The sequence below is a fragment of the Mus caroli genome, unplaced genomic scaffold, assembly GCF_978045245.1.
Source record: "Mus caroli unplaced genomic scaffold, Mus_caroli_1 scaffold_1, whole genome shotgun sequence".
In the NCBI taxonomy this organism is placed as follows: Eukaryota; Metazoa; Chordata; class Mammalia; order Rodentia; family Muridae; genus Mus; species Mus caroli.
In genome coordinates, this window is record NW_028227256.1 from 81,926,287 (window position 1) to 81,987,234 (window position 60,948).

Consider the following 60,948-nt stretch of genomic DNA (forward strand, 5'->3'; position numbering starts at 1 on the left):
GAAGCTGGGGAGATGTGGGAAGTGCCTGTGATGGCAGCTCTTTGTAGTCCTGTGTGTTCTCCCCATGCATGTCTGTGCATGTATGTGGTGTCCAAGGAGACCAGAAGAGGGCGTTGGATCTCCTAGGGCTGAAGTTACAGATGGTTGTTAGCAGCTAAGTGGATGGATGGTAGGGAATCAAATCTGGGTCTTGGGGCTGGAAAGATGGCTCAGCAGTTAAGAGCACTGACTGCTCTTCCTAAGGCCCTAAGTTCAAATCCCAGCAACCACATGGTGGCTCACAGCCATCTGTAATGAGATCTGATGCCCTCTTCTGGTGTGTCTGAAGACAGCTACAGAGTACTTACATATAATAAATAAATCTTAAAAAATAAAAAAAATCTCTGGTCAGTGGTGGCGCACGCCTTTAATCCCAGCACTCAGGAGGCAGAGGCAGGCAGATTTCTGTGTTCTGAGCTCCAGGACAGTCTGGGCTATACAGAGAAACCCTGTCTCGAAAAACAAAAAACAAATTAATTAATTAATTAAAAAAATTAAAATCTGGGTCTTATGGGAAAGTAACCAGTTCTCTTAACTACTGGCCCATTTTCCAGCCATGTGACCTAGATCTTTTTTTTTTGTTTTTGGTTTTTCGAGACAGGGTTTCTCTGTATAGCCCTGGCTGTCCTGGAACTCACTTTGTAGACCAGGCTGGCCTCAAACTCGGAAATCCGCCTGCCTCTGCCTCCCGAGTGCTGGGATTAAAGGTGAGCGCCACCACGCCCTGCTCTTCTTCTTCTGGATTTATTTATTTTATGTATGTGAGTACACTGTCGCTGTCTGCAGACACACCAGAAGAGGGCATCGGATCCCCATTACAGATGTTTGTGAGCCACCATGTGGTTGCTGGCAATATGAACTCAGGATCTCTGGAAGAACAGCTAGGGCTCTTAACTGCTGAACCATCTCTTCAGCCCAGCACAGGCACCTTTCAAAACCCTACATTTAAGGTAGGCATAGTAGACTATGCCTGCCAACACTTAATAGAGAAAGGAGAATCAAGCACTCAGGGCTACATAGTGAGTTCAAAACTAGCCTGGGAGCTGGGTCTCGAAAAACCAAAAAACCAAAGCAGAACAAAACAAAAAAACAAACAAAAACAAACAAACAAACAAACAAAAAACTAGCCTGAGCTACATGAGACCCTGTGTCAACAAAACACCCTAAACTTAACATGACTTCCAGAATTCGAGTCCTTTTTTTTTTTTTTTTAAAGATTTGGCCAACAGGGTGAGGGTTTTCTTTTCTCTTTTTTTTTTTTTTAATTTTTATTTATTATATATAAGTACACTGTAGCTGTCTTCAGACACTCCAGAAGAGGGCACCAGATCTCGTTACGGATGGTTGTGAGCCACCATGTGGTTGCTGGGATCTGAACTCTGGACCTTCAGAAGAGCAGTCGGGTGCTCTTACCCACTGAGCCATCTCACCAGCCCTCAAGTCCTTTTTAAACTTCTACCCACTCATGTTTAATTACAGATCATCTTTAGATGGTGGAAGATTTCTCTGAGAAGTGAGTTTCGGTCAGCAAAACCTGGAGAAACAAAGGAAAGTCATGAAGACTTCCTAGATAACTCTCATCTCCAAGGTGAGTGATCATACCCCAGCACATGTGGCAGAGATGTATCGGCACTGCATACTAGCGCAATTATGTTCTTAGAAAGAATGCATTGTTGAAGTTGAGTTTTACTTTTGAGGACTGGAGAGGTAGCTTAGTGGTTAAGAATGTGTATGTACACTCTTGCAGAATTCCATTCCCAGCACCCATGGGAGGAGGGCCTTACAACTGCCTGTACCTCCAGCTCCACGGAATCCAGTGCCCTCTCCTGACCTCTGTGGGCAATTGCACAACCCACACATACATAATTAAAAACAAGATACAGCTTTTAAAATTAAAACTTTTCTGGGATAGAGTCTCTTGCATTCTAATGTTGTCGTCATCATCTTTCTGGGGAGGCGTGAATAAATGTCTGTTTACCCCAGATAGGAGAACAATCACAGACGGAAGAAAGATGTGATTCCACCCACGTACTGTGAGTGTCCTGGGGTTAGGCACAGGCATGTGGATGACTCAGATTTAGCTGTGTCACTGAAAGGCCGAGCCTTGAGTGTCTGATGACTCACAAAGCCTGTGTCCCCATACAACTTGCAGGCGGCTCCAATAGTCTCTGTCTCTGTTGCTCATCTCCATCCTCAGAGAGGGGTGGGAAAGAGAGAGAGAGAGAGAGGGTGGGTAGGAAAGAGAGAGAGAGAGAGAGAGAGAGAGAGAGAGAGAGAGAGAGAGAGAGAGTAGCGAGAGAGCGCTAGCACTGGCTCATGGCTACCCATAGCATTTAGCCAACTGGAGCTTCAGAGCTGTTACTAGCCAGCCCTGTGGCCACAGTGATGGCTCAGCCCCTTTGTGAGTCAGTTTCCTTGTGCTGGGCTGGGGATAATCATGGTTACGTTACGTTATTTGGTCATCTTGAGCCTTCCACGGCTTCCTTGGCATTATATATAATCAGCTCTTAATTACTATTTGCTGTATTGTTAAGCAGACAGTGTTTGGCTTGACTTATTTTTCCGTCTCCCCTTGGTCTTCTCACTAAGGTCCTCTACAAGATTTCCTCATGCAGAGAGCTTGGCAGGGGATCTGAGCAAATCACTCTTGCTGCCTGGACCTCTCAGCAGTATTTAGTGAGGAGGTGGTTCTGTCCTTTGACCTTGTTCCTCTCCCTTACTGGCTCCTTAGTCTTCAAGTCTGAGATGATGGGACTGGGAGGTCACACCTGTCTGCCTTTCTCTCTGGTCTGTTTGTAATTATGCCCTGGGGATTCTGGTTCAAGCTCTAGCTTTCTTTTCTTTTCTCTTTGTTACTGTTACTGTTTTTTGAGACTGGGTTTCACAGTGTAGTTCTGGCTATCTTAGAATTTGGCCAGACTGGCCTTGAACCCAGAGATCCACCTATTTCTGTCCCCCACCCTCACCCCCCAGTGCTGGGACTGAAGGTGCGCTCCACCGCCAGCTGACTCAATATCTAGCTTTCAGTGCTGTTCATCCACAGGGCTAGAGAGAGGGCTCAGTGGTGAGGAACATAGTCCAGCCTTACAGAGTTCAGTTCCCAGCACTCATGTCAAAGGCCTCTCAATTTCCTGTAAACTCCAATGACCAGAAATTCAATTTCTCTTTATGGCACACATGTGACATGCTCACGTCACACACATACACACACACACACAGACACGCACACACACATACACACACACAGAGACACAGACACACACATACACCACAAACATACACACACACAGACACACAGACACAAATACACACAGACAGACAGACACACACACAGACACACACACAGACACACACACACATAGACATACACACACAGACACACACATAGACACACACACACAGACACACACAGATACACACAGATACACACACACGAACAGACACACACACAGACACACACACATAGACACACACACAGACAGACACACACACACAGACACACACACATAGACACACACAGACACACACAGACAGACAGACAGACACACACACAGACACACACACACAAATAAGAACTAAACATTTTAGAAACTGATTTTCACAGGAGGGTAAAGTAAATATGTCTCATTTGAACTTCTCTAAATCCCACTCTCAGGAAGTTACATAATTGTGCCCATGATCAATCCACATGAGGATCTGCTCACTAGTGTATCCAAATAGAGTTTCCAGTAGAGGAGTCATTGTGTAAAGGTGCCCGCTGCCAGTCTTGATGACTTGAATTCCATCCTTGGCACCCACATGGTAGAAAGAGAGAACTGACTCCTACAAGCTGTCCTGTGACACACACACACACACACACACACACACACCCCTTCCATGGGGATGGGATGAAGGGTGGGAAGGAGGGGGATGACCTCAAGCCACAAATCCTTTTGAATCTCTCTTTCTATCATTTATTGAGTTCAGCCCATCCCTAAACCTGCAGTCTGGACAGTGGTGGGCAGGTTCCAAGATACACTGTAAGGAGGACCTCTGAGTGTCTTATACCACTCTTGTATGCAGGCGGATCCACGTGACCAGTGGGATTCAGGGTACCCAACAGCATGTCACTTTCAAGATTTAGTTAGTTGTGACGCTATCGTTTTTCTCCTGGTGTCCCCTTCTTTCTCTGTCTCTTTCGTCCTGCCCACTTATTCTAGAGTAGTCAGGTGTTATGGCTTCAGGACACTCACTGGGAGACAGGCCAATCTGTGGGAGTGTAAGGGCTCCCCAAAACAGCTACACCCAGGAGCTGCTTGTTTGTTTTTTGAGACAGGGTTTCTCTGTATAGCCCTGAGTGTCCTGGAAGACCAGGCTGGCCTCACTCTGTAGACCTCAAACTCAGAGATCTGCCTGCCTCTGCCTCCCAAGCGCTGGGAGTAAAGGTGTGTGCCACCGCTATCTGGCCAAGAGTTTTTTTGAAGGCAGATCTTCTAGCTCTTTCCAGTCCTTAGGCGACACAATGACACAGTCCCAACCTCAAGAGACCCTGTTTCAAAAATAAACAAACACAAAAGGGACATTTTTCTGGGATGTCTTCACTGGCTTGCCTACTGTTCAGTCTGTGCTGGCACTGCCTCATTAGCTCCTTCCAACCACTAGACAGAAAATCACAGCCTTTCCCTGGAATACCGCCTCCTACACACTCCGTGTCAAAGGGGGCACTGTGCATCCAGCTGTTTGTTTTTTGTCTTTTTTATTGTGGTAAGAACTTTGTTTGTTGATGGATCTTTGAGACCACTTAGAACAATGGCTGGTCCACAGCTCAGTAACTACATTCTTATGAATTATTTAAAAGAATTCTCTCTTCATTATTTTTCCTTTTTCTTTTTTCTCTTTTCTTTTTTTCTTTCTCTTTTTCTTTTTGGCAGAGTCTCTGTATGTGACCTTGGCTGTCCTGAATTGAACTATGTAGACCAGGTTGGTTTTTAACTCATAGAGAACTACTTGCCTCTGGCTCCTAAATGCTTGGATTATGGGTGTTTAAGAATATGCCCAGCCAGCCAGGCAGTGATGGCGCACACCTTTAATCCTAGCACTTGGGAGGCAAAGGCAGGTGGATTTCTGAGTTTGAGGCCAGCCTAGTCTACAGAGTGAGTTCCAGGACAGCCAGGGCTATACAGAGAAACCCTGTCTCGAAAACAAAACAAAACAAAACAAAACAAAAACAAAAAACAAAAAAGCAAAAAAAAAATGTATGCCCGGACTTATTTATTTTTTAGACATCATTGTTGTTGTTGTTGTTTTTAAAGATTTATTTATTATATCTAAGTACACTGTAGCTGTCTTCAGATGCACCAGAAGAGGGCGTCAGATCTCATTACGGATGGTTGTGAGCCACCATGTGGTTGCTGGGATTTGAACGCAGGACCTCTGAAAGAGCAGTCGGTGCTCTTAACCACTGAGCCATCTCTCCAGCCCGGGTTTTTTTTTTTTTTTTTTTTTTTAATTATTTTATTTTTAATTACATGTGTGTGTCTGTGCATGGGTTTTGCATGTGTGAGTACCGGTTCCACCAGAGTCCAAAAATAGACCTTCAGATCCTGTGGCTATAGTTATAGATGGTGGCTGGTTGTGGGCTGCTGTGAAACCTTTTGGAATTTATTAACTTAAGAGACCATGAGCCTTCAGCAACCCCCTAGGAATGCCCTCAGATGGTTTTAGTGGGCATAGCAGGGTTTCCTTGCCCTTCTACCACCTCACCTTGCTGCTTGCTGCCGCCCACACTTGCCTGATAGTCCCCCCAGGTATGTGAAAAAATGCCTTGATATATAGCTTCCTTTGTCCTGTTACTCTAAAACCTTAATAAAAATGTTAAGTTAAAACATGTGAGTTTGAGGGGTTGGAGAGAAGGCTTAGGGGTTAAGAGCACTGGCTATTCTTCCACAGGATCCATGTTCAATTCCCTGGCACCCACATGCAGTCCACAACTATATTTAACTCCAGTTTTAGGGGATCCATTGCCCTCTTCTGGGTTCCATGGGCACTGCATATACTTGGTACAGATATATATATGTAGGCAAAATACCCATACACATAAACTATAATAAAATTAAAACTTTTTTTTTTTAAAGAATGTGGCGCACGCCTTTGACCCCAGCACTCGGGAGGCAGAGGCAGGTGGATTTCTGAGTTTGAGGCCAGCCTGGTCTATGGAGTGAGTTCTAGGACAGCCAGGACCACACAGAGAAACCCTGTCTTGAAAAACAAAAAACAAAACAAAACAAAAAGAATGTGGAGTGACCTGACCCTGCCCACCCCTTAGTATGTTCGCTCATATTTGAGGCTGGAGTTAAGGTTTTACAGTAGCAGAGTTACTGAAGGGGATCTTGATGACTCTCTTCCTGAATCCTGAGGAGTATTGAGCAGGGTGTATGTTACTGAGAAGAATTGAGCAAGGTGTATGTTACTGGAGAATCTGGGTTCCCATTGTTCTTATTGGTAAAAAGAATTTAAAAAATGGACTCTGAAGGAAACTCAAGGACAATTAGAGGTTGAGAGAAAAATCACAAGGCAGGTGAGTCAGGTGAAGGGAAGGGAAATGAAGAAAACAGGGTTTGCGTTAGGATCCAAGAATGTGTATAGCTGGTACTAAGGTGGTAGCTTCCGTTCCAGAGATCCTGGGTTTGATTTCAAGCACCCAGCAGGCTATTCATAACCACTTACAGGGCTACAGTGTCACTTGGCGCCCTCTCCTGGCTTCTTTGGGCACTGCATACACATACATAACTATTCAGCACACAGAGACATATATAAATAAAAACGGGGAGTAGGGAGAGGCAGGGATTGAGAGCAAGGCTTGGCGGTGCAGGGAAACTTTAATTTTAGCATTCAGGAGGCAGGGCAGCACAGAGAAACCGTGTCTCGAAAAAGAAAGAAGAGGGGCAGGGGAAGAACAAGAGGGGGACAAGCAGGTAGTGTCAGCAGTGGAGGTCTGTAAGCAGCTACAGAACTGAAGATAGGAATGAGAAGAACCAGAGTGTCGACACGCTCAGTATCCAAAGAAGAGACAAAAAGGAGAAAAAGGAAGAAAGAGTGTCTCTGAGTTAGAACTCAGTGATTTGTTTGTTTGTTTTTGGATTTCTTTTATTTGTTTGTTTGTTTGGTTGTTTGTTTAGTTTTTCGAGACAGGGTTTCTCTGTGTAGCCCTCGCTGTCCTGGAACTCACTTTGTAGACCAGGCTGGCCTAGAACTCAGAAATCTGCCTGCCTCTGCCTCCGCGTGTGCCACCACGCCCAGCCTGAACTCAGCGATTTCTAAGTAAGCAACTGCTTTGAGGAAGAGGACCTTGGGTTTATATTGTCTCACTGAGAGACAGCATTCCTCCTGGCTCCTTAGCGTGTTTTTAGCTTTGAGGCTTTGAGAGCTGGCTGAAGGACTGGTGATTGACAGGCTCAGTTGGGTTAATTTTTTTTTAAGATTGATTTATTTATTATTTATAAGTATACTGTAGCTGTCTTCAGACACACCAGCAGAGGGCATCAGAGCTCATTACAGATGGGGTTGTGAGCCACCATGTGGTTGTTGGGATTTGAACTCAGGACCTATGGAAGAGCAGTCAGTGCTCTTAACCACAGAGCCATTTCTCCAGCTCAGTTGAGTTAAATCTTAAGGGCGGGGACAATTGTATGTAAGGTTCTGGTCGTTGGGCAGATCAGAACTCAGATTTTATTCTTTTGATTAGGAGGAAATGGCCTTCCCTTACTGGAACTTTACACATTCCTGAGATATCTTATGGTAAAAGTTCAAGGGGATCAAGAAGGAGGGGTCCCACTGGCCTCTGGCTCCAGTCCTGCTGACTGATGCTTGTTAATTATCTAACTTGGATGAGTATACTTGCTTGTGGCTATAAGAGTCCAGACTTTGACCCAAAAAACTCTAGTTACACAAAAGGAAAACTTTCACACTGTTGCCAGTGGTCCACATCTGAACAGGCATTTCCAGGTGTTTGGCCTTTAAAAGAAATTACTTGTGTTTGTGTGTGTGCTCGAAGGTATGCACACTCATATCAGGATGCACTGGCAGAGATCAGAGGACCTGCAGGTGTTCTCACCTTCTGTCCCAGTGTGGGTCCTGACGATAGAGCTCTCAGGTTGTCAAGCTTGGCGTTAAGCATCTTTACCCACAGAGCCATCCTGCACACCATCTTGTCCCCTTACTCAAAGGACTGAGAGAAGGGCTCACACACAGATATGTGAAGGGAACATGATGTAAAGGCAACATAAGTGTCTGCTCTGCTAGAGAACCAGGTTTGTTACCCACACTCACTCTGGGCCCTTTATCTTCAGCTCCCCGGGATCCTACACTTCCTGCTGGCTCCTGCAGACACCCATACAGGGCATGCTCACACATATGCACCAAAACCATAGTAAAGATCAGAAACACAGGGCCGAAGAAATGGTATAGCACCACAAGGTGGCCGGAGTCACCCTGAATTCTGGTTTCAGGGGATTCACAGTCTTCTGGACTGTGTGGGCACCAGACAGGCATGTGACACACATGTTTTGTTTTGTTTTGTTTGTTTGTTTGTTTGCTTCTTTGTTTGTTTGTTTTTTGAGACAGGGTTTCTCTGTATAGTCCTGGCTGTCCTGGAACTCACTTTGTAGACCAGGCTGGCCTTGAACTCAGAAATTCACCTGCCTCTGACTCCTGAGTGCTGGAATTAAAAGCGTGCGCCACCACACCTGGCAGGGGACACATGTATATGTGCACTCATACACATAAAATAAAACCTTAAAAAAAAAAATCAGAAGCCGGGCGTGGTGGCACACGCCTTTAATCCCAGCACTCGGGAGGCAGAGGCAGGCGGATTTCTGAGTTCGAGGCCAGCCTGATCTACAAAGTGAGTTCCAGGACAGCCAGGGCTATACAGAGAAACCCTGTCTCGAAAAACCAAAAAACAAACAAACAAACAAACAAACAAAAACCAACACAGAAACTGTCAAGACTGATACTGAAGGTACTCAAGGGCCTAGAAGAGGGGAGGGGGAGAGGAGAGGAGGAGGGGGAGGGGGGTAGAGGAGAAGATGATGATGATTTTGGTTTTTCTTTTTTATTTAATATTTATTTATTTATTTATTTTATTATATGTAAGTACACTGTAGCTGTCTTCAGACACACCAGAAGAGGGCATCAGATTTCGTTATGGATGGTTGTGAGCCACCATGTGGTTGCTGGGATTTGAACTCAGGACCTTTGGAAGAGCAGTCGGTGCTCTTAACCACTGAGCCATCTCACCAGCCCCTGATTTTGGTTTTTCTTTTTCTTTTTTTTTTTTTTTTTTTTGAGACAGGGTTTCTCTGGGTAGCCCTGGCTGGCCTGGCACTCACTTTGTAGACCAGGCTGGCCTCGAACTCAGAAATCTGCCTGCCTCTGCCTCCCGAGTGCTGGGATTAAAGGCGTGCGCCACCACGCCCGGCTAGATTTTGGTTTTTCAAGATAAGGTTTTTCTGTGTAGTGGTGGTCCTGGAACTTACTCTGTAGACTAGGCTGGCCTTGAATTCACAGAGAGATCTGCCTGCCTCTGCTTCTGGAGTGCTGGATTAAGCCTGGCAAGAGCCCTGAATACTTTGGGTCTCTTCTTATGGGGTCAAAAGAAGGAAAAGTTTGGTCAATAACTGGTGGTTTTTCTGTTTTGACAGATTAGGTCATCTGATCACTTCTCTACTGAGAATGTCTTTCCCATGCTTCCTCTCATTTGAATGATGTACATTTTATAATTTTAATTTTTCATGGGCATAAGGTGGTAAATAATAGATTCTCCCTGAAAGTTTACCCAAGTACACAGTTTTGCCTTATGGGTCAGGTATCCAAAGCCAGCTCAGGTTGGATTAGCTCTTCAATCTTGACATCAGCATTTATTGGGCATACTGTGTTCCACAGACTGTTAAAGCTTAAAAGTTGTCAAAGGAGGTGACTACTCCACTTTGTTCAGAGTACATGCAGCCAGATGTAGGCAGGTCCTGGATGCTAGGTACATTGTTTGGAGAGGGCTGGGTATGTAATGCAAGAGAAGGAGTGAATTATTAGAAGAGTGTAGGTGGTACGGTGGTGCTTGCTGTTAATGGCAGCACTTGGAAGGCCAAGGCAGCAGATGTCTGTGAGTCTGAGGCCAGCCTGGTCTACATAATGAGTTCCAGTGCTACACTGAAAGACCCTGTCACAAACAAAACAAACAAACAAACAAACAAACAACCCTGATCCAACCCAAACCAAAATGCATTTCCATTCCTTGAAGCTGAGGAGTGAGAGGGGTGAGAGGGATCTTGTTTTTTATTAAAAAACATTTATTATATTGTGTGTGTGGTATGCTCACATGCATGTGTGTTGTGTGTGTGCTGTATAGGTATGCTTATATGCCTCTGTGTGTGTTGTGTGTACGTGTGTGTTGAATATGTGTTCTTTTTTTTTTTTTTTTTTTTTTCTCGAGACAGGGTTTCTCTGTATAGCCCTGGCTGTCCTGGAACTCACTCTGTAGACCAGGCTGGCCTCGAACTCAGAAATCCGCCTGCCTCTGCCTCCAGAGTGCTGGGATTAAAGGCGTGCGCCACCACACCCGGCTGAATATGTGTTCTTGTATGCCTATGTGTGTGTGCATGTACTTGCATGCCTCTGTGTGTGTCTGCATGTGCAGTATACATATCACAGTCATAGCACAAGTCTGGAGGTCAAAGGACAATTTGTGGGAGCCAACTCTCTCTCTTCTTTGTGTGGGTGCCAGGGACTGAATTCAACAATCACCCTATATCTGCTGCACCATCTTGCTGGAGTGTCAGGCCGAAGCCCCTCCCCCAGCCATTACTAATAATCGGAATGATCTGTGTGCCCTGGCTCTTGGGCTATCTCACTGTTCTCAGTGCTGCTTTCTGCTGTTTCTCCATGTCCCCTCTTGCACACTGGGCTCCATCCCTTGCTGTCTCTGTTAGCCCTGCTTCCCTAGCCCTGGCCACATCCCATCTGCTCTTCTCAGGACTGGACTCCTCCAGATGCCTCTAGAGCTTTTCTCTCTTAACCACAATAAAAACCTGACCCCTAATGGAGCAGTCACGTAGTTGGCAGTTTCTTTGCTGTACCCCCTCAGATACAGCTGGCTGACCTTTTGTTGCCTCTACATCAAATCTGTTTATGTCAAGCATTCCATTAGTCTATTTGTGAGTGACTATCTCCTTTGCATGGGGGCTGCTGCCTTTAATCCCATCACTGGGGAGGCATAAGCAAATGGATCTCAGCGAGTTTGAGGCCAGTCTGTTCTACATAGGTAGTTTCAGCCCAGCCAAGATGGCATAAAGAGATCCTGTCCCTAACCTAACCCTAAAAACCCCATTTAAAAAAGTAAAAATAAATACACAAAGCAAAGCACTAATGGTTTTCATGAAATATTCCTCCGTTAATGCTTTTATCTTCACCTCATAATTTGCTAAACTATGTAAAGATGGGGTTGAGAGAGGGTGGAGAGGAAGGAATTTTAATAAGAAAAAGTAAAATAGTAGAAGCAGGCTGAATTCAGGGTGCTGTGTGTCACGTGGTTTGGGGGTGGGAGGAGAGAGAGCACAAAGACCCCTGCTGCCCATCACCGATGCAAACCCAGGAATTGAATCCTGAGAGTACCTTATTCATAAAGCCCTCAGGCTGGAGAGCCGGGTGGAATCGGCCGCCTCAATCCTTTCCTCATTAGCATTTTTATAGAGAAGAACTAAGAAATCAATTCAAGGTCCCGGCTTATCCTTCTGGCCAGGTGGCTTTTGTCTCTGAGTTCCCCTCCCCCTTATCTTTCTGCCACTCTGAGTGGCTGGGGTGTTCGTGGACAGCAAAGCTAGAGGCTTGCACTTCTCCTATAACTAATTTTTAAAAAATATCTATATATTGTTTGTGTTTGTTTGTTTGTTTGTTTTTGACACAGGGTTTCGTCTTTGGCCTTGCTGGTCTGGAGCTTGTTATGAAGACCGAGCTGGCCTCAGACCCATAAAGATCCACCTGCCTCTGCCTCCCCGTTGGGTTAAAGGCTTGTGCCACCACAAGTAGGTAAATGTTGGGCCCCATTTTGGCTTTGGTTTGGGCCTTGAGGACAAACTGGAGCCTGGCTTGAGTTCTGAGACCCTTCTTAGTCACTTCGGTATGGGGGTGACTCAGCAAGACCTGTTTGGCCCCGCCTAGTTTACAGACTTTTAAGGCCAGTGGATCTTGTATCACTTCACGAACCTTTTTCTTTCCTGTTGTCAAGGAGAATTCCCAGAAAGAAGCCATGTAGATCTAAAGGAACTGACTGCTCAGAACTGCAGTGAGAGGTTGGAATGTTGCAGGTCCAGGCCAATTAACAGATAAAACTGTTTTTGGATCTATCAATGAGCAGACCTAGCTTCCATCAGCCCAAAAGCTAACTAAGAATGTCATTAACATCTGAGGCCTCTAGAAAAGTTTCCCACATTTTGCTGTAACCACTTCTGATGTACCTATCAGTGTATTTTAAACTTGCCTTTGTAACAGCGCCACAGACTTGTTAGGCCCCTAGACCTTAGCAGGACTGACTCCATGATGGAAATGCCAATCAGGCTGTAAGACTCAGTAGACAGCACCACCTGCCCAAACTAAAACAGGCCTAGTTCATCAAAGCCCGTAGAGGTTTGGTAAAGTCTCGAAGTGTACTAACCTTGCTTTTTTGGCTTCTGTAGTTTTGCTTCTGGCTAACTGTTCTTATTGACTGAAGTATGTCAACCCAGAACATGTTTTTGTTGTTGTTTGTTTGTTTGGTGCTTAAAAGCTCACCCTGAGAAAGGCTTGGGGTTACACTGGGACCCTGTACACCCATGTCTGGACAGCTAATAAAGACTTTCTACTGGCTTAAACCCATGTCTGAGAAGTCTTCTCTAGTGAATCTCACACCACTTTGATTGGCTTTCTTTATTCTATAAAACCATAATATTTTAAGAAACCACTCCCACATTGGAACATAAAATTTGGGATAACCTAAATCTGTGTTCCTAGGCCATGGTCACTCCAGTATGGCTCCCAAATAAACGTATCTCTTATTTCCTTTAAGGTGAGAGCTGTGTTGTTTGTGTTGACACAGTGCAGTATGGGAAAGATTAACTCGGAACTTAAAAATCATTAGCAGGGTATCCATGCAAGTTCCTTCTTAGAGAACAAAGTGGCGCCTTCACAGGCAGCTGCGCAGGGGAGGGGCCGAGAGGAGGAAGGGGAGGGGCTGAGAGCAGGCTGGGGAGGGGTTGAGAAGAGGGTGGTTAAATCACTGGTACCGCGACAAATCAGAGTCTGGTGCTGATGAGATCCAGAGGATGAGAAATGGCCTTGTTAGATGATTAGCCCTCAGAGCTTCTAATGGCAGCCCAGGACAGTATTTGTATGGCAGGAAAAATCTTTTTAAAACTCTGTGTCATTGTACTTTGTTGTTCAGGGTTATGCCCCATAGCCAGTCGAGCCAGGCCTCTGGTCCCTACCACATCTTTTATTTTTTCTCTTTTCCTTTCTTCCATTTGCAAAGATTTCTGTCAGTGCTAGGCAGTGAACCCACTGACTTCAGACACTGAACATTCTAGACAAGTGCTCTCCCAGTAAACTGTGCCCCTTCCTCACCCACTCTGCCTTCTACATGGACAATAGCCCACAGTTTTGGTAAAACCATTTCCCTCAATTTGGGGCAAGATTGGCGCCATGGAGAGGAACTGTGCCTACACCAGCAGTGACCTGCCTATTCCTGAAATGAAGTCCATTTCCTCATTAAAACTGTGTACCCCTTCTTGCACAGGAAATGCCAGCATTGATGCCTTTTCTGCAGCCACTACCACCCCCTCATCAGGGCAGTTTGCACCCTCCCCTCATGCCTACATATTTATATCTTCAATGTGTTCATTACTACAGTACCCCGTAGGGGACCCAGTATGGCCTGGTGGTTCCTATTGAGACCAGGTAGGTGGCAACCAGCAAAGATAACCTGTTTACTTTACACATACCTCTTTTTTTTTTTTTTTAATCACAGACTTAACAACAACAACAAAAAATCACTGCCCTTTATACAAGGATAACTAACCTTAAGAGGGACTATGGGCTAGAGAAAGTACCCAAAGAGCTAAAGGGATCTGCAACCCTATAGGTGGAACAACATTATGAACTAACCAGTACCCCGGAGCTCTTGACTCTAGCTGTATATGTATCAAAAGATGGCCTAGTCGGCCATCACTGGAAAGAGAGGCCCATTGGACATGCAAACTTTATATGCCCCAGTACAGGGGAATGCCAGGGAGTGGGTGTGTAGTGGGAGTGGGTAGGTAGGGGAGTGGGAGGGGAGTGTATTGGGGACTTTTTGGATAGCATTGGAAATGTAAATGAGGAAAATACCTAATAAAAAAATTAATTCTCAAAAAAAAGAAATGTAAATGAAAAGAATATCTAATAAAAAATTAAATAAAAAAAACTAGCTTGCACAAGGAAGTATAGTAAGTTTTAAGTTTTGAGCAAAATAATACAGTGTTTGCACTGTTTTAATTTTATCAGTTAAAACTCCAGCAGCTTAGTTTTCTATGAGAACAACATGGCAGTATACTTACACTCACAAACACACACTCATTTCCTTATTTTATATATGTGTGTGGTTGTATAATGAATGCATTCTTATAGAAATTAAAGATCTAAGTGGACTGATTTTATATTCTATAAGTATAGTCAATATTTCTCCCACAACATGATAGGTTTACAGTTCAGATTAACTTTTTTCTTTGCTTTTCGCCACGTAAAAAAATGTGAAATGTGCTTAAGCATATTTTTAATGAAAGAATTTACGTGACATTCACTTAACCAACAAATATCTGCATTCAACTCTATCAATATGAACCAACGTGTCTTCTATCTTGAGAACTCTGAGCCTTTTCATAAATATTGATAGCCGGGCGTGGTGGCGCATGCCTTTAATCCCAGCACTCGGGAGGCAGAGGCAGGCAGATTTCTGAGTTCGAGGCCAGCCTGGTCTACAAAGTGAGTTCCAGGACAGCCAGGGCTACACAGAGAAACCCTGTCTCGAAAAACCAAAAAAAAAAAAAATATATATATATATTAAAATTGTCTATAGTTTTGGTAAAAAAAAAAAAAGAGGGACTATGGGATTATTTGCTTCGGTCTTTACCACACTCACCATGGGGTGGTGTGCAGAGAAAAGATGTTAACGAATCTCACCCAAGGCACACCAGGAAGCCAGCTGCCTCCATTGGGAAGATTCAGCAGGGACCCCCACAGCAGCCAGACATGGCCATCCAATACCTACCTCCCAACCCCTAGCCCTTAATGGTAGGGATCTGTCTGAGGTTGAATATTACTGGAGATTTACATTGGGGGGCTTAGAGAAGGTTGCTCCACAGGGATGCTCACCTTTAGCTTGGTCCAGCAGGATGCTGACAGCCTACAAAACAGTTACTTGTTAGATGTATGAGCCACTGCCATTGTCTAGCGCCTCAGGGTACTGTTGTATGTGTCCCTTTTTATGCGGAGGTGGCTGGGTGAAAAAACATTTATGATACATTTAGGACACTTAAGAAGATTTGCTTTTGGGCTGAAGAGATGGCTCAGCCATTAAAAGCTAGGCTCACAACCAAAATTACAAGATTTGCTTTTGTTAAAAGACAGAAATAAAGCCAGGCGTGGTGGCGCACGCCTTGTTTTTTTTTTTTTTTTTTTAAAGATTTATTTATTTATTATATGTAAGTACACTGTAGCTGTCTTCAGACACTCCAGAAGAGGGCGCCAGATCTCGTTGCGGATGGTTGTGAGCCACCATGTGGTTGCTGGGATTTGAACTCTGGACCTTCAGAAGAGCAGTCGGGTGCTCTTACCCACTGAGCCATCTCACCAGCCCCGGCACACACCTTTAATCCCAGCATTCGGGAGGCAGAGGCAGGCGGATTTCTGAGTTCGAGGCCAGCCTAGTGAGTTCCAGGACAGCCAGAGCCACACAGAGAAACCCTGTCTCGAAAAAACCAAAAACCAAAAGCAAAAAAAAAAAAAAAAGACACAAATATTCCCCAGTGACTCCCAATGGAACTCTAAAGATTTATTTATTTATTTTTATGTATATAAGTACAGTGTAGCTGTACAGATGGTTATGAGCCATCATATGGTTGCTGGGAATTGAACTCAGGACCTCTGTTCCTCCTAGTTCCGCTTGCTCTGGCCCAAAGATGTATTTATTATTAAATGTAAGTACACTGTAGCTGTCTACAGACACCCCAAAAGAGGGATTCAGATCTCATTATGGATAGTTGTGAGCCACCATGTGGTTGCTGGGATTTGAACTCAGGATCTTCAGAAGAGCAGTCAGTGCTCTTAACCACTGAGCCATCTCTCTAACCCCCAATGGAACTCTAGATCATCCTGGGGCATGGAAGAATGCTCTCTCTCCATCAGAGCTATACTCAAGCATGAGTTATCAATAATCCCGTCAGTGGTTTGGGGAAGCACCTGATGGCAAAGGTTTCCAACATTCTCAGTGGCAGTGGCTTTCACAGGACAACTGTGGGCTGACAACAGATGCTGTGGTGTGTGTGTGTGTGTGTGTGTGTGTGTGTGTGTGTGTGTGTAGGGTTAGGGAGTGAGGAATGGGTAGGCCGTTTTCATATGCCATACCTTAGGGACGCTTGTGTTACATACATCAGGAATGAATCTTCATATATGCTGATAATAATTTGTTTGCTCCGAGTTAATCTTCTTGAATACTTTTTTTCTCCTCTCTCTCTCTTTTGAGATAGGGTTGTTTGTAGCCCAGACTGGTCTTAAACATATGCTGAGAAAAACCTCAAGCTCTTGATCAGTGTACTTCTATCTTGGCTTGGTTATTCTCTGTTGCTGGGAAGAGACCAAGGCAACTTAAAGAAGAAAACATGCCGGGCGTGGTGGCGCACGCCTTTAATCCCAGCACTCGGGAGGCAGAGGCAGGCGGATTTCTGAGTTCGAGGCCAGCCTGGTCTACAAAGTGAGTTCCAGGACAGCCAGGGCTATACAGAGAAACCCTGTCTCGAAAAACCAAAAAAAAAAAAAAAAAAAAAAAAAAAAGAAGAAAACATTTTACTGGGGACTTGATTATAATTTCAAGAGTGAGTCCATGGGCATCATGGCAGCAGCAGGCAGGCATAATGCTGGAGCAGCAGCTGAGACCTTCCTTACATTTGATCTATATGTTGGAAGGAGAGAGATGGAGAGCTGGGTCTAGTGTGGCCCTGGGCTTTTGAAACCTCAAAGTTCTACCAACTTGTGATTAAACACTCAGATATCTGATCCTAGGCAGATCATTCTCATTCACACACCTCCCTGTCCCTGTCCCAGGTCCTAGGATCACATGCCTGTGGTATCATGCTTGGGTCTTTTAGCTTTCTCTTTGAGGTGGCCTAACTGTGTGGCTGACACTGCCTTGGAATTTCCTATGTAGTACCCAGGCTGGCTTAGAATTCATGTTCCTCTGGCCTCTGCCTCTTTTAGTTCTGGAGTTGCAGGTGTGAGCCACTTACACCCAGCCCTTTGCTATGTTTAATGTTGAGTTCTCTGCCTAGAGTTGTTCCTGTCATTTTTTTCAACATAGAGCCTTATGTGGAAATGTGGGGACAAGTTTTCCCAAGACCCATGCTTTGCCTCCCCATGATGATGATGGATTTGGAGAAAAGATGGCTCTGAGCATTATCATGGTTGGCGAGGGCTAAAGGGCTTGGTGACAGGTTCTCCATCTGTTGGCCTGCTGGGCTTGCAATAAAGCTTTTATTTGCCCAAGCTTTACTCGCCAAGACAAGGGTCTCTCAGCCTTTGATAGTGGCAGTAGCCAGATTGGAATCCAATAACAGTAAATGGCAGCAGTATCTTGTTTAGATTTCTCCAGGAAGAGGGTTTGGGATAGCCAGCCAGTCTGCTGACACTGGCTCTAGCTTCTATGCAGTTGCAAACCCTTATTATTTCTCATCCCTAATGTTTTTAATCTCATTGCTTAAACCTCTTGGGTATGTATTTGAGTGTGTGTGTGAGTGTGTGTGTGTGACAGCACATGTGTTGATATCTGAGTTATCTGAGAGGATTCCATACTGTATGGATCCTGCTCAAACTCAGGTGGTCAGGCATGGCAATTGTCTCAGTTAGGGTTTCCATTGCTGTGAAGCGACACCATGACCAAGGCAACTCTTATAAAGGACAACATTTAATTGGGGCTGGCTTACAGTTCCTGAGGTTCCGTCCATTATCATCACAGCAGGAAGCATGGCAGCATGCAGGCAGACATTGTGCTGGAGAAGGAGCTGGGGGTTCTGCATCTTGATTCGAAGGCAACCAGGAGAGACTGGCATCCTCAGGCAGCTAGGAGGGAGCTCTCTTCCATCATTAGTGGAGTCTGAGCGTAGGAGGAGACCTCCAGAGCCCAACCCCACAGTGACACATTTCCTCCAGCAAGGCCACACCTCCTAACAGTACCCTATCATCAGGATAACAAACAAATGCCTCCAAAAATCTTCTCCCTTAGTGCTTGGGGAGAGTAGGAGAGACTGGGTCTGCGATACGCCCTGAAGCTTGTTTCTTCCTGATGATAGTTGTTGTGTGACTGAACCTGTTGGTTTGTGGTTTGGTTTGCAGTTCAAGTCGCCGTAGTATTTGGTGCAAAAATATTAGACTATGTCTTCAACCTGTGCGAAGGTAAATTTGACTACCTGGAGCGGCTCTCTGACAAACTGCTGCTGAAGATCATCTGCTACCTGGACCTGGAAGATATTGCCAGCCTCTCCCAGACATCAAGCAAGTTTGAGAAGGTAACAGTCCCTGCTGCTGCATCAGCTGCACCAAGAGCCCTGCCACTGATCTAACCCCTGAGAGCCATATTTCTCCTCTTCCTTATTCATTTAGGTTTGTTTGTTTGTTTGTTTGTTTTATTTGTTTATTTGATGGGTATGGGTGTTTTGCCCACCTGTGTGTATATGCATCATGTGCATGTAGTGCCCATGGAAGCCAGAAGAGGGCATCTGATCCTCTGGAACTAAAATTATAGGCAGCTGTGAGCCACCATGCCATTTGCATGCTGGAAACCAAACCCAGGTCCTCTGCAAGAGCAGCCAGTGTTCTTAACCGCTGAGACATCTTAAAGATTTATTTATTGTATGTATGTGAGTTCATTGTGGTCCTCCTCAGACACACCAGAGAAGGGCATCAGATCCTATTACAGATGGTAGTGAGCCACCATGTGGTTGCTGGGAATTGAACTCAGGACCTTTGGAAGAGCAGTCAGTGTTCTTAACCTCTGAGCCATCTCTCCAGCCCCCCCTTCCTTCCTTCCTTCCTTTCTTTGTTTGTTTTGTTTTTTTGTTTTTTTGTTTTTTGAGACAGGGTTTCTCTGTATAGCCCTAGCTGTCCTGGAACTCACTTTGTAGACCAAGCTGGCCTCAAATTCAGAAATCAGCCTGCCTCTGCCTCCCGAGTGTTGGGATTAAAAGGCGTGTGCCACAACGTCCCACTCCTTGTTTTGTTTTTTATCTTTTTTATTTTATTTTTTGGTTTTTCTTATTTATTTATTTATTTATTTATTTATTTATTTATTTATTTATTTATTTATTATATGTAAGTACACTGTAGCTGTCTTCAGACACTCCAGAAGAGGGCGGCAGATCTCGTTGCGGATGGTTGTGAGCCACCATGTGGTTGCTGGGATCTGAACTCTGGACCTTCGGAAGAGCAGTCGGGTGCTCTTACCCACTGAGCCATCTCACCAGCCCTATTTTTTGGTTTTTCAAGACAGGGTTTCTCTGTGTTGCCTTGGCTGTCCTGGAACTCACTCTGTAGACCAGGCTGGCCTCAAACTCAGAAATCTGTCTGCCTCTGCCTCCGCAGGACCAGGCAGCCTCTGGTGATGTCTGCCCCTCCACTGGGTATGCGCTTCCCTTCAAGTTCTCAGGTCCCCTCTGCTTCTCTCGCTCTCTCTGTTCTGCTGATAATGCACGTATGACCTTGAACCTGCATTGTGTAACATCTCAGGGATCTAAGGTCAGGCTGTGCTCAGTGGTTGGTGTGTGCATGTATGGTTACACGCGCTATGACATGTAAAGGAGATGGAAGGTAGCATCGTGGAATCAGTTCGTGCCTTCCGTCTCCATGTGGGCTCTGGGCCACATTAATCTGGGGTTGACGCGCTTGCAGGGCAAGTGCCTTTCGGTACCTACTTTGCCATCGCAGCCCTTTTACAAACTCACTATGTAACCATGGAGGACCTTGAATTCCTCATCCTCAGAAGCCCTGGGATTTTAGCAGTGTGCCACCATAACCAGTTTAGGCAGTGATGGGGATTGAACCTGGGGCCTAATACATACTGGGTAAGTAGTCCACCACCGGAGCCACAGCCTCAACTTTTTTTTGTTTGTTTGTTTGAGACATGGTCTTTGTAAATTTGGCTGGCCTGATACTTGCTATGTAGACAAGCTAACCTCAACATCACAGAAAGATCCTGTATCTTTCTTCCAAGTGCCAGGATTAAAGATGTGCATGACCATCTGTAAATTTAAATTTTTAAAAATTGCATTATTAATTTTTTTATCTGTGTGTGTGTGTTCACACTCACTTGTGTGCCATGACAGTGTTTCGGTCAGTGGACAACCTATGGGAACTGATTCTTTACTTCTACTTGGTGGGTTCTGGGGAATCAAGCTCAAGTTGTCAGGCTTGGGAGTAAACACCTTCACCTGCTGAGCTATTCTAGAGCCCTCAGTTTTTTAAGGACCACCCTCTCCACCCCCACTTAAAGGACCCCCTCTCCACTGCCCCATGCATGTGCACGCATGTTCACTAGGGGTTGAACCCAGGACTTCATATTTACTAAGCTGTGCACGTTGATACTGGGTGTGGTGGCTCACACCTGTCATTCCAGCCTTTGAGAGGCTGAGGCAAGAGGATCCCATGAGCTGGAGATCAGACTAGTCTACACAGTGAGCTCCAGGCTAGTCAGAGCTACACAGTGAGACACCCTTGTGGCACGTATAGTAGCATGCCCTCCCTTGATTTTTATCCCTATCAAACCAGAGACCCCTATCAATTAAGTTTGTGTATCTACCTTGACCGACCTAGTGTAGGGCTTCTCTAAGGATATGGAGATTGCTCAGTGATGAAGACGGCTTGCTGCTTTTCTAGAAGACTAGAGTTTGGTTTCCAGCATCTGTGTCAGGTAGATCACTGTAACTTGTAAGCCCAGCTCCAGGATATCAATACCCTCTTCTGAGCTCCAGGGAACCCTTCCCAAGTTCACAAGTAGCACATACCTAAGGCATTGCTGGTGTATACCTTCAATCACAGCAAGCAAGTGAGGACCTGGTGGGCCCCATGGCTGTTTTTTTTTGTTGTTGTTGTTGTTGTTGTTTGTATAAACAAACCAAGAAGCATCCCAAGAGCTCGACTGGCAAGAGAGCAACTCTGCAGGTAGTTTGTATGTCAGAAGGGCAGAGCTCTCTACCTGTCAAAGGGAGGACCAGCCCTGAACTGAAGGAAGTTCACCAAGATATGCAGCCACATGGCCACCTTCCTGGGTACCTGCTCTCCTTTCCCCTCCAAATGCACCAGAAATGACCCAAAGAAGAGAGGTCCAGACATCTAGGCTGGGATGTGACTGTGGCCATGTTCCTTGTGACTCAGAAATAACTGAAGTCTCTAAGCTTGCTTGTACATGAGACCTGCCCCAGAAACAAAACAGCAGCCAAGTGTGGTGTCTCATACCTAGGCGGCAGAGGCAGGAGGATCTCTGTGAGTTCCAGGATAGCCAGTGCTACATAGTGAGACCCTGTCACAACCAACAAACCAAACACCACCGAAACAAAAGAAGACACTCTCCACTGTCACATTTTTAGCCGAGGGGGTAGATTTTAAAGTATTTTTAAAGTGTATGTGTGATACATATGTGAGTGGGCATTCTACAGCATGGATATAAAAGTCAGAGGACATCTTACCAGAGTTGGTTTTTACCTTCTTACCATAGACTTCAGGGATCAAAGTCAGGCCCTTGGGCTTTTTCAGCAAGCAAGCTGAGCTATCTTGCCAGCCCACGAGGACAGTTACTTTCCTTGTGTCCACAAACTCCCCTTGAAGGGGATCCCCAACTCTGGATAAGAAGATAATGCACCTAGAGTGCAGGTGAACACACAGCTGTCAGGTCTTCCCTATGTGGCTGGGTTAGGGGTGCTGAGGGGGACCTAGAATATGTGTGTGTGTGATATTTTACTGTAGTAGTCATCTTGAAACGGGGTCTCATTATGTATTCCTGGTTGACCTGGAACTCACCATGTAGACCAAAATGGGCTTGAACTCACAGAGATCCACCTTCTTCTTTCTGTTTCCCAAGTGCTGGAATTAAGGGCAAGCCCAGTCCAGTATGTTGTGGCTATCTTTAATTAGATAACCAAGATCCACTTGATACTGTTCTGATAAGTCTCTCAGCTGCGGATGGAGCTCAGTAGTAGAGTTTGTGCTTAGCACCTGTGAGGTTCTGGGTTCAGACCCTGGCATCTTGGGCTGCAACAGGAAAATGTCTCATGGAATAGTGAAACACTTGCACAGCAATGGTGCACATTTAAACAAGCACGCAGTCGGAGAACTGGGGTTTATTCTAGCTCCTCCCCATTGTAGGCCTTAGGCAGCTGGCAGACACTCTTCCCTGTCTTCTCTGAGCTCCAGTTCTTTTTTTTTTTTTTTTTGGTTGTTTTTTTTGTTTTTTACTTTCTTACCAGACTTCAGGGATCAAAGTCAGGCCCTTAGGCTTTTTCAGCAAGCAAGCTGGGCTATTTTATTTCCCCCGAGACAGGGTTTCTCTGTATAGCCCTGGCTGCCCTGGAACTCAATTTGTAGACCAGGCTGGCCTCAAACTCAGAAATCTGCCTGCCTCTGCCTCCCAAGTGCTGGGATTAAAGGCGTGGGCCTGAGCTCCAGTTCTTAAAAGGACAGGCTTTCGCTTGAATTCCTTCAATCCCTTTTAGAATTCCTATGTCAACTTCGTACACTACCACCAGGGGGCGATTAGCTCTTGCCTCCTGGCAATTGAAGCCCAAAGTTTGGGATGTTCAATAGGGAAGATTTTGTAGACAAAAATAAGTGTTTTCAGTCTAAAGTATGATGACTCATGATGAAGTTACTCTAGTGGGAACTATCGTTCATTATTTTCACACATAGTCTCAGTTACACAAGACAAGACACTCTTAAGTGTATTATGTCAGCAACAGGATAGCCATCTACATTAGAGTTTAACTTTCAAAGAAAAGGTTTAGGTGTGTGTTTTGAGACATGGAAGGCCTCAAACTCAGATCCTCCTGCCTCTGCCTCCTGAGTGCTAGAATTAAAAGCATCTGGCTTTTTGTTTATTTGTTTGTTTTATTTGGCTTTGCGTTTTCTAGTAAGATTCCTCTTGGGAGCTGGAGAGATGCTACATCAATTAAAAACCCTTAGAGAACCCAGGCTCAGTTTCCAGCGCCCACATGGTGGCTTACAAGCATCTCAGTTCTCAAGGAAGGAGTCACTGGCTTCCACCCTCCAACAGCACTAGGCATTCGTGTGGTGTACACATATAAACATATAGGCACAACAATATGACCATAAAATAAATCTAAAGAGCTGGGCGTGGTGGCGCATGCCTTTGATCCCAGCACTTGGGAGGCAGAGGCAGGCGGATTTCTGAGTTTGAGGCCAGCCTGGTCTACAGAGTAAGTTCCAGTATAGCCAGGGCTACACAGAGAAACCCTGTCTCGGAAAAAGAAAAAAAAGAAAAGAAAGTGTGTTTTGGAGCCGAGTGTAAACTTTGTACATCTCTGCCTGTGCTCCTGGGGCTGAGGTAGGGTTGCTGAGCCTGGGATACACAGCAAAGCTCTGCCTTAAAAAAATAAAAGCCAGGATGGTGGTGCACGGCTTTAATCCCAGCATTTAGGAGTAGAGGCAGGCAGATTTCTGTGAGTTCAAAGTCAGCTTGGTCTAATAGCAAGTTCTAGGCTAGGGCTACATTGTGAGATCTTTTTTAAAAAACAGCAACAACAACAAAACCCTCCACAAATGTTTAAGGGATGAAACACAGGACTCAGTATTACTGCTTAACTTACATCGTGTGATTTGTGATGGCTGTTCCGTTGCTGTTTATGTAGATAGGACCTTAAAACAGCTATGGTCCATGACATTTTAGGGACCCAGCCTCATGGAGTTCGGGTTGGTCTCAATTCTCTGTGTGGCTGAGGATGACCTTGGACTGCTGAAAAGCACTGGGCTCACCCATACCCTAACAGCACAGCAATGGCGCTGGCAGCCAGCTCAGATCCTTCACAGGCTGGTCCTGCTGGCCCTGAGTCATGTCAGGAAGGAGAGCACTCAGTGCTTCGCTCAAGCTCACCAGAGGCCACACTTGGATTTCTCATCCTCCTGCCTTCTCCTGAGCTCCTCCATATCTAGTTAATGTGGTGCAGGGGCCTCTTGCATGCCAGACAAGCACTAACACTTTGCCAACTGAGCCCTGGGTTACACGTCTGGTTTTTTTGATATTATGTGCACTGGTGTTTGCCTGCATGTAGGTCTGTGTGAGGGTGTCGGATCCCCTGAAACTGGAGTTACCGACAGTTGTGAGCTGCCATGTGGGTGCTGGGAATTGAACCCAGGTCATCTGGAAGAGCAGCCGGATGGCTCTTAACGGCTGAGCCATCCCATCAGCCCCAGGTTTCACACCTTAACGGAGTGCAGGACTTGCTTTGTCCCACTGACCCCTCTGTAGATACTGCTGTATCTGCCTCTTCCCTGACAGGAGCAGTTTCTTGAGGCCAAACCTTCATGGCCCCTGACATCCCAAGTTGGCTCCAGAACAGCAGGCGTGTGTTTGATAGTGACGGTGTGTCTTAACCACCCCCTCTGGCTCTTTCCACCTGCAGTTGTGCAAGAGTGACTTGCTGTGGGAGCAGATAGTCCAGTCTACCTGTGACACCATCACCCCTGACATGCGGGCCCTGGCGAAAAACATGGGCTGGAGGCAGATGTTCCTCACCAACAACATCCAGCTCCAGAGGCAGATCCGCAAGAAGGAGCAAAGACAGAAAAAGCAGGCGGAGGAGCTTGCTTAGGGGACGGCCGTTTCCAGCAGCGGAGCCACGGTGGTCCGAATCTCCAGGCCCAAAGCTCACTCTCTCAACAACAACAGGTTCTGCTGATTCCAGGCATCGCACACACATGCAAATCCACCTAGTGCCTTGCTCCAGCAACCCCCTCCTATTGCCCAACCCGTGGCCCAAGTACTAAGGGCTTTGAGCCAGGAAGTCTCTTAGACTACTATCTCCCTGATTCCCTCCCCCGCCCCCAGGAAAGAGGCACTTATTGTATATGAACTAACAATAAAGAGCTATCAGCAGGCTTGTGTTCTGGTTTGTAATCACACAAGGATCCCAAGCTGCATTCTGAGGATGACTTTGAACTTCTGACCTTCTTGCCTCCACCTCTCCACTGCCGGGATTACAGCCGCCTGTTTATTTATCCGACACCATGCCCAATTCATAAAGTAATGATCTGTGTGCCAAGTAAGCACACTCTCCATGAAGTCATAGCCCCCACAATGTATTGCTGGGTTTTGTTAAATATCTATTCTATCTAGGCGTTCAAAATGGCAACTCAACTTTTGAATTTTTCCCCCTAGAGTATTACCTGCATCCCTCTGTGGAGTAGGTGGCTGAGAATCTCCACCCAACATTTGGAGGTACAGGTGCCACAGGAGGCACTCCAGGGGAGCACAGCTTCACCCTCACTTCATCCAGTACTTTGTATTCAGTCACTGTCCTTGTGGGCCCATGGTGTCATGTACCACACAAACACCCTCTGACGAGAGTGCGGTTGGGGAAGCCAAGTCAGACTTCGGGCAACCCTTACTTAGAGGAGGGTACCACTGCTCAACAAACTGTCAGTTCTTAGCAGAGGAGGAACACTGCTTTCTGAAGGAAATGCAGACAGCTAGCACCTTGCAGCATGGATTTTAAGAGCAGAGGCTGTGGGTAACCAGTGTAGATAGTTCACATGTAGTTAGTTAGCATGGTCCAGGCTTCTGCCACATAGCAAGTTGGAGACCCGCCAGAGGTACAGGAGAACTTGTGTTTATAAAGTGGCAGGAGGTCAGGTGGTGGCGGCACATACCTTTAATCCCAGGAGACAGATGCAGGTGATCTCTGAGTTCAAGGTCAGCCTGGTCTACAGAGAGTTCCAGGATAGCCAGAGTTACTCAGAACAATACTGTCTAGAAAAAACTAAAATAATAATAATAAAATAGAGGTGGGAAGGTCAGAGTGATGGCTCGGTGGTACTGTTGTTACTCAGTTCCCCTAAGATCCAAGAGAGAATTGAAAATCCATTGCCTGTAGACCGCATCCTTCATTTGACAAGCAGCCAGAAAAAATTCTGAACTGGTAGTTCAGGATCTTTGTTTTTATAAAGATTCGTTTTCATAGTATGTGTATGTGTGTCTTGCCTGTACGTACGCCTGTACATCACTTGCATGTCTGGTGTCCACAGAGGCCAGAAGAAGCCGTCTGATCACCTAGAACTGGAGTTACAGACTGTTGTTGTGGGGAGCAGATAGAAGGAACTTGTCTTGGGTATTGTTACTCTGACTTCAGATTCCATTTTACCTAAGCTGACCAACTAACTCCCTCTCTAGGTAACAATAGTTCCCCCAAAGATACCTGTCATCGACCTCATCTCTAAGCAAAAATAGTTACCCAAAACATAATGCTTGCTCCTAACAACAGGAAGAACGAATGGATTTGATTGGTTGGGCAAAAACACTTCCTTTGAGTCTCCGTTGACAATGATGGAACACTGGGGAAAGTCCCTAATAACTGAGCCCTGACGGTAAAAATTGTAACTAACTTGGCTCAGATGATTGCAGGTTTTACGCCCATAAACCCCGCCTCTGCGATTCTGCTTCTGTGGTGGGAATAATAAAGACTTTCTTAGCCGGGCGTGGTGGCGCACTCCTTTAATCCCAGCACTCAGGAGGCAGAGGCAGGTGGATTTCTAAGTTTGAGGCCAGCCTGGTCTACAAAGTGAGTTCCAGGACAGCCAGGGCTATACAGAGAAACCCTGTCTGGAAAACACCAAAACCAAAAAAAAAAAAAAAACAAAACCCAAAAAACAAAAAAACACAAAATAGCAGACACAAAATAGCAGATTCTAGCACCCTAGTGGAACCTCCGAATGGGCCGGAACAGACAATGGCTGCTTCCCCGGTCTTTATGGAAGTCCCCTCAGGTGCTGGCAGCCTCACACCTCCCCACAGTGCCAGTGGGATGGTTGCCTACTCCAGAGCTCCAGTCGCTTCCCCGTTGGTCCCCATTGGTATAAAAATGTTTGCTGCTGAGCAATACAGTAGATCTACACCTCGATGTTGATCTCTGGAGTCTGCTTCCTGAGTTTGTGACTCTGCCTCCTTCACCTCTCCTGGATCCCATGGCGCACAAAGGACAAGGTGTAACATTGTGAGCCACCATTTGGGTGTTCCAAATTATACCCAGGTCCTCTAGAGGAGCAGCCAGAGCCCTTAATGGCTGAGCCATCTCTCCAACCCTCAGTATCATTTCAAAAGTCTTTCCATGTTGTATATTGTTGGTTATAGTTTCCATTTGAACAGGTTACAAGGAAAATTCCCTCAGCTTTGTGTCACATTTGCCTTGGTGGCTGTAATAGAAGCCTACCTAGGCTTGCAAGGATATTCTTCTTCTTTTTTTTTTTCTCTTCAAGATATGGTTTCTCTGTGTAGCTCTGGCTGTCCTGGAACTCACTCTGTTTACCAGACTGGCCTTGAGCTCACAAAGGTGCTCCTGCCTCTGTCTCCCTTGTGCTAGGATTAAGGATTGCACCATTACTATGTGGCCTGCAGGGAATTTTTGTATCAGCCTGGTCCATGTCCACAGAAGGCCAGATCAACTCGGGCTCTGTCAAAGATTGTACCTGACCAGAAGGCAGTATGGAAGTTAATACAGTAGGCCAGACATGGTGGCACAGGCTCAGGACTTGGGAGGCAGAGGCAGGGGGATCTGGAGTTCAAGGCCATTCTAGGGCTACATAATGAGACTGTCTCAGACAATCAAACAACATATAAATGAAAGGAACATATCTGAAGACAAATATTTAAAACTGATGGAAATGTTTTGTTCTTAAATACATTGAGAATAGTTCACTAGGCATTCTGTCTTCAGGCACACCAGAAGAGGGAGTCAGATCTCATTACAGATGGTTGTGAGCCACCATGTGGTTTCTGGGATTTGAACTCTGGACCTTTGGAAGAGCAGTTGGTGCTCTTACCCACTGAGCCATCTCACCAGCCCTCACTAGGCATTCTGTAGTCACTGAGAGTAGCTGTATACAGTAGCTGTTCTGTATAAAACAATTGGGGCCTACATGTGATCCCAGCACTCTTATAAGTGTGTGTGTGTGTGTGTGTGTGTGTGTGAGAGAGAGAGAGAGATTAGTTTTATGTAAAACAACCTCACTGACCACCTTTAAAGAGGACAACATTTATTTAGTTGCAGGTAAATAAAAAACACAGGTTTGCAAATGGCAAACTGTAAAGCATGATACAACTACATAGTTAACCCTTGAGAGTATCTTCAGAATACTTCAGGTTGGAACAGGAACCATGCTGTGCAAGCAGGTCTTGCTTCAGCCCTTCCAGGACCTCCGATTCAGTAGGAGCCACTGTACCCTCAAGTACAGTTAAGTCCACAAATAGAAAGGTTAGAAAGAACCTAACCTAATGCCATCCCAGCTGGATCAGTGGGTGGGAGGTTCGGATAGCTGATGCCTAGCCAGCAATACAAGCATCCCTCATAGCACCATTCAGCATATTTATCACTGCCTCTTGTTAACTGATATTGTAGACAACGAAAGTTAAGGGAGTAATGTAGTTTTCAAAATACATAACATGTTGTTTAACCATTCCTAACTGTGTGCATTTAAGATGAAAATGAACATCACTGCTTCAGCTTTAAAGCTCATCTTTTATTATCTATTTAATAATAAAATTATTAAATAAATAATATGAGGCTCTGACTGACCTGGAATTCACTATGTGGAGCAGGCTGGCCTCGAACTCACAGAGATCTGCCTGCCTCTGCCTCCTGAGTGCTGGGATTAAAAAAGTATGCACCACCATGTCTGGCTGATATTACCTCTGTTAAAACATCAAGTTGTGCTACAGGTATAGTGATACTAAGCAGGTCTTTGGCCAGGGGTGGAGACAGAGGCAGGGAGGCAGAGGAAGGCAAGTCCTGTGATTTCAAGGTCAGCCTGGTCAACATAGTGAGACCCTGTCCCAAAACAAAACAAAACCCAAACATGTCTTTGTGCTAGGCCAAATGAAATATAGCCTACACAAAATTATTACCTAGCTAACTTCCAGGCAATGCACAAGTCATTGGAGGTAATATCAAGTGTGTGCATTAGTGGGACCTTTGGGACTCCTTTTCAATTAGCCAGCTTGCTTCCTATTGGTGTTATCCGGGCAGTTTCATGGAGCAACCTTTCCAATAGTCCTTAAGGGTAGGGGACCATGGAGATGAGGCAGAAGGAAACTGTTCATTTAATTACCTGGTACATCTGGGAAGCTCTGCTCACATTCTAACTGCAAGTTAGACCTTGGGAGCATTCTGCAAATCCAGTTCCCAGCATTCCTACCTTTAATTACCAAAGATAATTGAGAACAGGAGGATTCATTTTAGGTAAATTTGGCCCAAGACACTGGCAAATTCGTTTAATGAACAAATTGCGAGTATAAGTTTCTTGCTTTATGGTGTGGGGATGCACACATTAGGCAAATGCTCTTATTGCTGAGCTATGCCTCCAAACCAGCAGGTAGATATTTAAGTCATTTAAAGGTATGTATAAACAAGTAAGGCAGTCAGAAATTTTAAGACGATCCTGGGAGGTCCATTCTGTAATCTGAAAATGTTTTAGCTGTAGAAAAATAGAGATCCTGGCAAAGGGAGAGTGTGTGTTTTTATGATGTCCCAGATAAGACTTCTTTATGTAGGTGGGCGGTGGTGGCGCACGCCTTTAATCCCAGCACTTGGGATGCAGAGGCAGGTGGATTTCTGGGTTCGAGGCCAGCCTTGTCTACAAAGTGAGTTTCAGGCCAGCCAGGGCTATCCAGAGAAACCCTGTCTCGAAAAAAAAAAAAAAAAAAAAAAAAAAAAAAAAAGAAAAGACTTCTTTATGTATGAAATCTACAAAGAGACAAGTCCAAGACAGACAAGTCAATACTCTGCACGGCAAGAGATGCCAGTGCTGGGCTGTGTGGCACCATTGCTCCAGTGCGAAGTACATGGTCAGCTATAAGGCAATCCATCTGTGACCTCACAGCTTGACTTTTTTATTTTTTTAAAGATTTTATTTATTTTATATGTATAATGAGTACAGTGTAGCTGTCTTCAGACACACCAGAAGAGGGCATCAGGCCCCATTACAGATGGTTGTGAGCCACCATGAGGTTGCTGGGAATTGAACTCAGGACCTCTGGAAGAACAGTCAGTGCTCTTAACAGCTGAGCCATCTCTCCAGCCCCACAGCTTGACTCTTAAAAGGAATTGTGTGTGTGTCTCTCTGTGTGTGTGTGTGTGTGTGTGTGTGTCTGTGTCTTGTGTGTGTGTGTCTGTCAGTATAGGGGGTGTTGTCCAGAGGAAGGTGGCAGATTCCCTGAAACTGGAGTTATAGATAGTTGTGAGCTGCCCCATATGGATGCTGGGAACCAAATTCAGGTCTTCTTTAAGAGCAAGAACACCTTTACTCATTGGGCCACCTCCTGGCGCTCACAGTTCGACTCTTGCTTGGAATAAGCCACATAGTTTATAAGTGACTTAACCTTAACTTTGTACTTCACTGGGCAAGAGAAACTCTAAAGATATGGATTTTTGTTTTTTGTTTGTTTTTGGTTTGGTTTTGTTTTTTTGATAACTTGTAAAACCATGGCTGTCCTTGAATTTGTTCTGTAGGCCAGGCTGGCCTTTAATTTAGAGATCCACCTGTTATCCAAGTTCAGGGATGAACGAGGTGTGTGCCACCATAACAGGCTCTAAAAAGAGATGTTTGAATCCAAGATAATGGTATAAACTAAAGTGTCTGAATCATAGCCCTTAATTTGCTTGTGAAGTGCACTAAGAAACACTCCTAAGACTCAGACCACATGGGAAGGATGTGTGCTGAGTTCAGTTTATGGCTGACAATCATCTTCCATGACACGGTTACTGAGTTAGAAAGGATGGCCAGTTTCACTTCTTACAAGAGTTAGAAATTGTACTTCTTAGCTACAGAATCTTTCATAAAAATATAAACTGTTTTTCAAAATTGTACTAATATGTATTCCTTTTTTAAAAAAGTTTTCTTTTTAAATTTTAAGTGTATGGGTGTTTTGTCTGAGTGTATGTATGCGTGCCACATAGACCAGAAGAGGGTGCCTGATCCCCTGGAACTGGAGTTACGGGTGGGTGTGGACCAACATGTGGGTGCTGGGAACTGAATTCTGGTCCTTTGCAAGAGCAGCAAGCACCTCTTGACCACTTAGCCATTGCTCCAGTCCACAGACTACACTGCTTTTGAAATGATAACCTGCCTTTGCATGATACTAGCAGACCACCACCTTGTAAGAATTTACAAAACTCAGTCATACTCTCGTGTTCAAAGCCCACATATCTGGACCTTCTGTGCAAACACAGACACTTGGGTTTACCTTACAAAGAAGTGGGGAGTTGCAGTGTTTTTATTTCCAGTCTTTGCATATAAAATCCTAGTCTCAGTGAATGGAAAGAGGTAAGGAGAGGGAGAGAGAAAGGGAGGAGAGAGAGAGAGGAAGGAAGGGAGGGAAGGAAGGAGATAGAGGAAGGGAGGGGAGAGGAGGAGAGAGTGGGAAGGAAAAGAGAAGGGGGGCTTTTTTGTGGTTTTGTTTTGTTTTGGTTTTTGATACAGGGTCTCATGTAGCCCAGGATAACCTTGAACCTCTGACCCTCTTGCCTCCACCTAAAGCTGGGATTACAGGCATTTGCCAACATGCCTGGCTTGAAAGTTTTCATAAGGGCATCTGTATCAACTATTTAATAAGCTATAAACACTGTCACCTCTAAGACATACACAGTTCTAATCACGTCTGCCACCTCTGCAGAGAGGCCACTCTGCTTACAGATGAAGCGATGACAATGCCATTCACAAGTGACACCACCGGTCATCACACAGAGTGTTCCTCTAGGAGCCAGGTGAGGTAGGCACGAGGAGGGAACCCACAGGAAACGTTACAGGACACTAAACATGTGCACCCTCTATGCACTTCCTTCTGGATTGTTCTATCATCTGAATACATGGTTGGATGAGCAAAAAGAGTATCCCTACCGTGTAAAGCAAACCACATATATAAAAGGAAAAGTCATATTTTTGGGTGATGTCAAAGATCCATCCTATGAAAACAAAACAAAACAAAAAGGCATAGATATTCAGCATAACACAGTTTAAGACAAAACTTCAAGATATAAACCACGCATTTATTGCTACTTCAATTTTTTCTTTTCTTTTTTTTAAATAAGAGTTTGGACTGGGGATGTAGCTCAGTGGTAGAACACTTGGCTAGCACACATTAGAGCCAAGGTTCAGTCCCCAGTACTGTCCCTCCAAAGGATTTAATTAACTTTGTTATGGGGGTGGGGAGGTGGAACCCAGAGTTGATACAAGATCTTACATATTCAAGGTTGCATTTTTAATTTTTGTCTGTTCTTTAGACAGGGCCTCACCATGTAGCCCTGGAATGCACTACATAAACCAGGCTGGCCTCTGACTCTCCAATCCTGGGACTAATGGCATGTGCTGTCATGCCTGGCTGTTGTAATTTGGCTTTATCCTTATTTATTTCTGTGTAAGTGTATAACCTTTTCTTGTGGCACGCAGGGATCATGAGGATGTGAGGAGGTCACAGAACAACTGTGTGGGGTCAGTTCTCTCCTTCTACCTTTATGTGGGTCCCAGGGATTGAACTCAGGTCACCCAGCATGCTGAACTAGTTTGTCAAGTACTTTACCTGCTGTATTGGCTGGTTTTGTGTGTCAACTTGACACAAGCTGGAGTTATCACAGAGAAAGGAGCCTCCCTTGAGGAAATGCCTCTGTGAGATGCAGCTGTAAGGCACTGTCTCAATTAGTGATCAAGTGGGGAGGGCCCATTGTGGGCGGTGCCACCCATGAGCTCATAGTCTTGGGTTCTATAAGAAAGCAAGCTGAGCAAGCCAGGGGAAGCAAGCCAGTAAGTAACATCCCTCCGTGGCCTCTGCATCAGCTCCTGCTTGAGTTCCAGTCCTGACTTCCTTAAGTGATAAACAGCAGTGTGGAAGTGTAAGCTGAGTAAACCCTTTCCTCCCCAACTTGCTTTTAGGTCATGATGTTTGTGCAGGGATAGGAACCCTAAGACACCCACTGACCCACACAATCAGCCCTGTTTTATGTGCCATTTGATTTAAAATTAAGAGACCACAGGTGTGGCAGAGGCAGGTGATTTCTGTGAGTTCAAGGCCAGCCTGGTCATAACAAGTTCCAGGCCAGGTGGAGCTACCTAGTGAGAGCCTGTCTCAAATAAAACAGAACAGAACAAACAAACAAATCAAAAGGAAAAAAAATAAAAAAAACTACCACCTCCAAAGAGAAAACAAAAAAAAAAAGTTTTGTTTTGTTGTTGTTTTTTGAGACAGGATTTCTCTGTGTAGCCCTGATTGTCCTAGAGCTCTATAGACCAGATCCACCTGCCTCTGCCTCCGCCTCCCAAATGCTGGAACTAAAAGCATGTACCACCACCGCCCAGCTAAAGGTCATATTCGTTAGATGTGGTTTAGCAAAATGCTCTGCCCTTTCTCCATCTACAATCTAAAACATGATTAAACACATAACCCAAAAATAATGGTTCAGCGACAGAATCTGAAAGCCATGCAGACACATCTCAGCCACTCCCACCAACTTCCGCTCAGTGACACCAGCTGCCTACAGTGGATTTGTATGGCTGATGGCCACACGAATGCTGTAGAGTGGTCCGTATCTACCTACAGAACAGCAGATAGGGGTCTATAACCTAAAAACTAGGCAATTAGGACAGGTTCTGTCAACCCAGCTACAGGAAGAATGTAAATTAAAAGGGCACCAGGGCTACAGGATGACCTCACAGACTCAGCTTGGGCAATTTAATGTGACCATGTCTCAAAATGAAAATTAGCCAAGCATCACACACACACACACACATACACACACACATACACACACACACACACACACACCTCTAATCCCAGCACTTGGAAGGCAGAAGCAAGGCAGGTCTCTGTGGGTTTGAAGCCAGGCAGCTCTGCATAGTGCATTCCTGGCAAGACAGAGTCACACAGTGAGGCCCTGTCCCTAAGAGGGAGGGGAAACAAAGCAAAACTGGCAATGTAGCCCAGTGGTGATCACTTAGTCATTTAGCATGGAAAGAGACCCTCAGTTCAAAACCCAACACCACCCAAAACGACGGCAAAACTGAACAACTATAAATGAAGTTCTCATGTGCTGCTCGGCTCCAGCGAAAGCTGGCTTGATCACTAATAGTTAAATCTTCAGTCTTCACGCGACCAAGTGGGAAGGAACTACAGACAGCTTAGTCTCAATATAGTGCCTGAGTGTAACCCCAACTTCAGATACAGAACAAGACCCCATCAGACTGGAAAATGGAGGTGTGTGTGTGTGTGTTTTGTATGTGTGCACAGGTGCCCATGGAGGCCAGAAGAGGTTGTGGATTCTCAGGAACTGGAATGGCTGTGAGCCTCTGGATATGGGTGCTGAGAACAAAACGTTTAGAAGGGCAGCAATGCTCTTAACCACTGAGTCGCTCTTTAGCCTCCTGCTCCTATACTATAGATTGAACCCAGCTACGACCTCACACTTGCCAGGCAAGCGCTCAGACACTGTACCGGCTGTACCGTACTGTGTGAACTCCCTATATATTGATCTCCTAATCGGTCATGTGACATCACACCTGGTTGTGATCTTTGTTCCTTGATTTGGAACTTGGGCCCTCTGCAATCCTTTAATCCATTAACTCAAAGTCTCACAGGAAACCCTGGTTTCCTCTTCAGTTGCCCTTGCCTTTCATTTGAGTGTGTCCTGTGAGAAGGGCAGGTGTCTTTCTCCTCAGTTAATCTGCTCCCACCCATCTCCTGGACAACATTGGAAATGCTTGTTAGGGAGGTTTTATTCAAAGGAGGGTGAGCCATGGAGCTGGATTTTGCTAGAAAGGATTCTGGAAACATTTAGAAAAACTACCTAGTAATATGACACATTTTAAGGAGACGTGAACACCCAGCCATGTTATAAAGATCGAAGATGGTGTTGTCTGATGCCATGGTGGAAATGTCTGTGTAATGTAATGTAATTGCATGTCTTCCCTAAGTGTATAATACGGCAGTAAAATTGTACCAGGTTTTTAAATGGGACTAGAAATCTCTCTGAAAAATAGGAAATAATTTTGTTTCTGAATCCACTTACCAAAAAGGGAGGAAAAAAGGTAATTGGTGAAGTAATTTTCTTTGCATCACATTAAGTAGCATTTCAAGCCCATTTGGGATGTCTAGCAAGAATCGAATGTGGTTATTTAGTGACTCTGGTTGCTAGGCACCCTGACCCTACAGTGCGGGAGTGCTGGGACTGCATCTCATTATGAGTTTAGTGTCTTGGCCTGAAGAGTCAGTTCAACAATATGCAGGCAACTGACAAATGTCCTTCACTCTCAGTGCATGAATCAGTGGGATGAGAGGAAGAAAGAGACAAAAGGAGGAATGACGCTTTACACCAGACACCTAGACACACTGGGACACTGGCCTGTGTCCCCACAGCTGTGAGAGTGGGCACCCACAGAAGCTTCTCTCTTTGACTGTTTCTGATAGGTGTTTTTGTATTTTGGTTTTTGTTTTGTTTTTGAGTTGGGGGTCATATGCAACCCAGGCTAGCTTTAAACCACTGATGCTCTCACCTCTACCTCCCAAGTGCCAGGATCTCAGGCTTGCACCCACATGCCTGGCCTTGTGTGTTTGTGTGAGCATATGCACATGTGTGTATGCATATATGTATGTGTTCTGAGTGTTTGGAGGTCAAAAGACATTTATGCTCCTCCATCTCCATCTGTTCCCTGGAGGCAGGACTTCTCCCTGGACTTGAGGCACATATTTCCTTGACTCGATCTCTGACTGCTGGAACAGTAAGATAATGTTTATGGCAGCTTGTTATAGCAGCAACAGGAAACAAACACAAGGCTAGGCCCAAGCACAGATGCCTTTTGGTTATTTTGAGATAGGGTCTCATATGCCAAGGATCACCTTGGGCTCCTGATCTTTGCCTCTCCCTCAAGTGCTATGACTACAGGCATGAACCACCATGCCCAGTGTATGAGGTGCTGGGTGTAGAACTCAGGGCAATGTGCACACTAGGCAAATACTCTGCCAGCTGATGCATATCCTTGGCCCTGTTTTTGGTTCCTTCTTTAAAAAAACGTTTTTTCCCCCCTGGTTTTTCAAGACAGGGTTTCTCTGTATAGCCCCGGCTGTCCTAGAACTCACTTTGTACACTTTGTAGACCAGGCTGGCCTCGAACTCAGAAATCCGCCTGTCTCTGCCTCCCAAGTGCTGGGCTTAAAGGTGTGCGCCACCACCGCCCTGCTTAAAAAAACCTTTTATTTATTTAATGATGTGTGTATGCGTATAGGTCTGTGCCACAGTATAAATGTGGAGGTCAGAGGACAATCTGCAAGGTTCTGTCCTTTCCTTCCACCATCTGGGTTCTGAGGATTGGAATCAGCTCTGATTTTTACCGACAGTCATTTCTCAGGCCCCTGGTTGTGGTTTCTTGAGACAGGGTCTCATAATGTAGCTAAAGCTAGCCTGGAATTTACAATAATCCTCCTGTCTCAATACCCTTACTACTGGTATTACAGATATGCGTAATACACACACATATATATGTTCAACACATACACATACACACACACACATGCACAGCCACACCTGGCCTTTTTGCCTTTTGGACCAGCTTAGGCTGACTTCTTCCTACTTATATTTCCCAAGTGCTGGGACCTCAAGCATGTGTCACCATGGCCAGCTCTGACATTGGATTTTGTAGGGGAAGGGGAACGGACCACCCCACATCCTGCCTTCCTGCATGCACTCTAAGCTCTGGGCCCCTTGGTGCACTCACCTGCGAATGGTGGTCCTAGTAAGGCTGAGATGCCATTGGCGCAGATGATGATGCCGTAGGCATTGGCCAAGTGCTCAGTGCCAACCAGGTCCTCTGTCACCACAGGCATGAGGGAGAAATACCCGCTAGAAAACCCAATTAGGGCACAAATGACAGCCAGGCTCGCGTAGGTGTGCATCAGAGGCAGAAGGAAGATGCTGAGCACTAGGGTGAAGTTAGCGATGAGGAAGACATTCCAGACGCTGATACAGGGGAGGTCGGCCACGGCTCCCAAGATCACCTTCCCGAAGATGTGAAGTATTGCTATAATCGAGGTCAGAGGGAATGCGTCATTTTGCTCTGACAAGTTATACAAACTGACGATTTCGGGCAGGTGGATGAAAGGGATGACAAAGCTGCTGTATGCGAACAGAGCCCAGAAAATAAAGGCTACAAACATGCGGTTGGTGAAGAGTGAAGCCGTCCCAAAATAGCCCGAGTGCCAGTCCCTAAAGCCCCTCCGGACTTGCACAGTGAGCTGGCTCACTGTCTTCAGAACCCGGAAGGCACACACGTTCTTCCTGGGATGGGTTTGACCTTGACACTCCTGTGTTTGAAGGTCACACACCATCTCCTCATTCCCGGGCCTTCTGTCCTGTTCTTCAGTCATGCCCAGTGGTCCTCCAGACTTAACAGATTCAGTGGAGTAAGCTGGGAGAGCACGCGGCTCTTCTGCTTCTGGGCAGTTTTCTACCTTCTCGGGAGAGAGGGGCCTCATGAGCGCTCCACAGACACACAGGTTCAGGGACAGAGCACCTTGGATGAACATAGCATTCCGCCAGCCATATTCTGCGCACAGGTATTTCAGCAACACGGTCATCAGGAACGTCCCGAATCCTGTCCCCGTGGTACTGAGGCCCTGGGCCAGGGCTCGTCTCTTCTGAAAGTACCTTCCCACCATGACCACTGCAGGTAGGTAAGCCATCCCACTGCCAAGGCCTGCAGGTGAGAGGGAAGAAAGCACAGGGCACAGTCAGAATCCTTAGGACATATAGACCTGCTGTGTCAGGCAGAATTCCAGATTATAGCAAAAGGTCTGAGGCCATGAATTTAAAAAGAAGAAAGGTTTATTTTGGTTAGCAATTTTAGAGAATTTAGCTCCCGATGCTTTTGGGCACATTTCAGCAGAGCAAAGTTCAAGGCTGCTGAGAAGTCAAGGAGAAGAGGACCAGGGATCTAGCTGTTGGCAGAGTGCTTGCCCTAGCATGTGCAAATTCCCAGCACCATGTATAAAAACATGGTCACAGTGACACCATATGTCTTTATTCCTAACACTAGGAAGCAGGAACAGGAGGAGCTGAACTTCAAGGTCATTCTCAGCCTGTGTAGTGAGTTTGAGGCCAATATGGGATGCGCAGGGCCATGTTTAAAAATGTGTGTGTGTGTGTGTGTGTGTGTGTGTGTATTCCCAATTACCAATTTCTTCTAGTAGGCCCTACTCCCTAAAGATGCCTGTCTTCACTACATAGCCTTCAGGGACATTTAAGATCCAAATCATGCTGGGGGGTGGGGTAGTGGATCACTCTTTTAATCCCAGCACTTTGGAGACAGAGGCAGGTGGATCTCTGTGAGTTCGAGACCAGCCTGGTCTACAGAGTGAGTTCCAGGACAGCTAGGGAGACATAACAAAACCCTGTCTCAAAACACAGAAAATCCAAAACAATGTCAAAAGGAGATGTAAGCTGTGTAGCCTTCATCTGCTTACAGCATTGTACGTTTCCATTCTAATGAAGGATAGCAGTATGTAAGGAAGCTCCAAGGAGGGGGTGCCAGGAGGAGCTGCCATTTTTCCCATCAGACTTTGCGGTAGTTTCTATCAATAACAGCAGAGCAGACCGCTCCTGTAAGATCAGGCCAGCCTCAACTACAGAAAAGGCCCTGTCTCAGGCAGGCTCAGAAGAAGAAAGTGACAAGTGTCTGGTCAGCGTACAGTCCATGAAAGAAGCTGTGTGACTTTTTAGGACCTTGTAAGAAAACTTCATGTAAACCAGAAAAGAGTCTTGCAATCTCTGTTCCTTTAGAACAGGGATTTGTTCTTAGAATGCACTTTTGTGCCCTTCCTAGAAGTAATAGTAGGAGTGGGTATACTTCAGATTAGCCATCATTTTACCCGTTCTTATTCAGAGGGAAGTTCCCAAGCACAGTTGTCCTCATGACCTTATACAGCCCAAACTCTGGTGGCCATGTCCTTGTTACTGTAGACAGCTCCAGCTCAAGCAACTTTTGCTCACATGACTTTGCCTCACCCTCAGAATGCCCTCAGAATATAAATTGTCCGATGCTCTGAATAAAGATGGCTATCGCGTGAGACTAGTTAGTCGGCTCTTCCTTAGGCTCAACTCTCCCAGGTTCAGGCCAATTAGAGCCGTAACCGTCCCTGAGCCTCCTGCCCCCGTGTCAGTGAGGGCAAGACACGGTCCTCTAATTTGGGTCAAACTCTGGATCACTCTTTATGAAGCTTATGACCACAATGGTAGAAATCAGACTTTCTTAGAATGTAAAACAGACAGAGAAAATAGCCTTTAGGCGGGCTGGAGAGATGGCTCAGCAGTTAAAAGCACTGACTGCTCTTCCAGAGGTCCTGAGTTCAAATCCCAGCAACCACATGGTGGCTCACAACTATCTGTAATGGGATCCAATGCCCTTTTCTGGTGTGTCTGCAGACAGCTACAGTGTACTCACATACATAACATAAATAAATAATTTTAAAAATGTTTTAAAAAACAACCTTTAGAGACCAGCAAGATAGCTAACAACATGGGAGAACTTGCTGCCCAAGCCTGACAACCTGAGTTGGATCCCTAGGATGCATGATGGAGGAAAGAACTAAATTCTGCAAGGGCGTTCTTACCGCCACACGTGCATATACACACGTGCTCGCGCGCGCGCACACACACACACACACACACACACACACACACACACACACACACACGGACCTGGGCTAGTTCCTGGCAGCTACACAGCTGCTTTTAGTGGTCTGACCACTTCCCCTGCCCCTTCCTGACATCTGCGGTCACCGCTGACACTTGTAGTTCATATATACACATGCAGGCAAAACGCTCATACACATAAAATAAACTGAGAGATGGCTCAGTGGTTAAAAGCAGGTTTCCTTCTCAGCACCCACATGATGGCTAACAAACATCTGTAATTCTAATTCCAGGGATCTGACACCCTCTTCTGACCTCCGAGGGTACTGCATCCATGGGGCACAGTGTATACATTGGCAAAATAATTAACAAAATTAAAAAGACATCATTCCATGGCCTGTCACCAGGTCCATATCCTCCTCATAAGCTGATTGACTTTGGACCATCTGTAACATCTGCCTGCTTCTTGAGAAAATTAACGGAGTAAAAATAAGAAAATGACACATCTAGATGACTGTTGTATGTTGTATCTTTATGCAAAACCCTAGCCTGATCCTTCAAGAAATGAAGAACTTGCATCCATTTCTGTGGCTAGTGTGGACCTTTCTTTCTTTCTTTCTTTCTTTCTTTCTTTCTTTCTTTCTTTCTTTCTTTCTTTCTTTCTTTCTTCCTTCCTTCCTTCCTTCCTTCCTTCCTTTCTTTCTTATTTTTCTTTTCTTTTCTTTTTTTTTTTTTTTGGTTTTTCGAGACAGGGTTTCTCTGTGTAGCCCTGGCTGTCCTGGAACTCACTTTGTAGAGCAGGCTGGCCTCGAACTCATAAATCTGCCTGCCTCTGCTTCCCAAATTCTGGAATTAAAGGCGTGTGCCCCCACTGCCTGGCTAGTGTGGACTTTTGAAACCTTGTCCCTTCAGAAGCTGGCTGTACAAGTTCACTGCTAGACAGACCCTGCACTCATGCCCTTAGCCCCCAGCCCATTGGCCTCAGCAAAACCACTTGGACCACGATGCTGTGAAGGGAAACCCTCCCTCTCCAACCCCATTTCACCCCTCTCCTTTTTTTTTTTTCACCAGTTCCCCCCTGTGATGGTTTGTATATCCTTGGACCAGGGAGTGGCACCATCTGAAGGTGTGGCCTTGTTGGAATAGGTGTGACCTGGTTGGAATGGGTGTGTCACTGTGGGTGTGGGTATAAGATCCTCACCCTAGTTGCTTGGAAGTCAGTCTTCCACTAGCAGCCTTTGGATGAAGACTTAGAACTCTCAGCTCCTCCTGCGCCATGCCTGCCTGGATACTGCCATGCTCCCACCTTGATGATGATGGACTGAACCTCTGAACCTGTAAGCCAGCCCCAGTTAAATGTTGTTTTTTATAAGACTTGTCTTGGTCATGGTGTCTGTTCACAGCAGTAAGACCCTAACTAAGACACCCCCTCACTTAGTAGTTGGTTAATTTTCTTCTTCTACATGTGGGTCCCAGGACTGTAGCTTGAGGGTGTGAGGCTTGGTGGTGACCGTCTCTATCTACTGAGCCATCTCATTTGCCCAAGACAAATCTTTTTTTTTTTAAAGATTTATTTATTTATTATATGTAAGTTCACTGGCCATCTCGCCAGCCCAAGACAAATCTTTTTAAAAAAAGAGATTAATTTTGTGTTTCTTGTTTGTTTAATCTTGTATTTCTAAAGATAAAGTTTTGGGCTGGAGAGATGGCTCAGTGGTTAAGAGCACTGACTGTTCTTCTGAAGGTCCCAAGTTCAAATCCCAGCAAACACGTGGTGGCTCACAACCATCTGTACTGAGATCTGCATCAATACTGAAATCTGATGCCCTCTTATTGTGTGTCTGAAAACAGCTACAAGTGTAGTTACATATAACAATAAGTAAATCTTTAAAAAAAAAAAAAGATAAAGTTTTGTTTTGTTTTTCAAGACAGGGCTTCTCTGTGTAGCCCTGGTCATTCTGGAACTCACTCTGTAGACCAGGCTGCCCTTGAACTCAGAGATCAGCCTGCCAGAGCCTCCAAAGTGCTGGGATTAAAGGCATGTGCAATCTCTCAGCAAAGATAAAGTCCATTAGAGAAAAAAAGAAGCCTCCTTCATAAATATGTCTATGGATATTCTTTTTTTTTTTTTTTTTTTTTTTTTTTGGTTTTTTGAGATAGGGTTTCTCTGTATAGCCCTGCTGTCCTGGAACTCACTCTGTAGACCAGGCTGGTCTTGAACTCAGAAATCCACCTGCCTCTGCCTCCCAAGTGCTGGGATTAAAGGTGTGTGCCACCATGCCCGGTGTCTATAGATAGTCTAAAAACAAAAAAGCCCCGAGTAGGAGAACCACAACCACGGGGATACACCCAAGAAATGTAGCATGAGGATGTTCTCCTGTCTGAGTAACACACATCACATGCACAAGCAGTGCTCGCCCCGCATGCGTGGGGCCTTGAGATCAATCCCCAGAGCAGCATAAACCATGCGTTGTGATACATTAATCCCAGAGCTCAGAGCTAAGGCAAGAGTATCAGGGCATTCTTGACACAAATCAGAATGTGAGTACATGTGAGCCTGGCTAGCCTGTGCTACATGAGATCCTAGCTAGCCTGTGCTACATAAGACCCTGCCTCAAAGACAGACAAAACTCCAAATCTAGGAAGACTGCAGGAATAGGGGATATAATCTTAAAATTCATGTCTGTGTGCAGGTGCCCTCGGAGGCCAGAAGAGGGCAATGGGTCCCTCTGCGGGTGTTACTGGAGGTTGAAAGCTGCCCAGTGTGGGAGGTGGGACGGGAACTCCAGCCCTTTGGAAGAGCAGCACTCTGGACTGCTGAGCCATCTTTCCAGCTTCTAACAAACAGTTTAAATCAAATCAGAGGGAAGCTTTTAAAAACAGAACGATTTTAATGACTCTTTATGCCTTCACTTAACTTCAACAAATCTCAGCTCACGGCCAATTTTGTAAATACCACATATTATTTGGAAGCAAATATTTTATCTCATGTGTGCATATTTTAGTATAAATTTCCAAATGTAAAAATTGTTTAAATAGCGTAATTCTCATATCATTATCTCATTGGAAAAAAAATAATCCCTTGACACCACTAAATATCCAGAAGGTGCTCCAATTTCCAAATGTCTTATGAATGACTGATCTTTTAAAAACAAAATAACCCCCCAAACTTGTCGTTTAAACCACAATCCAAGAAAGGTCCACACATTGCTGTTTGTTGATGCCTAGTTTTTAGTCCCTCAACCTCAGCGCCTCTGTGACTTGTGTGTTACATTGGGTGACTTGCTCTGTAGAACTCTCATACTCTGGGTTTTGATGATGGAACAAATTAAGTTTACTTACTTTACACAGGGTCTCTTGCAGCCCAGGTCTGGAATTTTAGTTAAAGATAGTCTTAAAATTCTGTCCTAGCCAGGTGCTGGTGGTAGCACACACATAGCACCAGCATTGGAGAGGCATGTGGTTGCTGGGAATTGAACTCAGGACCTCTGGAAGAGCGTCAGTACTCTTTTTGGTTTTTCGAGACAGGGATTTTCTGTATAGCCCTGGCTGTCCTGGAACCTGGAACTCACTCTGTAGACCAGGCTGGCCTCAGACTCAGAAATCCGCCTGCCCAGCTCTCGTCACTACTCTTAACTGCTGAGCCATCTCTCCAGCCCAACACTTGGGATCTTGAGGCAAAATGATACACAGGCTAAAACTAGCTCAGACTATGTATCAAGACCTTGTCTCTGTTGGGTGATGGTGTTGCATACCTTTAATACCAGCACTTGGAAGGCAGAGGCAAGCGGAATCTTTGTGAGTTCTAGATCAGCTTGGTCTACAGAGCAAGTTTCCAGGACAGCCAAGGCTAAGAGAAACCCTGTCATGAAAAAAATAAAATGTTAATGAAGATTTGTGTCTACTTGTTTCCTTATTTCTGTTATGACATGGATTTTCATGTAGCCTCAGGCTGGCCTTGAATTGACTTGTGTAGCAGAGAGGGACCTTGAACTTTTGATCCTCCTGCCTCCATTCCTGAGCGCTGGGATTGCAGCGTGTGCCACCAGGCCTGGATGATTAAGTGCTTCGTTCATGCTGGGCCAGCACACTTCGCAGTGAGCTGCATTTGTTGTCCTCTTTTTGTGACCACAATATTTGTGTGACATTAGGCACATTAAACTCACCACTGAACCTCCTTACACCTCAGTTTCCTTCTGTGCAAACTGGAGACTGTGGTGATTTGAATGTTTGGCCCATGGGAGGTGGCACTGTTAGGAGGTGTGGCCTTATTGGAGGAGATGGAGCCTTGTTAGAGGATGTGTGTCACTGTGGAGGCGGGACTCATATATGAGTCATATATGTGCTCAAGTCTGGCCAGTGTGATCGAGAGCCTCCTGGCTGCCTACAGAAGACGGTCTTCTTCTGCTGCCTTCAGATCGAGATGTAGAGTTCTCAACACCATGTCTACCTGCAGGCTGCCATGCTTCCTGATGTGATGATAATGGACGGAACCTCAGGAACTGTAAGCCAGTCTCAACTAAATGTTAACTTTTAGAAGAGTTGTCTTGGTCATAGTGTCTCTTTACAGCAATAAAACCCTAACTTAGCTAAGGGCAAATAAGCGTACCAGAGGAACACATTGAAAAGACTGAAGTAATTTGCATAAATCACTTAGAATGGTGGTACATACTAATGAGCTTGGTAAATGTTAGTTGACAATGCAAACATGGTAGCATATGGTTAGCATAAATATGAATTATAAACTCAAGTATATCCCTTAAGACAAGAGGAATGAACACTGAAACCTGGTGTCAGATGCTGGCAGATGGCTCACAGATAAAGGTACTTACCTATGGCAAGTACAGGCTTGGACAGCCTGAGTGGATCTCAGATCCCCTGGTGGAAGGACAAACCCATGTCCTAAAACTGTGGTTCTCAACCTTCCTAATGCTGCAACCCTTTAATACAAGTCCTCATGTGACCCCTAATCATCAAATTATTTTCATTGCTACTTTATAACTGTAATGTTGCTACTGTTATGAATCATAATGTAAATATCTGTTATGCAGGATATCTGATATATAAGCCCTGTGAAAGGGTCATTGTACCCCAAAGGGATTGCAACCCACAAATTGAGAACCACTGTCTTCTGATCTCCATGTGCATGCCATAATATGTGTATGTGCAGTCACACACACACACACACACACACACACACTTATTATTATTATTATTAATATAATAATTATTACAGTAACACACTGTTAGAGGACATCAGAAAAAAATTTTAGTTTTTCGATTCAGGGTTTCTCTGTGTAGTGCCGGCTATCCTGGAAACTTGCTCTGTAGACCAAGCTGACCTAGAACTCACAAAGATTCCACCTGCCTCTGCCTTCCAACTGCTGGTATTAAAGGTACGCAACACCATCACCCAACAAAGACAAGGTCTTGATACATAGTCTGAGCTAGTTTTAGCCTGTGTATCATCTTGCCTCAAGATCCCAAGTGTTGGGCTGGAGAGATGGCTCAGCAGTTAAGAGCACTGACTTTCAGAGATTCTGAGTTCAATTCCCGGCAACCACATGGTGACTCACAACCATCTGTAATGGGATCTGGTGCCTTTTACTGGTGTGTCTGAAGGCAGCTACAGTGCACTCATATACATAAAATAAATAGTTCTTTTTTTAAAAAAAGATCCCAAGTGTTACAATTACAGACATGCTCTGTGCCTCCATATCCTAACCAAAATAACTTCCGTTGCTTTGAGAGAGGGTCTTGTGGAGGCCAGGCAGGTCTTGAACTCACTATGTACATAGCTAAGGATGGCCCTGTGGTATGGATCTCCCTGCCCCAACCTCCTGAGGGCTAGGATTATACTTATACATCTGGACATTTTATTTTATGATTTTTTTTTTTTTGAGGCAGGTTTTTACTATCTATCCCTGTCTGGACTGGAACCATTCTGTAGACCATGCTGGCTTCGAACTAATAGAGATCTTTCTGCCTGTCTTGTGAGCACTGAGATTTTTTTTTTCAAGAGCCTTACTATATGGCATGGCTGGCCTGAAATTGTCTACGTTGCCCAAGGTGACTCCGAACTTTCAGTAATGCCCTGCCTCTTAATGGCAAATGCTGTGGATACGTGTGCTGCTACATCTGGCTTTCCTGATCAAAATAGCTTTCAACTCTGATTCAACAACTCATTTTTGAGGAGAATCAGAGTTCTGTTTCCACAGAGTTAGGTGGGATCTGCTAGGCTGGCACACAGGTGTTCAAGGAAGCCGCTGCTCACCATGTGAACCCACAACCTGTGGGTAAAGGAAATTATGGCCAGGAATAATTTTTCAGAGTGCAAACCCCTCTGCATGGTGTTCAGTTTTAATCTGTCTCCTGCCTGTGTGCTTAGATTGGCTTCTGAGAATCAGGATGCGCCTGTGGTTTGTGCTAATTTATTCATGTGAATGGTGCTCAAGAGTAAAGACTATTCCTTGGGTCACGTCCGGTCCTATACTTATTAATGAGAGAACTCATTCATTTCTTAGTAATTTTGTTTACTCTCTTAAGTCTGTGTCATTATCCTCCTTTCCTATTCTTTAAAGGAAAAAGGTCTACCCTAGCACTTAGGAGCTGGCAGTCGAGTTTGAATTTGGTTCTATTGGGGAAGCCAACTACATGTACCAGCGAGTGAGTTTCCCACTCTTAAAGGACCATCCATGAAAGAGTTTTTTGGGTCTGAGCTCAATGGGTAAGGATGCTTGCTGTGCAGAAACAACATCCAAATAAAAGCTTGATGGGGTTTTGTGTGCCTGGTGTGAGGGTGAGGGTGGGAGGAGGTGAGGGTCACAGACAAGAGGATCTCTGGGGCCTCCCGGCTGCCAGCCTAGCTCCAGAGTCAGGGAGAACCTGTGTCAAAGAATAAGGCATGGGACTATAGAATCACAGGCACACACACACACACACACACACACACACACACACACACACTTACTTCCAAGACAAAAATGGAATGTCTTTTAAAATATGTGATGTCTTTAAAAATGTATATTTCAGTGCTGGTGAGATGGCTCAGTGGGTAAGAGCACCCGACTGCTTTTCCGAAGGTCTGAAGTTCAAATCCCAGCAACCACATGGTGGCTCACAACCACCCGTAATGAGATCTGACTCCCTCTTCTGGAGTGTCTGAAGACAGCTACAGTGTACTTACATATAATAAATAAATAAATAAATCTTTAAAAAATGTATATTTTATTTGTATGTTTTGCTTTGCCTTCAATGCATGCATGTAAACCATAAACCATATATGCGTACATGGCATCCATAGAGGTCAGAAGAGGGTTCCTAGATCCGGAGTTACACATGGCTATGAGCTGCCTCATGAGTGCTGGAAATGAAACCTGGGTCCTCTGCAAGAACAAATGCTCTTAATTTCTGAGCTGTCTCTCTAGACCATCCACCAGATGTCTTAATGGCTCTATTTTTCTCCACAGTTAAATTCATCATCTAAATGCATAAAGCACTGAAATAAAACAATTTAAACCATGCTTACCTGCTGCCACTCCAAAGGTAATAAAGAGAGACTGCACATTGGCTGCATAGGCGCTCAACACCCAGCCGAGGGAGTTCACCAGGCCTCCAATGATCGCTGTCTGGCGGCACCCGCAGGTGTTAATGAACAAGCCGATGAAAGGTCCTGCCACAGAGCAGTGGAAAAGGCACTGACTAGAGGCTCCTTGTTGTCTTTGGTCCCCACACGAGAAGATAAAGAATAAAGCATCACCAGGGCTGCTTAAAGGAGACCAAACCGGGGCTATGAGATGGCTCGGCAGGAACGTGGCTTGTAGCCAAAGCTACCAACCTGAGATCAGAACCCACATGGTAGAAAGAGAGCAAACTCCTACAGGTTGTTAGCCTCCACACACACCTCTCAATAAAAATACATAATGTAATATTTAATAACGTAGTCAAACCCAAAACATCTTATGGAGGGGTCCCTGTACGTGTCAAGTCAGGCAGCAGTCTGCTAGAGGTGAGTATGCAAACTCTGTTCAGAATGACTTCATCAACCTGGATCTAATTCAGGGAGTCTGATGCCCGGCAGCTTATTGTAGGCATGTTTCTACATAACAGAATTTAGATAGCGGTTTCCAGGTGACAATCATTCCAATTCTGGGTGTACAATAAAGCTAAAGGTAACTACACAGAAACTTGTGACCACCAAGATGGGTGCTCTAGCTAAAAGGCCCAGGATCTGGTGTGGTCTCTAACAGAGATAGCATAGAGGTCAGCAGGCCATAGAGTACATGTGATAGCTCCCCTAAGGATGGGTGCTATTGACTGGGAGCCAAAGATAAAGGTGTAGGGAGGGAGACTCTGGGATAATCATTCTCGGTGGTTTATTATCTACAGATAACAACAAGCTCACCAGGTTATTAACATCCACTCCCAGCTTTCTGGAAGGAAAACATATTTTATTCCCTCTATTGAGGAGACATCCCTGAGTGATTACCATCTTACTTTCCTAGAATCCGAGGGCACAAGGACCTTTGTGTCTCCAACAATCTTAAAGGACAAAAACCTTTCACATGCACATGATCTCATCAGAGAACACGCAGTTCTAGACTGGCAACAAGCTGTCAGGTTCATTCTGACCACAACAGAGGCCCTTGGCTAGTGGGCTAACAGGATCCAGCCTTTTGGGTCTTCTCATTTTCTCAGCCTTACACAAAGTTTGAAAATGTGTGGAATAAGCAAACACTTGAAAATAAGTGAAATCAGCCAGCACTGGGGAGACAAAGGCTCTCTGTGAGTTTGAGGCTAACCTGGTTTACTGAGTGAGTTCTAGGATGGCTAGTTCTATCCCCAGCCGACTGGGACCATGTGATGGCTAGCCCAGTGGCTTGCTCACACCCTCTCAGGCTGATAGCAATTTCTACCCTTGCCTCTAGTTTTCTTCCAGGCCCTGGAGCTGCTATATGCAGATGAGGTTAAGTTTCACTTATTGCATTTACCTATGCACTGTGGGCATGCCCCTGTGGGCATGTCGCTGTGGGTGAATGTGCTGCAGAGTGGAGACTGGATAACCACTTATGAGAGTCAATTCTCTCCTACCATATGGGTTTGGGGATGGAACTCAGGTTGTCATGCTTGGTATCAAGCGCCCACTGAACCATCTCACAGACCCCCTCATCAGAGATTTTGTCTCTGGTTCTAAAGGAAACATTGGAAAAGGATTCTCACAAGGGCTCCTACAGACTATCACAGAGCACCCAATGCAAGGACTTGCTGACTTCAATACACTCAGGCCCCACATTCTCTTCCAGGCCTCTTCTGAGACCACTAGGCTGCATTTTTGTTTGTTTCATGCAGTATAGGCTGGCCTCAATTTGCCTATGTAACCAAGGCTGACCTTGTACTTTTTTTTTTTTTTTTGGTTTTTTGAGACAGGGTTTCTCTGTGTAGCCCTGGCTGTCCTGGAACTCACTCTGTAGACGAGGCTGGCCTCGAACTCAGAAATCCACCTGCCGCTGCCTCCCAAGTACTGGAATTAAAGGCGTTCACCACCACTGCCTGGCTGACCTTGAACTTCTGATCCTCCTGCCTCCACCTCCCAAATGCTGAGACTAGAGGCTTGTGCCACCATGCTTGGTTTATTTAGATGCTGGGGGTTGGACACCAGGGCTCCATGCATGCTAGGTAGGCACACTATAGCTGAACTGCATCCCAGATCACAGGCTGTGCATTTTTTTTTTTTTTCGAGACAGGGTTCCTCTGTGTAGCCCTGGCTGTCCTGGAACTCACTCTGTAGACCAGGCTGGCCTCGAACTCAGAAATCCGCCTGCCTCTGCCTCTTGAGTGCTGGGATTAAATGCGTGCGCCACCACACCGGGCTCAGGCTGTGCATTTTTGACACGGTGTAGAGAATGAAGACTGTTGTCATCGCTTTATATAGTTATTGCATGTTGCACTTAGGTGGGGCTTTTGACTTAATAACAAATTTAAGGGCTGGAGAGATAGTTCAGTGGGTTAAAAAAAAAAAAAAAAAGCTTGCTATACAAGCTTGGTGACCTGAGTTCAATTCCTAGAGTTTACAACAGAAGGAGAAAGCCACCTCCCGAAAGCTGTCCTCTGACCTTTACACACAGGCTGGGGCCCACACTCATACACATACTCAGAAGTATACACATGATACATCCACAAGTAAAATAACTGAGCTCTGAAGACTTGCCCTGCTTAGCCCTGTGAGGTCTCTTTCTTCTGGGCCGGAGAAGGAACCGGGTGCCTCCCACAGCCCTGGCGAATTAGTTACTTTTGTCCTGTTGTGACCAATCCTGATAAAAACAATTTAAGGGAAGGGTGGTTTGGGCTTGGGCTAGAAGACTTGGTTTATCAAGGTCACATGCTCCCGTTACAGTGCCTGGTCACATTGTGTCTGCCATCAGGAAGGAGGGAGAGACAATACTGGGGCTCAGCCAGCTTCCTGCAGTCCCAGAATTGGTGCCGCTCACGGTCATGGTGGGTCTTAACCTCCTCCGTGAAATCAACCCGGAAACTCCCTCAGAAACTCCCACAGGGGTTTGAGTCCAAGTCAGTGGAGTTGACAGGGAAGACGGTGCATGGTCCTGGACAAGTGCTCTGCCATTCAGCTGCAGCCCAGCCTTGTCTGCTCTGTGTGTATGTATTCAAAGATTTCGCTTTTCATACTTAGTTATTCACTATGTAGCCCCAGCTAGCCTGGAGCTTGCTATGTCGACCAGGCTGGCCTGGAACTCACAAAGATCCACCTGCCTCTTCCTCCCAAGTGCTTGGATTACAGGTGTGCACTGAGACAGCTGGAAACATTTATTTTTATTCGTTTTCAAAGTGCAATTATTTTATGGGTGTGTGTGTTTTGCCTGCATGTATGTATGTGCACTGTGTGCATGCCTGTTGCCTGCAGAGTTCAGGAGAGGGCATCAGATGCCCTGGAACTTGAGTTTTAGATCATGAGTTACTTGTGGGTGCTGGGAATTGAACCCAGGTCCTCTGTAAGAGCGGGGGTGCTCCTAACCACTGACACCAATCCGGCTTCATTAGTTTGTTTTTAGTTCTGTGTGTCTGTGAATGGGTGTGTGCACATGAGCGCAGGTGCCTGTGAAGACCAGAAGTGTCAGATACTCCTGGAGCTTGGAGTTATGGCAGTTGTGAGCCACCGTAGATGAGGGCTGGGGACTGAACCCAGATACCCTGCAAGAGCAGCAAATGTTCTTAACCATGGAGATATTTCTTCAGCCCCTTGTCTGAAAGTGCATAATTTGAAACATGAATATAGAGACTTATTTAATAAGTTCTGATATTAATGATACCAATTCAGTTAACTTCTTATAACAGACTTACTATATACTAAATACTATATGTAAGTATATAAGCACATGCTATATATTAAATATGTGTACTATATAAATAACATAAAGTCAGACCACTGGTATAGTCATCTGAGAGAATTATTGGAAGTAAATGAAATTGAGATACCATAAGTTTGAAGATATTTCTCTACATACATTAAAGAATAAAACCAAATACGAGTCCTATATAAGAGCAGCTGGTACTCTTATCACAGAGCCATGTCTCTAGCCCTACATTTTAATTCTTATATATTCATACTCACTCAACCATGCCATAGTTAGGGGACCAAGTGACCCAAATTGGAATGTGTGTGGCTCATGGCTTTGCTACTGACAGCCCTTTGAGATATGAAAAACTGGCAAGCTACAATACACTGCTTCCCCCATCATAGAAAGGGTTCAGAGGCAAGCTTTTCTGATATGCAAGCTTATGAAACATCCCAAGACATTTGAGAAAAATAAAAGGAAAGGCAAAGCACAGTTGTGTGAATATCCCTAGCTGAAGGGTTTCACAAGCCAGACAGAAGGAGTAAGCTGCTGTCCTGACAGGAGCATTAAGGAAGTGGACAACAGCTGGCAGCATTGAAGTAATATATTAATATCTGCCGGGTTTTCTAGTTAAGTGACCGTTACTTACTGAGGCTTCAGGCATTCACACTTTGTAAATGATAAATACTGTAACTCCTCTGTAGTTAGGGTTTAATTACTTTTAAGGCAATGGGCAGGAACTCCTCACTACCATTCTGGCAAAATGAAAAGACCTAACACTTGTAAGTCTCTCTCTCTCTCTCTCTCTCTCTCTCTCTCTCTCTCTCTCTCTCTCCCTCCCTCCCTCCCTTCCCCTCCTCTCTCTGTCTCTCTCTCTCTCCCTCTAACACATTCTCTCTCTCTCTCACTCTCTCTCCCTTCCCCTCCTCTTCCCCCAACCCCCCAAACCACACACATCCCTCATGCAAATAAAGAACCCTTGCATCACACTCCAACCACCACATGGGCAGGAGGATTAGGAGTTCAAAGCCAGTCTCCAGCTGCATAGTGAGTTCCAGAACAGCACAAAAGGAAAATCCAACCCAGATCTAGTCCTTTCTCTATGACTCCTGTTTGGGAACAAATGGCTCTAAGTTGCCATGCAGGTACTGGGAACTGAACCCTGGTCCTCTGGGAGAGCACTGAGCTATCCTTCCAGCCCAGTCTTTAAGAAGATCAATGAAGAACTGAAGGAGTCAAGCATTTCATAGACATTTATCAAGAATCTTTTCACACACATATTTGTGCCCTTGGGTCTCATGTGCTCATTACACAGCTGATGCTGGCTTTGAAATCCTAATCCCACCGTGTGATGGTTTGAGTGGGACATTTCCTCCTTAGGCTCCTGTATTTGTACACTTCATCCGTGGTGGGTGGTGCTATTTGGGAAGTTATAGGACCCTTAGGAGGTGGAGCCTGGCAGGAGGAAGTCCATCACTGGGGGTGGGCTTTGAGGGTGTACAGCCTTAGTGCACTTCCAGCCTGCTCTCCCGACTTCTGGCATGTGAATAGAATACTCTTGACCCTGGTGTTTTATTACAGCAACAAAAAAGTAGGCAGTCCTGACTCATCCTTCGACTTGATTGGCAGGAGATGCAGTGCTGGGGTAGACTGCTTGCTTAGCATGTGTGAGGCCCTGGTTCTGATTCACAACATTGCCAAAAAAACCCCAAAACCAAACAACAACAACCCCCCCCCCAAAAAAAAAAAAACTGGGCTGGCTCAGCGGTTAAGAGCACTGACTGTTCTTCCGAAGGTCCTGAGTTCAAATCCCAGCAACTACATGGTGGCTCACAACCACCCATAATGGGATCTGATGCCCTGAAGACAGCTACAGTGTATTTACATATAACAATAAATAAACCTCATATACATAATAAATAAATAAATCTTAAAAAAACAAAAACATTCATAGGAGTAGAAAGTGAACAGGGATATCGGAAGTTCAGGTCAATCTTGACTATGTACTAAGTTTAAGGCCAGCCTGGGCTACAGGAAACCTTGTCTCAAAACAACAGAGATGTGGTAGTCTCTAAGAAAACACTGAGAGAAGGCCAATCCCAACAACAATGTTAGATGAGGAGAAGGGATGAATCATCAGTTATAGGATCAGTGTTGGGGACAATGAGATGTCTCAGCAGGTAAAGACTCTCAGTGACGTAACTTGAGCTTCATCCCCAGGACTGAGATGTCAAAGGAGAGAATCAGCTTCTGTAAGTTGTCCTCTGATCTAGACAAGTGTCACTCACACACACCACACACACACACACACACACACACACACACACACACACACGGCTAAATGGTAAATTTTGTGTTCTGAACACTTCAATTTTAAATGGTGGTGATGCCACTGATACCCAATACCTAATGTTTTAGGAATGTGATGTCTGTCTTACAGCAGGGAGTCATCATTTTATAACCACCCAGTCTTAGAACAGGTGTCAGCGAATGTACGTACCCACGATCAAGGTGATGCCCATGCTCAGGGAGCTGACCCAGGCGGTCAGGCCGCGGCTCTGGTGGAACTCTTCAAGCCACTCTACGTTGAGGACTCCTAGGGCCATCTGTGAGCCCATGATGAGGATGTGAACAAAAAAGGAAGAGAGGACCATCATCCAGGCCCACCCGCCATCGATATCCGGGTGGGGCTTCAGTGTCTTCTTATTCTTAGCCTTTCGGTCATCTTCAAGGTCATACCCGATATCTTCATGACTCGTATACATTTTCTAAGGTTTTCTGAAACACACGCAGTAAATAATTTCATCACACATGGAAACAAACAACACCTTCCTCTTTTTTTTAGACAGCTCTACCTCCCACTGTGACCAAAGTCGCTTCAGGGTCAAATGATGCTCAAGTTAGAGCAGATTAGTGTATGATACTGGTGCATCTGGGACATGCTTTGCCTCTTTACAGATCACTTTAAAGCCTGTCTTCATGATCACCTCACGGGTATTATAAACTTAAAGAAGTGAGGGTAGGGAGAGACACAGAGGAAAGGAGGGAGAAAGAGATGAAGAGAAGGAGAACACACATCCTGGATTTGGTGGGTTAAGACAGACCAGTCTCATAAGAAAGATCTGACCTCTGAGCCTGGGGGAGGAGGGTCTAGGCAGAGCCAAGATAGATGGCAAACTAATATAGAGGACAACCTCAGATGTTGTTCCTCAGGTATTGTTTCTCTGGAGCTGGCCATCTTGGTTTTTAAGGTCTCTCACTGGCCTGGAACCCACACATTCAGCTGTACTCGATGGCCAGTGTGATCCCTAGGGGTCCACCTGTCACTCTACCTCCATATATGGTGCACATATATGTGTATGTGCTTGTTTGAGCATCCAGAATTCACAGCAGGCTATTGAGTGCCTTCCTCTGTTCTTTGCCTTACCGCTTTGAGACAGAGTCTCGCATGGAATAGAAAGCTAGCTAGCGAGTTAAATGCTGGGCTGACAGGCACATGTCGCATGCCTGGCTTTTTATATGGGCTAGGGCTTGAACTCGGATCCCAGGCTTGCAGGACAGAGACTTTACTGCATGAACCATCTCCCTGGCTCCTTATCGTGTTCCCAACCCTTACTGTAAATTGATCCAGCAGTTACTTCAGAGACCTCTTAGCCTGACTTCACATACAAATAGCGCTGACTCCCACGTTACTTGGGAAGTAAGCTCTTAAGAGACTGAGCAATGGGCACTCACCTCAGAGTGATCTGAGGTTATAGCCCATGAGCTCCTGAGGTCAACAGTACCAGTGTTGTTGTTGAGACAAAGGACCAGAGTGACTACACATCATCTGTCACCCTACATGTCTGTGTGGAGATTTCATTTCTGTTTAAAATGGTGAGATGGAACTCCAGGTGTGGTGGCATGTGCCTTTATCTCAGCACTCAGAAGGCAGACACAGGGGGATCTCTGTGAGTTCAAGGCCAGCCTGGTCTACAAAGTGAGTTCCAGAACAGCCAGGGCTACACAGAGAAACCCTGTCTCGAAAAACAAAACAAAAAAACAGTGAAAAAGAGAGTGGGGAAGTGGGGGAAGTGGGGGAGGTGAGGGAGGTGAGAGGCTGCTTTGGAGAGTGGCATTTTCAGTTGATTCACACAAAAATGTTTCACTTGCTTTGATTACAACCTTTGGAACTGAAATCCACTTGTATTTATTTTAGAACAGAAGAAGGGATGTAGCTCAGTGGAAGTGCACTGACCTAGCGTGAGTGAAGCCCTGGGTTTGACCACCAACACCACAAAAGTCAAATATAAGAAGGAAAGCCGGGGGCTGGACAGATGGCTCAGTGGTTAGGAGCACTGGCCTTTCTTCCAGAGGATCCAGGTTCAGTTCCCAAGACCCACATCATATGGCTCCCGACTGCCTGCAGCGCCAGCTTGTTTAATCTTTAACAAGATTAAAAAATCTTGTTTTTAATAATAATCAAAAACCCTAAAAACATAACAAGTAAAAAAGGTAGAGAGCAATTAAGGGAAACACTGGACATTGATTTTTTTGATCTCTATGACCAAATGTGCACACACCTACACACAGGGACATGAACATACACAAAATAAGAGTTTTCGAATCCACAGAAAAGTACTTAATATTTCAAGTACTTTTCTGTGGCAATATTAAGAACTTTATATTCTTACTGAATTATTTATTTTATGGGTTAAAAGATGTGGTTGCCATCTAACTACTCTGGGCATTTTCAGTTTATTTGATCATAAATAAATGTATTAGCATGCAATGGACAACTGTATGCAAGAGGCCAAGTTTGGATGCAGAAGATAGCACTGCATGCAGCATTTGGGTGGGGTCATAACTTCCTAAGACCCTCAAGGGTTCCTCTGATTTCTCCCTAAAGAGCATATGAAGAGGTTTGGAGGAGCATGCCTGTAATTACAAAAAATGGTAGGCTAAGACAGGAGGATTGCAGCCGGGCGGTGGTGGCTGCAAGTGCTTTAATCCCAGCACTCGGGAGGCAGAGGCAGGTGGATTTCTGGGTTCGAGGCCAGCCTGGTCTACAGAGTGAATTCCAGGACAGCCAGGGCTACACAGAGAAACCCAGTCTCGAAAAACAAAACAAACAAATAAACGAAGAAGAAGGAGGAGGAGGAGGAGGAGGAGGAGGAGGAGGAGGAGGAGGAGAAGAAGAAGAAGAAGAAGAAGAAGAAGAAGAAGAAGAAGAAGAAGAAGAAGAAGAAGAAGAAGAAAAGAAAAGAAGAAAAGAAGAAGAGAGGAGGATTGCTGGGAATTTGAGACCAGCCTTGGGTACACAGTGAGTACTGGTTCAGGCAGGGCTATGCAGCAAAACCCGGTCTTAAAACAAACAAAACCCAGGGGAAACAAAACACTAGCATTTGTGCGTCAGTAACACTAGCATGTGAGAGGCAGAGGCAGAAGGACAGGAGTTCAAGGCCAATCTCAGTTATATAGCAAGTTTGAGGATAGCCTGGGCCTCAAGAGTTTTCTTTTCTTTTTTTTTTTTTGGTTTTTCGAGACAGGGTTTCTCTGTGTAGCCCTGGCTGTCCTGGCACTCACTTTGTAGACCAGGCTGGCCTCGAACTCAGAAATCTGCCTGCCTCTGCCTCCCAAGTGCTGGGATTAAAGGCGTGAGCCACCACGCACGGCTAAAAGGCTTCTTTTTAAGAAACACACACACACACACACACACACACACACACACACACACACAGAACAACAGAACCCCAAAACAAACAAAAAGAAAAAAAAGTATTTGCATTTTATACTTCTGTCTTTCTAAAAGCCATCATTCCTTGATTTCACAATTCACTGTCAGTCTACAGTACAACAAGTGTTTACTCTGACATGATCTGACTTTTCCTGCCACGGGTCACACTTGAAACCTAACTGCCTCTGTAACCATAGTAAAAGGGGACCTCCTAGAAGGTGTCTGTCACCAGGACTCTAACTTCAGGAATGGATTAAGGCCATCATCCCCAGAGTGGATTGGTTGTCTTGGGAATGGATTCCTGATAAAAATGGGATGGGTGTGACTTGATATTTATCCTGATGCCCTTTTCTGGTCCCTCCGACTCTGCATGTTACAGTGTGCAAAAATTCATGTGGGCAAAACACATAAAATACATAATTTTTTTTAAAAAAGGAGGCTGGAGAGATGGCTTAGAAGGCACGAGCACTTGTGCCTCGTACAAAGGACTGGTATTTACTTTCCCAACACCCACATAGGGTAGCTCACAACTGTCTGTAGTTCCACAGGACTTGATGACATCTTCTGGCCTCAGAGGGACACGGTGCACACATGGACAAGCAGACACATACATATATACACTTAAAAATTGTGAAAGCCTTTAAAATTTCATAAAGTAGATAAAAAATAAAAATCATAAATAAGGGCAGAGTGGCACTGAAGTGACAAATGTTAAAATGTAGCTACGTAGCAGAGTAACGGGAAATGGAATGTCATTTTTTTCTGCAATGTATTATAGACTAAAAATAATTAACATTTTTTTACAGTTCCGTCACAAGATGACTTTTTACAAGCAAGCTTTTCATTTTTAATTGGGCTGTCACCGTGTCGCATTCGATAAACTAATTATAATGAGAAGCAAGACCGGGGTTGGGGTGGTGTGTGACAAGTTACAACTAAAATTGCAATCCCTTCCCGAAGCAGTCAGAGCTAATGGCAGGTGAGTTCTTCAACTGAACGCACAGAATTTCAGGCCGGTAGAGGGCGCTCTCGAGACCATGAGGCTGCAGAGCTGAAAAGGAGGGCAGCAAGCGAAACAACTGGACAGTGAACTCCAGCTAGCTTCATGTTGTGTTAGGGGGTAGGGGGTGGGGATAAGAGGATAAAGCCTCCAATGGGTCAGGGCTGTGCTTGGCGGCTTTTGCCACGATGGTCTTGGCCAGTTGGCATTATGGTCCTAAACGACCCCATTTTACAGATAAGACAACTGAGACATCTATGTTTGTGTCTGACAGGGTCTCACTTAGCTCAGACTTGGAGGATGACCTTGAACTCACCGTCCCACCCCCACGGCGAGGAAGGGTGATGAATTACAGTGCTGGATTTAGGCAGTGCGGGGGGAATTGAACTCAAAACCTTATGAATGCTAGGCAAGCACCCTTGCTTGCCTCGCCCTGAAAGTGAGCCCGCTGCTTAATGAGTGCCCTGTGAAGTCCCAATATAAACAAACCTATGGTCAGTCTCAATTTCTTCTTCGCACTGCTCTTCCGTTTTCCCTTTTCCCCTCTCTCCATTGACAAGGCAAAGGTAGTCTAATTCCTTATAAGCATCCCCAGCCATCCTTGCTAACGAGCCTAAGCCTGAACCAACTTTTCCGCAGGAAGAAAGGGCTTAATTGGTAAGCAGAGTTGAGCTCATAAAACCTCCTCAAGCCGTGGCAGCTTCTGCCCGTTAATGGCTGTGCTGGGTCCTCACTGTCCCCCTTTCCTCTTTGGAGATGCTGGCTCCGAGCAGCTCCCGGGGGCTCAGCATTCGTTGTCCTGGTCCAGCTGTGCATGATGCCGCACCCTCCGATCCTCCATCCCCAACAGGGGACCCGGGCACAGACATCTTCTCCCTTGGAGGTCACTAACTGTAGCCCCATCACTGCCTACTTCAAGCCATAAACTGGGGGCCTCAATAGCACCCGAGCGCGAGGCCGGGCGCGGGGGCGACGCGCGCTCTGTTGCCCTGGGGGCGCGCGCCACCCTGGACCGCGCGCATCCCCGCCCGCAGCTCAGGGACAAGGGAGCACCGCCGCCCTGCCCAGGCCCCTCTCTTGTCATACCCTGTCCCTGGCTCTCAGCTCGCAAGGGTCCCAGGAAGAACCGCAACCACCAGTATCGACCGGTATCCACCAGTATCCGCCGGCTCGGAGATGCTCCAACCCTGCGGTAGCCCCCGGCCGCTACTCAATACTGCCCAGGGTACTCACTGCACGCAGCCCGAGAGGCTACGATCTCACTCGGCTCCCAGTCTCGACCTGTGAACTTGCAGGTCCGCTCGGAGAACCCGGGGTCGCTGGGCATGGGGATTGGTGCCAATGTCGACCTGCATCCTGCAGATGCGGCGCTGGGGGCTCGGCTCTTCGCCTCGCTTCGTGCGCTCGGTGCGGGGGCTCCCGGACTCGCCCTCTGTTCACTGTCTGGCCAGGTGAACCTTCTGGAGCCTAAGGCTCGATGCTTCCGTCCCAGAGCCTTTAAAAAGGGTGCGTTTGGAAGGATCCGAGCCTACCCAGAGCTTCCTTCCAATCCGTGCAATTTCAGATCTCCGCGTTGGTATATTCCTATACCGGCTAATTCTGGTTTGGCAGGGGGAAAAAAAAATCTCCGGGCTCCTCACAGGCACTCTCTTGTGGCCAGTTGAAGTTTATCGCCTTGGCTGAGATTCGTCAATGCTGTGCATATTTGCTACCATAGGAAATGTCCCGAAATTTCAGGTGTGTGTAGGGTGGGGGGTGGGGGGTGGTGCGGGGGGGGCTCTTCCTTTTTTTTTTTTTTTTTTTTTTGACTAGGAGGGAAGTAACGAATCAGACCCTCATACGAGTCTCAGACAAAAAGCAGTTTGTGGAGTGATTTCAACACTCATAGCCACAGTGGATTAAAAATCTCTCATCTTTGACCCAGTCTGGGTACCACCTCTTCTCATCCTTCTGAAGTACCTTTTGCTTACACCCATAGGCAAGCAACATAATACTTTGTGCTCTCGGAGAGTTTTTAGTATTTTGTTAAATACATGAAGCAAGCGCTCTTTTACCTAACCTGACCGGCTCTGTACTTTCCTGTCGTTGTTGCTATAAACGACCACAAATACAGTGACTGAAAGCAACACAAATTCATTATTTTACAATTCTGGCAGCCAGAACCTGAAACGGGCCTCCCTGGACTAAAATTCAGCGCGTTGGCACACTGAAGGCTGTGTTCCTCCTGGCAGCTCTAGCTGAGCCACCAGCTTCTGCAGGCTGCCCACACGCCTTGGCTAGCGGCCACTTCCTCATCTTCAAAACCATCGACATTGCATCATTCTGAGTGTCTTGGGTACTCAGGACACACTTTCTCTGTTGTTTGTTTTTCTCTTCCTTTTAAACTTAAATTCTTTTAAACATGTAGCGTGTGTGCATGTGTGTGTGTGTGTGTGTGCTTGCGTGCGACAGTATATGTGTGGAAATCTTTTAGAAGGCAGTTTTCCTTGAACCTTGTGGGTTCTGAGGATTGGTCAGACTTAGTCGTAAGTACCTCTCCAGCCCTTCTATGGATGCCCCGCCCCTCCCTCCCGGTTATCTTGGTCCTTCCTAGATAATTCACACATCTATTTTAAGGCCAGCTGACTAGCAATGTACTTCCATCTGCTACCTT

At 45.5% G+C, this 60,948-nt stretch overlaps 2 protein-coding genes across 3 annotated transcripts in view; one reads left to right on the forward strand and one right to left on the reverse strand.

Annotated features, from left to right (window-relative positions):
* Fbxo36 (F-box protein 36) overlaps positions 1 to 25,442 on the forward strand; it is a 65,716-nt gene extending 40,274 nt beyond the window's left edge. The window contains exons 2-4 of the mRNA XM_021175000.3: positions 1,519 to 1,627; positions 18,685 to 18,857; positions 24,975 to 25,442. Coding sequence (XP_021030659.1) covers positions 1,519 to 1,627; positions 18,685 to 18,857; positions 24,975 to 25,163 — 471 coding nt within the window. The 3' untranslated portion in view covers positions 25,164 to 25,442. The remainder of the gene's footprint in view (positions 1 to 1,518; positions 1,628 to 18,684; positions 18,858 to 24,974) is intronic.
* Positions 25,443 to 30,364: 4,922 nt separating this feature from the next.
* Positions 30,365 to 59,934, reverse strand: Slc16a14 (solute carrier family 16 member 14). 2 transcript variants are annotated; one of them, XM_021173497.3, is made up of 5 exons: positions 59,529 to 59,934; positions 54,080 to 54,357; positions 47,757 to 47,900; positions 37,317 to 38,294; positions 30,365 to 32,522 (listed from the first exon to the last, which is right to left on the reverse strand). In XM_021173497.3, exons 2-5 carry the CDS (start codon positions 54,342 to 54,344, stop codon positions 32,371 to 32,373), a joined length of 1,539 nt encoding a protein of 512 aa, XP_021029156.1. In that variant the 5' UTR covers positions 54,345 to 54,357; positions 59,529 to 59,934; the 3' UTR covers positions 30,365 to 32,370. The 2 variants fall into 2 exon arrangements, with proteins under 2 accessions (XP_021029156.1, XP_029326268.1); XM_029470408.2 differs by lacking the exon at positions 59,529 to 59,934 and adding an exon at positions 59,382 to 59,502.
* Positions 59,935 to 60,948: the final 1,014 nt, after the last annotated feature.

Coding starts and splice junctions, on each gene's coding strand:
- Slc16a14 (XM_021173497.3), bottom strand. CDS start 54,344: ATGTATACGAGTCATGAAGATATCGGGTATGACCTTGAAGATGACCGA. Junction 38,295..47,756: donor TACCTTTGGAGTGGCAGCAG/GTAAGCATGGTT, acceptor TCTCACCTGCAG/GCCTTGGCAGTGGGATGGCT. Junction 32,523..37,316: donor ACTAGGACCACCATTCGCAG/GTGAGTGCACCA, acceptor TTGTTTTCATAG/GATGGATCTTTGACATCACC.